The 72,089-nt window shown below is 42.7% G+C and overlaps 3 protein-coding genes and 1 long non-coding RNA gene across 4 annotated transcripts; 3 read left to right on the top strand and 1 right to left on the bottom strand.

Moving 5' to 3' along the window:
* Window positions 1-3,470: 3,470 nt before the first annotated feature.
* On the top strand, window positions 3,471-5,990 carry LOC106565579 (uncharacterized). The gene is made up of 6 exons (XM_014132857.2): window positions 3,471-3,634; window positions 3,851-3,961; window positions 4,128-4,300; window positions 4,506-4,619; window positions 4,731-4,821; window positions 5,430-5,990. The coding sequence occupies exons 2-6, from the start codon at window positions 3,895-3,897 to the stop codon at window positions 5,507-5,509; spliced, it is 525 nt and encodes a 174-aa protein (XP_013988332.1). The 5' UTR covers window positions 3,471-3,634; window positions 3,851-3,894; the 3' UTR covers window positions 5,510-5,990.
* A 2,477-nt stretch (window positions 5,991-8,467) lies between these two features.
* Window positions 8,468-11,150, top strand: LOC123725541 (uncharacterized). Its single transcript, XR_006758057.1, has 4 exons — window positions 8,468-8,561; window positions 8,754-8,857; window positions 9,016-9,372; window positions 9,651-11,150. It is a non-coding gene; the product is annotated as an uncharacterized lncRNA (long non-coding RNA).
* Window positions 11,151-23,066: 11,916 nt separating this feature from the next.
* On the top strand, window positions 23,067-26,180 carry cav3 (caveolin 3). The gene is made up of 2 exons (XM_014132858.2): window positions 23,067-23,404; window positions 25,078-26,180. The coding sequence occupies exons 1-2, from the start codon at window positions 23,288-23,290 to the stop codon at window positions 25,417-25,419; spliced, it is 459 nt and encodes a 152-aa protein (XP_013988333.1). The 5' UTR covers window positions 23,067-23,287; the 3' UTR covers window positions 25,420-26,180.
* A 702-nt stretch (window positions 26,181-26,882) lies between these two features.
* Window positions 26,883-57,690, bottom strand: LOC106565581 (isotocin receptor). The gene is made up of 3 exons (XM_014132859.2): window positions 57,610-57,690; window positions 55,938-57,104; window positions 26,883-28,689 (listed from the first exon to the last, which is right to left on the bottom strand). Exons 2-3 carry the CDS (start codon window positions 56,905-56,907, stop codon window positions 28,436-28,438), a joined length of 1,224 nt encoding a protein of 407 aa, XP_013988334.1. The 5' UTR covers window positions 56,908-57,104; window positions 57,610-57,690; the 3' UTR covers window positions 26,883-28,435.
* Between the last annotated feature and the right edge of the window lie 14,399 nt (window positions 57,691-72,089).

Below are 72,089 nucleotides of genomic sequence, written 5' to 3'. Positions count from 1 at the left end.
AGCCATGCAGTGTGGCTCATTCCTTGGGCAAGAAGACCATTAAATTAAAAAATTTTTGACATCCGTATTTCTCCTGCAGGCTGCTGATTAGCTGGTTCTGACGGGGTGGTCCTGGGGTTGGCTGCTGATGGGCTGGTCCTGGGGCTGGCTGAGGGTCAATCTCATCCTCTTCTTCCACCTCACTGTCAGACTCCGAATTGACAGAGACATGATCCTCATATTTTGAATATTCTTCATCTTCCAAAGTGGAAGACGTTCCATCCACACTAGCTTCTCACTCTGCAAAAATGATTTCTAAGGCTCTCTGAGAAGAGATTATTTTTGCCATACTAATTTATTGCGGTAAGGAGCCACACATGCAAGCTATTTATTTGTTGTGTACCTCCCTCAATTTGTTCCTGGCTGGGGTGGTGAATACAGATTTTTTTTTTATGTATTGAAATAATGTATCAAAATAATGTATTGTAATAACATTATTCAGGTTCCCGCAAGACATTGTGTAGTTTCACACGTTACGAAGGGTAAAGAGTGTGAGAAAAGCGGGGGACAGGTAGACAGGCAGGGAGACAGACAGGTTCTTGGTGCTATGTTGAAACAGCAGGCCCTTGGAGGAGGAAGACAGAGTGAAGGCACACAGCAAACCTTTTTGTTATATTTTTACTTGTTTACACCGACACACACTTTTCCACACTTTTATTACCCTCGGGTTCAGTGGACTCGAACACCACCTATGTAATATAAATATGTAGGGGGGTGCACACTGTGCACTCAATGAAAATGGGTTATTTGACATGTTCTTCACAGAAAATTTGCCAAGGCCAATGAGTCTCAGGTTGAAAAAAGTATTCATTGTATAATTTTCTTCTAATATACATTGAAAATGGGTCCCACAGACCCGAACACCACACAAGGGTTAGTAAATAGTTATTGTAACACCTCATCTGGCGGACATCAGATTAACATCCAATTGGTTACTATTTGATTCCGTAACCATTGCCAATCATTGAATGATTATTAAAATTCTTGGTCCGGTTGAGTTTATGGGCCCAACTACAACAACAAAATATGCTATATTGTCAAACATCTCGAGGTCACAATACACACCAGTGAAAAGTCTGGACACACCTACTCATTCAAGGGTTTTTCTTTATTTTTACTATTTGCTATATTGTATAATAATAGTGAAGACATCAAAACTATGAAATAACACATATGGAATCATGTAGTAACCAAAAAAAGCGCTAAACAAATGAAAATATATTTTAAATGTTAGATTCTTCAAAGTAGCCACCCTTTACCTTGATGACAGCTTGGAAAACGCTTGGCATTATCTCAACCAGCTTCACCTGGAATGCTTTTCCTTCACTCTGCTGTCCAACTCATCCCAAACCATCTCAATTGGGTTGAGGTCGGGTGATTGTGGAGGCCAGGTCATCTGATGCAGCACTCCATCACTCTCTTTCTTGGTTAAATAGCCCTTACACAGCCTGGAGGTGTGTTGGGTCATTGTCCTATTGAAAAACAAATGATAGTCCCACTAAGCTCAAACCAGATGTGATTGCGTATCGCTGCAGAATGCTGTGGTAGCCATGCTGGTTAAGTGTCCCTTGAATTCTAAATAAATGACTGACAGTGTCACAAGCAAAGCACCTGCACACCATCACACCTCCTCCATGCTTCAAGGTGGGAACCACACATGCAGAGATCATCCGTTCACCTACTCAGCGTCTCACAAAGACAAGGTGGTTGGAACCAAAAATCTCAAATGTGGACTCATCAAACCAAAGGACAGATTTCCACCAGTCTAATGTCCATTGCTCGTGTTTCTTGGCCCAGGCAAGTCTCTTCTTATTATTGGTGTCTTTTAGTAGTGGTTTCTTTGCGTCAATTCAACCATGAAGGCCTGATTCATGCAGTCTCCTGAACAGTTGATGTTGAGATGTGTCTGTTACTTGAACTCTGTGAAGCATTTATTTGGGCTGCAATTTCTGAGGCTGGTAACTCTAATTGACTTATCCTCTGCAGCAGAGGTAACTCTGGGTCTTCCTTTCCGGTGACGGTCCTCATGAGAGCCAGTTTCCTCATAGCGCTTGATGGTTTTTGCGACTGCACTTGAAGGAACTTTCAAAGTTCTTGAAATTTTCCGTATTGACTGACCTTCATGTCTTAAAGTAATGATAGACTGTCATTTCTCTTTGCTTATTTGAGCTGTTCTTGCCATAATATGGACTTGGTCTTTTACCAAGTAGGGCTATCTTCTGTATACCACCCATACCTTGTCACAACACAATTGATTTTCTCAAATGCATTAAGAAGGAAAGAAATTCCACAAATTAACTTTTAACAAGGCACAGCTGTTAATTGAAATGCATTCCAGATGACTACCTCATGAAGCTGGTTGAGAGAATGCCAAGCGTGTGCAAAGCTGTCATCAAGGCAAAGGGTGGCTACTTTGAAGAATCTCAAATATAAAATATATTTTGATTTGTTTACTACATGATTCCATATGTGTTATTTCATAGTTTTGATGTCTTCGCCACTATTCTACAATGTAGAAAATAATACAAATAAAGAAAAACCCTGTAATGAGTAGGTGTGTCCAAACTTTTGACTGGTACTGTACATAATATGCACGAAACAAAAATATAAACGCAGCATGTAAAGTGTTGGTCCCATGTTTCATGAGCTGAAATAAAAGATCCCAGAAATGCTCCGTATGCACAAAAAGCTTATTTATCTGACATTTTGTGAACAAATTTGTTTACATCCCTGTTAGGGATCATTTTTCCTTTGCCAAGATAATCTATCCACCTGACAGGTGTGGCCTATCAACAAGCTGATTAAACAGTATGATCATTACACAGTGGGGACAATAAAATTCACCTTACAATGGGGACAATAAAAGGCCACTCTAACATGTGCAGTTTTGTCACACAACACAATGCCACAGATATTTCAAGTTTTGCAATCCAAAGGCCACAATCAACAGCCTAATCAACTCTATGCGAAGGAGATGTGTCGTGCTGCATGAGGCAAATGGTGGTTACAGCTGATACTAAATGGTTTTCTGATCAATTTTATTCAGGTATCTGTGACCAACAGATACATATCTGGATTCCAAGTTTTGTGAAATACATAGATTAGGGCATTATTTATTTATTTCAATTGCCGGATTTCTTAATATGAACTGTAACCAGTAAAATCTTTGATATTATTGTATGTTGCATTCATATTTTCATTCAGTTTATATGATATAATGACATTAACTGTACTGTAGTATCTCTCATGTGCATCCATTAAAACCCATAATTGTCATATAAAGCAGAGATAATGTGTGCAGGATTATAATACAGTATAGATACAAAATGCTCAGTTCACTCAAGTAACACGTTGCGTTCTAAACAGTAATCTCACATTGCACACAATGACATTACAGATCCCAATGACTGATTAGTGTTGCAAAATCGGATGGAAATGAACACAAACATGACTTGACATGACTTGCAGATGATATCTCGAGCAGAACTTCTCAACATCTCTGTTTATAAGGCCTTACATTTTGACTGAGAAGACACCTGAACTTTCTGAATACTTTTTTAGGAAGGCAGAGGTCATCTTCTCTTTGCTGACTTTGGTAAGGATCTTTATGATTTTGGTGTTTTACTCACAACAAAGCCATGTATGCCACAAATAGATCAAATTGACTTGTACCTGTCACTCTCAAAACATTGTAGAAGTAAAATAATAATGCATATCTTTTGTATGGACTTATTTTTATTGTGCATAAATCTGTGATATACTGTATATTCTGAGTAACACACTGTGTTGGTATAACTCTGTACATGAAAAGAACTGCAGTGAGACCACCAGAGCACCACCATTGTCCAGGTCATCATGGGAGTCATGACTGTGTCTGTTCTTTTCTGCGTCCTCCTCACCTTCCTGGGGACCGAGGTGACTGGTGAGTGAGAGCCATTCTTGAGCTCAATCCCATCTCCACTCCAGATACATAGAATATTTTTTCCATAATTTACTCTCAGGATTTTTTGGTTTGGTTCAATCTGTTATTGTGGTAATTATGCATGGAACATACAGCTTGCAGGGGTCTGAAATATTTGTCTTCTCAGGGAGGTCTCCCCCATGGTATCCCAAATTACCCCCACCAGTGGAGAGATTTGCAAGAAGATCTGAACCAATACCAGATCCGTACCAGTGTCCATCTGGGTTTTCTCGACCCAACCGTTACTGGAGCACTTGCTACCGTTTCGACAGCAGTTTGAAGTCAATGTCGGCGGGAAAGGTAAGTTTCATGACTGATGTTTACTGACATACATACCATTTAGAGTGATGATACGTGAGGTGGAAGATAGTTTGTATTGTTCATCCTCAATATATGAATATGAATGAGATGGAACGCCTATATCAATTCAGCTTTATGGATGATACAAATAAAGATAATGAATGAATATGAGAAGTCAATGTCATGCTCTTGCTTCCTCGTACAGAATGCATGCCGTCAAAGAGGTGGATCCCTTGCTTCTATCACCAACAGTAACGTGTACGAGTATGCTCTTTCCCTGGTAGAAGATGGATATATCTGGGTTAAGGGGAGCCATGCGGTAAAACACCATATTCCTAGTCCCCAAAGCACTCTAATTTAATATTTATTTTGGTTACTACTGACTACTAATTAAATACTGATGTTAACTTTTCCCTTTTCGCCCTGGCAGTCTGAATTTCCCCAGAAGAACTGGTTGAAAGGCTCTGTGCGTGACCAGAATGGAAAGCATGAGGGCTGCTTGACATTGGTGAAATTTGGTGGTCAGTATCGCAAACGTATTCTTGTTTTGGTAACACTAAACAATAGGGGTCCGGTAAAAATATTTTTATAGGGACCACAGATTAACTGTATTCATATAGTTGTGCCACAACTGTCTGGACAAATGTGCTGTGGAACCCCACTTCGTGGAACCCCAAGTAGAATGATCTAAGGGCTGGATTCAATCCGTATCGCAGAAGTACCGAGGAACATCTGCGTTAAAGCTCATTTTAAATTTAAACTCAATGTTCCCTTGTTCGCGGAGAATGCATTCATGGTAAATGCTGCATATGTCATCTCAATCAGAAATGACCTTTACATTTTAACTCGGATGTTCCGCGATATGTTCCGCGATACTTCCACAATACGGATTGAATCCATCCCTAAGTTGTAAGTTGGTGTTCGGTGAGCAGGAGTGCAATGTCGATTCACTCCATAGTGGGTTTTTATAGCGGTAGAGGAGCTCCTCTGGTTAAATACAGAATGAGAAATTTCTGTCATTTTCATCAGTCCCATTCAGTGAAGGGTCAACAGCCATACCTGTTGTCTATGGTCATTGTTCTTCTGTTCTGCCTTGCCCTGAAACTAACAAGGACATTCTCCTTTACAGAAAAAACTGGTTTTGATGATATCAGCTGTTCCAGTATGGACAACACCGCATTCACTCTCTGCGAGATAGAAACGTCTTAATTCTTAGTTTAAGAAGGCCAAACAGAGAGTGGATTTTGCCAATACTCTCTGATTTTCTTTTTCTACTATCTCACTAAATTGTTCTGAATTTACTTTAAGTCTAATACTTAGAGACAATATAATGAAAAGGGATGTAATGGCTACATATTCATACATAATGATACATTGATTCAATTGCATTTCACGTGGCCTTTTTTCGACTGAAAATAATAGTCTGGTTTTGCAATGGAATTGTCACTGTAGTATTCTGGAAGCTATCTTTAAGATACTGTACCAAACATGTGGGTACGTACAATCCCATTTCAAGATGAACTATATAATTACGAACACATACAGTTATTCTCAATACTTACTCTAACAGTGGAAATAGGCTATACCCCATTATATCTGGAATATCTATTGAATTTGTGGAATTGTTGTGTCATGTACATCCCTCCTTGCTTACCTTGCATATCTTTTCGAATAAAAACATTCAGCATCACCCTGTCTCAGCATGATCAACTTATATCACTGTAAAATAAACAACATCAGTCAATAGGGTCATCTCAACCAGCAGCACTTAGATAAATAGTATGTGCACTTTCTATTCATATTTTATTGATCATATTTGTTAACATTATTATAGAGTGTTATGATTGTTTTTAATATCGGTGTTTTTGCATGTACATTGATTGATTGATAAATCTTATGCTACACACAGATAAATAGCATACATTTTTCTAAACAAATCCTTCTTATCAACTTTCCTAAGCCTGACAGTCATTACAAATGCAGGTTGCAGGTGAATAAAAATTCAAACTATTAGATGTCCTAACCTTGGCTGGATTCCAATAGGAATTACACTTCAGATTGCAAGCCAGTATAATGTGACTTGCAGGTCTGATGTGGCCTGTAAAGCAGGAGTTTCCTAAAACCACTGTGGTAGGGTAAAATTAGGCCATCAACGTAAGTCCTGATGATAAATGTATTGTAATGTTGTAGAGTTACATTTTAATGATATCATTCACCTACGTACTCATTTGTTGAGTGTTTGAATCTCATTATGGACAATTTTTGCATTTTAGCGAATTAGCAATTTTGCAACTACTTACTACTATACTACTATACTACTTACTATACTTACTACTATACTACTTTTCAACTACTAAGAATGTTATCTAACCCTCCCCTCCCCTTAACTTGAACCCTTTAACCTAACTCCTAACTCAATCCTTAATCTAAACCCTAACCTTAACCTCTAGCCCAGCTAATGTCAGCCATCTAGTTAACGTTAGCATTAGCCACCTAGCCATCCAGCTAAAGTTAGCCACAACAAATTGGAATTCATAACATATCCTACGTATTGCAAATTCGTAACATATTGTACAAATTTTAATTTGTAACATATAACATGAATTGTAATTCGTAACAGATCATACAAATTGTAATTCTTAACATATCATACAAAATGTATGATGTACATCCACAAATTAATACATACATACCAAACATAACATATCATACTTTTGAGCGTCCCTGTTGGACGTAGTGACAAATTCTCTAAAATGACGTTGGAGGCGGATTCTGGTAGAGAAATTAACATTCAGTTCTCTGTCAACAGCTCTGATGGACATTCCTGCAGTCAGCATTACAATTGCACGCTCTCTTAAAACTTGAGATATCTCTGACATTGTGTTGTGTGACAGAACTGCACATTTTAGAGTGGCCTTTTATTGTCCCCAGCACAAGGTGCAACTGTGTAATGATCATGCTGTTTAATCAGCTTCTTGATATGCCACACCTGTCAGGTGGATGGATTATCTTGCTTTAGGAAAAATGCTCACTAACAGGGATATGAACACATTTGTGCATACAATTTGAGAAAAATACGTTTCTTGTGTGTATGGAACATTTCTGGGATTTTTTATTTCACTTTACATGTTGCGTTTATATTTTTGTTCAGTGTCAAATCTGCTTACTCATGGTAGCTAATAAAATAAATACTTTTAAATGTTTCATTTTTAACTAGTTAATACTTTTTTTTATTTATTTCTACATATTCATATTCTATTCTTCACCTTGAAATTGGGAAGTATGATCAGTGGAGGCTAGGTTTTGTAGTAGATCAGTGGAAAAAGGTTAAATTCCATAAAAGGCAAGAAAATGTAAGAATTGTACCAGGGGTTTTACCTTACATTTCCAATAGTCACAGTGTGCATGTCGACATTACAGGGTTGCTTAACTTCAGAACCTTATCTGGACCTGATCACAGGTCAGTTAAGGACATTGGTTGCTACGACTTTAGTTGCTTGTGTTTCGAACAACATTATTATATCTGTATTATTCTTTATCATCTTTGAAAATTATTCAATGTATCGTCCTACATTTGTTCATTAAGGCAGGTAAAACTAAGGTTTTAACTTTGAAGAAGTTTTCGGGGACACTAGTGGTCATATTTGGTCTCTTAGGCGACTGTTCATTCTGTGTAATATTACATAACTATCCATGCAAGTCTGGTAAGGTGCTACAGTACAAATGCAGGTGAACATGTGAAGCAATGGGAGGAACAATGTAAGAACAGAAAACTGATGGGTGCTTACTATTTGAAATCTGTGAACCTTGCTAATTATTGAATGATTATCGATTATTGATTCCGTTGAGTTTATGGGGTCAATTTTCACAACAAGAAGAACAAAATATGTCATATTGTCAAACATCTTGGGCCTTAATACCCACTATATAATACCCATTAAACCCGATCATTTTCATAAGAAGCAGAGATAATTTGTGCAGGCAGTATAGTATAGATTTGTTCAGTCAAGTAACACATTGCATTCTAAACATTAAAGTCACATTGTACACAACGACATTACAGATCCCAATGACTGCTTAGTGTTGCAAAATCCGATGGAAATTAACACAAAAAGGACTTGACATGACTTGCAGATGATATCTCGGGCAGAACTTCTCCAAACCTCTGTTTATAAGGCCCTACATTTTGAATGAGAAGACACCTGAACTTTCTGAAGACTATTTTAGGAAGGCAGAGGTCATCTTCTCTCTGCTGACTTCGGTAAGGATCTTTATGATTTTGTTGTTTTACTCATAACAAAGCTATGAATGCCAGACAAACTGGATTTGTACTTGTCACTCTCAAAATGATGTAGAAGTGAAATAATAATGCATATCTTTTGTATGGACTGATTTATACATAGTTATATAGTTTCTGAGTACACATTGTTGGTATAACTCTGTACATGAAAAGAACTGCAGTGAGACCACCAGAGCACCACCATTGTCCAGGTCATCATGGGAGTTATGACTGTATATGTTCTTCTCTGCGTCCTCTTCACCTTCCTGGGGACTGAGGTGAGAGCCATTCTTGAGCTCAATCCCATTTCCTTTCCAGACACATAGAACATTTTTCCATAATTTACTCTCAAGATTTTTGGTTTAATCTGTTATTGTGGTAATTATTCTTGCAACATACAGCTTGCAGGGATGTGAAATATCTGTCTTCTTCTCAGGGAGGTCTCCACCAGGGTATCTGCGATTAGCTGCACCAGTGGAGAGATTTGCCAGAAGGCCCCCACCATGGCCAAATCAGAACCCATGTCCTCCAGGGTTTTCTCGACCCAACCGTTACTTGCGAACATGCTAGCTTTTCGACAACAGCTATTCCTTATTCCTGGAGTACTCTAATTTCATATTTATTTTTATTAGTCAAGGACCTTAGGTACTACTGACCACCAAGTAGATGCTGACGTTGACTTTTCCCTTTTCTCCCTGACAGTCTGGATTTCCCCAGAAGAACTGGATGAGAGGTTCTCAGCGTAACATGAATGGACAGAGTGAGGACTGCTTGGCACTGCTGAAAATCAATGGTCAGTAACACAAACTCACAACCGTCTGGACAAATATACTGTACAACCTTTCTGGAATCCCTAGTATAAGGATCTGTGGTCTGTAGATGTTGGGTGAGCAGGAGTACAATTGAATGTCAATTCACTCCATCGTGGGCTTTATAGCTGTAGAGGAGCTCTGGTTAAATACAGAAATAGACAATTCTGTCATTTTTATTGGCTACTTTCAGTGAAGGGTAAACAGCTGTACCTTTTTTTCTGTCTTGCCCTGCAACTCACAAGGACATTCTCCTCTACAGGTGAAGCAGGCTTTGATGACATGAGCTGTTCCGGAATCGTCACCTCTGCCAAAACTCTCTGCAAGATTCATACTTCAATGGACTGACTTTCGTAGGAGTCCAAACAGAGAGTGGAAAAGGGGTTTTGCCAACTCTCTGATTTTCTTTTTCTAGTATCGCACAAAATTGTTCTGAGTTTGATTTAAGTTGAGTACAATATAATGAAAGGTGACGCAATGGCTACAGATACATACACAATGATACATTGATTCAATTGTATTTTTGAAAGCAGAGTAAACACTTGAGTAAACAAGGGATACAAAGAATATTTGAAAGCACGTGCTTCCACACAGGTGTGGTTCCTGAGTTAATTAAGCAATTAACATCCCATCATGGTTAGGGTCATGTATAAAATGCTGGGCAGGCCATTATTTTGGCTACCATGGTTATGCCCCCATAGAATCCACAGGGCACGAATGGTCACTGAATCGTTTGATGAACATGAAATCGATATAAACCATATGTCATGGCCGTCTCAGTCAATAGATCTCAACGCAACTGAACACTTATTGGAGATTTGGGAGCGTTGCCTGAGTCAGCATTTTCCACCACCATCAACAAAACACAAACTGATGTAAATTCTCGTGGAAGAATGATTTCGCATCCCTCCAATAGAGTTCCAGACACTTGTAGAATCTATGCCAAGGTGCATTGAAGCTCATGATTGCTCGTGGTGGTCCAACACCCTGTTAAGATACTTTATGTAGGTGTTTCCTTTACTTGGACAGTTACCTTTCAATACATAATGATACTTTGATTCAATTATATTTTGGGTGGTCTTTTTTTTATTGAAAATTATTGTCAGGTTTTGCAATGGAATTGTCCCTATACAGATGTGGCATCTGAATTTGATCATTATTTTCTTGCTGAGGAAATGCAACTTGTTGTGCATACAAGGTTTTTAAAGGCTTTTAAAATTTGCAATTTCCATTTTAAAATGTCAGACTTGATTAGCCCTAAAAAATATGTATCAACCCCTACAAAAAATGGCCATGAATTATAATCCACATAATAATTCACATTTCCTGTTGCTTCAGGATCATTTTCTGTAACATACTGTAACATACTGGCTCAAATTAAGATCTTACATCAGTGTCACGTTCTGACCAGTAAAGGGGTTATTTGTTATTGTAGTTTGGTCAGGATGTGGCAGGGGGTATTTGTTTTATGTGGTTCGGGGTGTGTGTTTATGTAGAGGGGTGTTTGGTTAGTGTTTTCCGGGTTTTTGGGGCTATGTTCTAGTCTAGTCTTTTTAGTTCTATGTTTAGTTAATTGATTTGGCCTTCAATTGGAGGCAGCTGCTCCACATTGCCTCTGATTGAAGGTCCTATATAGAGGGGTGTGTTTTGTATGGGTTTTGTGGGAAGTTGTGATTGCATAGCTGTGTTTAGCCTGTAATCCTGTTCGTTCGTACGTTTTGTTTTCTTAAGTGTTCAAAATAAATATATAATGAGCACTCAACTCGTTGCGCTTTGGTCCACTTACTATGACGACCGTTACAATCAGAATTCTGGAAGTGATCGTTAAGATTCAGTAACAACCATTTACAGTTGAAGTTGTAAGTTTACATACACTTAAGTTGGAGTCATTAACCTCTTGGGGATCGAGGGTAACCTAATCCCTGTGACGGTATTGCTAGCAAGGCGGGAAATTCAAAATATCAAAAATTGAATAATTTCAATTTCTCAAACAATCAACTATTTTACACCATTTAAAAGATAAACATCTCCTTAATCGAACCACATTGTCCGATTTTCAAAGAGGCTTTACGGCGAAAGCATAAAGTTAGATTATGTTAGGAGAGTACATAGCCAAAAAAGTACACACATCCATTTTCAATTCAAGGACAGGAGTCACCAAAAGCAGAAAACCAGCTACAATTATGCACTAACCTTTGACAATCTTCATCAGATGACACTCCTAGGACATTATGTTAGACAATACATGCATTTCTGTTCTATCAAGTTCATATTTATATCCAAAAACAGCATTTTACATTGGCGCGTGTCGTTGAGAAAATGTGTCTCCCCCAAAACTGCCAGTGAATTTACAAAAAAAAGACTCATTATAAAACGTGGTTAAAGTATTAAACTGTTATTCAAAGAATAACGGTTGCATTCTGAATGCAACCGCATTGACAGATTTCAAAATAACTTTACTGGGAAAGAGTACTCTGGTCAGAAAAATACACTAGGCTATACAGCTAGCCGCTATGTTGGAATCATCTAAAACCATCAATAACATTAGCAATATTCCCTTACCTTTAATAATCTTCATCAGAAGGCACTTCCAGGAAACTCAGGTCCACAACAAATGTTTTTTTTTCGATGAAGTTCATAATTTATGTCCAAATAACTCCATGCTGTTCCGTGTTGTTAGCGCGTTCGGTAGGCTACTCAAAATGGGAAGGAAAAGTCATGACGAAAAGTTAAAAAATATATATTTTTACGTTCGTTCAAACATGTCAAACGTTGTTTAGCATCAATCTTTTCGTCCATTTTTAACGTGAAACATCAGTAATATTTCAACCCGACCTCTCCTGTGTCTTGAAACAAGTTTTGAAAAATGTCTCGCCTCACATGAACGGCATGTGCGCGTAATAATGAAGTGACGACCTCCCAGGGACGTCAACTTCCCTTCCTTTTCATTCGTTCTCTGTTCATCATAGACGCTTCAAACAACTTTATAAAGATCGTTGACATCTAGTGGAAGCCATAGGAAGTGCAAAATTAATCCTTTGTCACTGTGTGATTTATTACCAATGACTTGAAAATAGTACAGCCACAACATTTTCATTTCCTGCTTGTATTTTTTCTCAGGTTTTTGCCTGCCATATGAGTTCTGTTATACTTAGAGACACCATTCAAACAGTTTTAGAAACTTCAGAGTGTTTTCTATCCAAATCTACTATAATAATATGCATATTCTATTTTCTGGGCCGGAGTAGTAACCTGTCCTTGAATTGAAAATGGAAATAGTTGATTGTTTGAGAAATTGAAATTATTAGATTTTTAATGTTTTGAATTTCCCGCCTTGCTAGCAATCCCGTCACAGGGATTAGGTTACCCTCGATCCCCAAGAGGTTAAACAGCTTGGAAAATTCCAGAAAATGATGTCATGGCTTTAGTAGCTTCTGATAGGCTAATTGACATCCTTTGAGTCAATTGGAGGTGTACCTGTGGATGTATTTCAAGGCCTACCTTCAAACTCAGTGCCTCTATGCTTGACATCATGGGAAGATCCAAAGACATCAGCCAAGACCTCAGAAAACAACTGTAGACCTCCACAAGTCTGGTTCATCCTTGGGAGCAATTTCCAAACGCCTGAAGGTACCACGTTCATCTGTACAAACAATAGTACACAAGTATAAACACCATGGGACCACGCAGCCGTCATACCGCTCAGGAAGGAGACACGTTCTGTCTCCTAGAGACTTACGTACTTTGGTGTGAAAACTGCAAATCAATCCCAGAACAACAGCAAAGGAGCTTGTGAAAATCCTGGAGGAAACAGGTACAAAAGTATCTATATCCACAGTAAAACGAGTCCAATATTGACATAACCTGAAAGGCCACTGAAAACCACCATAAAAAAGCCAGATTACGGTTTGCAACTGCACATGGGGACAAAGATCATACTTTTTGGATAAATGTCCTCTTGTCTGATGAAACAAAAATAGAACTGTTCGGCCATAATGACCATCGTTATGTTTGGAGGAAAAAGGGGGAGGCTTGCAAGCCGAAGAACACCATCCCAACCGTGAAGCACGGGGGTGGCAGCATCATGTTGTGGTGATGCTTTGCTGCAGGAGGGATTGGTGCACTTCACAAAATAGATGGCTTCATGAGGGAGGAAAATTATGTGGATATATTGAAGCAACATCTCAAGACATCAGTCAGGAAGTTAAAGCTTGGTTGCAAATCGGTCTTCCAAACAGACAATGACCCCAAGCACACTTCCAAAGTTGTGGTAAAATAGTTTAAGGACAACAAAGTCAAGGTATTGGAGTGGCCATCACAAAACCCTGACCTCAACCCTAGAGAATATAGAACATTTGTGGGCAGAACTGAAAAAGCATGTGCGAGCAAGGAGGCCTACAAACCTGACTCAGTTACATCAGCTCTGTCAGGAGGAATGGGCCAAAATTCACCCAACTTATTGTGGGAAGCTTGTGCTACCCGAAATGTTTGACCCAAGTTAAACAATTTAAAGGCTATGGTATCAAATACTAATTGAGTTTATGTAAACTTCTGACCCACTGGGAATGTAATGAAAGAAGTAAAAGCTGAAATAAATAATTCTCTCTACTATTATTCTGACATTTCACATTCTTAAAATAGTGGTGATCCTAACTGACCTACGACAGGGAATTTTTACTAGGATTAAATGTCAGGAATTATGAAAAACTGAGTTTAAATGCATTTAGCTAAGGTGTATGTAAACTTCAGACTTCAACTGTATATATATATATATTTTATATTGTGGCGGACAAGCCACCTGGGGGAAACTCGTGAAGGCCTGGTGACAGACAGAGTCTACATCACGCGGCGATGCCTACCTCTGCTGGATGTGCCAGGTCTCGACGGGTCCTCCGGCCAGGACTACTTGGGGATAACTGAGGTTGGTGAGTAATCATGGGGCTGATTGCTCACCAGCCAGCAGGGCAGCACACAGGAGGGTTGGAGGTAAACCTTGGAGGACCTCTTGGGAGCCGTGGAGATGGACCAGAATACTGAGGCCCCGTTCAAGGGGACGCATGCCCAGTCCGAGAGCCGTGGGAGGGAATGGAAGGACAACCCAACCACCGTGCTCCCCTATCTGACAGTCAGCTGGGCTAAAGGACTGCAGCCCTGCTGCTGTCGACCCCAGGTTGATGGAGACCAAGGGAGGTGTTTTGAGTGTGGCACCCGGGGTCGACGGTCACGACACCCACGCTCTGTTGGATTCCGGGAGTGTAGTAACGCTCGCACAAGCGCGCCTGCTGGCCCATCGGACCGACCGTGGTGAGGTCGGATGGGCCAGCAGGCGCACTTGTAAGAGCAGGCGTGCTTGTACGAGTACACCTGCTCGTCATCGTGACGCCACAAAGGAGCTGTCAGATGGTGGTGGGTACCGTACCTGAGATGCCCTCCTCGTGGGACTAGACTGTGGGACGAGATTGTCCGTTGTTTGCGGCACTGTGGCGGCAGGAGCTGGGAAAAAGAGTACAAGCCGGCGACAAACGAGAGTGGGGAAGGACCGTCACCTGCGCGGCACGGAAGCAAGCAATTGCCAACCCCCATGTCTACGGACCCGGAGTCGGGGTTCGAGGGGACGCAGGAACCAACTTCAACAGGTGAACAACCGGAGGATGAGCCCATGCTCCACCTCCTCGATTTCGAGGGACCTGCTGAGACACCTGCCCTGAGCCCCTGAGTACACAGTTTGGGACCGCCCAGTGGGAGGATCTGAACTTGAAAGCTGCCGCAGTCTGAGTGATAGCAGTGGATGTTTAGCTTCTTCCGGGGGTGAGTGACTGGAGATACCCCCATTTCCAAATAAAACATAACCTGTTGTATCAGGTGTTGAACACACAGGGGTACTTTGAGAGGTGCTGTTGCTGCCTTCCGGTACGTCAGAATCGCTGGCCTACACCCTTTTCCTGGGGGTGCACCTGGGAATGGAGAAGACTCTGGAACGGATCGCCGCCCGGTTCCACTGGCCCGGGATGAGGCGGGCCGTGGAATATCCTGAATGAGATCTTGACCGACAAAGGTACCGAGCTCATGTCCTGTCTATTGAAAGATTTGTGTGCTCTCCTACAGATAAAGCAGTCCGGACCTCCGTCCTTCATCCACAGACGGATGGGCTCGTCGAATGGTTCAATAAGATGCTCAAACAAATGATGCGGAAGGTCATCGAGCGGGATGGGAAGAAATGGGACCAGCTACTACCCCACCTAATGTTCCCGATCCGAGAAGTGCCCCAGGCCTCCACTGGGTTTTCCCCTTTTGAACTCTTCTATGGGAGGAGACCACGCAGTCTACTGGATCACGCCAGGGAGGTGTGGGAAGCCCAGCAGACCCCCTTACGCAGTGTGGTGGAACATGTATAGATGATGCGGGAGAGGATAACAGCCATATGGCCAGTAGTAAGGGAACATATGGAGAAGGTCCAGAACGCACAAACCAAGGTCTACAATCGGGTGCCCACCCCGTGAGTTACATGTGGGTGACAATGTGCTAGTTTTAATCCCCACCGCAGAAAGTATGTCCCTGGCAACATGGCATGGGCTTTACGAGGTGACAGAGAAGCTGGAACCTGTAAATTACTACGTACAGCAGCCGGGGAGACAGAAACCCCAACAGATTTACCACATGGAGAGACGGCATGTGAGGACAGTCTTGGCTGTGTTGTGGTCAAAACACGGGACGTCAACGGGACCAGTGGTGGTCCCGAGAAATGAACACCACTTCCGCACCTGGCACAGTGAGAGGTACAAAAGAGGCAATACCGGATCCCAAGGCCCAGGATTGGAGTCATTGAGGAGTCCCACAGTGAACAGTGCAGCCCCAGACGGTAGTCTGCGTTTCTGCAATGACTTCCGGGAGGTGATCATCAGTTTGTTCATTGCCTATCCCATGCTGAGGGTGGACAAGCTCATTGACCATTTGGGAAAGGCCCGGTACATCAGCATCCTGACCAAGGGATATTGGCAGGTACCCTTGGCAGCCTCCTCCTGGGAGAAGACGGCATTCTCGACACCGGACGGCTTATACCAATACCGGGTCCTCTCGTTTGGTCTCCATGGAGCCCCACCCATGTTCCAGCGCATGATGGACTGATTCCTCCGACCCCGCCAACAGTATGCATCAGCCTATTTAGATGACATCATCATCCAAAGCCAAGGTTGGGAAGAGCACCTAACGCGCCTCCAGACGGTACTGGATGGGCTCAGGCAAGCTGGGTTGACAGCGAATCCCAAGAAATGCAAGCTGGGTTTCGAGGATGTAGAGTACCTGGGGTATTTGATCGGACGGGGGAACGTCAAGCACCAGGAGAGAAAGGTCCAGGCATTTCGTAACTGGCCTGTCCGCCACACCAAGACACAGGTCAAGTCCTTCCTGGGGCAGGCGGGATGGTATATCCGGTTTATCCCCAACTTTGCAGCTATAGCCTCCTCTCTTACCGATGTGACCAGGGCCCGCTTCCCGAAAACAGTGAGGTGGTCGGATGAGGCTGAAGCGGCGTTCAGGCACCTGAAGGAACCCCTGTGCTCCCATCTGATTCTCGTGACGCCCAATTTCCAGGTACCAATGCTGGTGCAGACGAATTTCTGCGACACAGGACTAGGGGCCATCCTGTCCCAGGTACACGATGGGGAGGAACACCCCATCATATACATAAGCCGGAAGTTGATACTTTGAGAAAAGACGTGCTCGATTGTCGATTAAGAGTGTCTAGCGGTGAATGGTCACAGACCATGCTCCCCAGGACACCAATAATAAGTAAAGACTTGCTGGGCCAAGAAACACGAGCAATGGACATTAAACCAGTGGAAATCCAACCCTGGATCTGATGAGTCCAAATTTGAGATTTTTGGTTTCAACCGCCGTGTCTTTGGGAGACACATAGTAGGTGAACAGATGATCTTCGCATGTGTGGTTCCCACCGTGAAGCATGGAGGAGGAGGAGGTGTGATGGTGTGGGGTGTTTTGCTGGTGACACTGTCTGTGATTTATTTAGAATCCAATGCACACTTAACCAGCATGGCTACCACAGCATTCTGCAGCGATATGCCATCCCATTAGGTTTGCACTTAGTGGGACTATCATTTGTTTTTCAACAGAACAATGTCCCAACACACCTCAAGGCTGTTTAAGGGCTATTTGACAAATAAGGAAAGTGATGGAGTGCTGCATCAGATGACCTGTTCTCCACAATCACCCAACCTCAACCCAATTGAGATGGTTTGGGATGAGTTGGACGGTAATGTGAAGGAAAAGCAGCCAACGAGTGCTCAGCATATGTGGGAACTCCTTCAAGACGGTTGGAAAAGCATTCCAGTTGAAGCTGGCTGAGAGAATACCAAGAGAGTGCAAAGCTGTCATCAAGGCAAAGGGTGGCTACTTTGAAGAATGTCAAATATAAAATACATTTGATTTGTTTAAAAATGTTTTGCTTACTACATGATTCCATATGTGTTATTTCATAGTGTTGATGTCTTCACTATTATTCTACAATGTAGAAAATAGTAAAACCCTGTAATGAGTAGGCGTGTCCAAGCTTTTGACTGGTACTGTATATATAGCCTATGTAAAAGAAGAGAATCTTAGACCTAACCACAGAGAGATATGCCGGTGGCATGCTACGACACTTACATGCATTTTTTTAATGTCAAATGGCTACTGTGTCTGCTGTACAGATACAGTATATGTAGGCTCGGCCCTAATTTATGTGCTCTTTGACACCTGGAGTTGCATGGCAAATGGTCCAGGAGCACAAGGAAGACAAAGGACAATGCCAATGTCTAATTAGCCCTTCCCCGCTCTGAGGGGACACAATATATCTTTGTTACAACATCTAGAGGACTGACTATGATAGAATAATGATATAGTATCCATGTTTGGTAGCTGACGATAAGTTTGGTGCTATCTATATGGGTGTATTTTCTCTGTGGTAACTTGTATCTATACAGGGTGAACTCTAAATTACTCTCAATAAGGTTTTATTGTCCTTTCAGGAATTCTGTCTCATTTACACTGGTCTCATCCCCCACACAAGTTCTTAGATGCTTTGTCTCCTTGTGGAGATTGGGCCTTGGTGGTCAGCTTACACTGTACACTTGGTATCGTTTTGGTGGTTGGTTTTGGCTTGAAAGGTTACACCTTCAGATGTTGCAAATGGAATTACATGCCTTCATTTCCTAGGCTTCGAGGCCTCTGGCCTAGTAAGCATATTTTTGTCCATGCTTTGCCTTGTAAATTAACCTTAGAATCTATTTGTCTAGAATAATACTTTGTTCATTTCTGTATTGCCTTCTAACCTAAGTTTTCTCTTGTATGTGAATCAATTCATTTTACAAAGGTATTAAATAATACTTACTTTGATATTCACTTCTCATGACCATTCTTTGATGTTAGCCAGCGAAACACATAATACTTGCACATGGTTCAACTGTAGTGTCTTGCATATTGCTAATTATCTTCATAGAGTCAGATAAAAAATGTTATATTAGAAGTCGTATGTGAGGTATAATATCATATATACTGTACATAAACATGTCAAATATTACTACCCACTACATATAGACGTACTGTAAGGACCTGATGCTGGAAAGGAGAAGCAGGTATGGGGAGTCAGACATTTATTAGGGAATAGACATAGAACACGACAGGAACAGCGTCAGCACACGGGTTAACAAGAACATGAGACAATTATTCCCGAAGCCGGGAACAGAGCTTTGGAACAGACAGATATAGGGAAGGTAATGACACAAGTAATTGAGTCCAAGTGAGTCCAATGATCGCTGATGCACGTGACGGGGAGAAGGCAGCAGTGCGTGCTGATGGTGGCTTGAGTGCGTAATGCTGGGGATTCTGGCGCCCTCAAGCGCCAAGGGGAGGAATAGCAGGAGCAGGCGTGACAGCACCCTCCCCCCCTCCAGGGGCGCCACCCGGCGTCCCACCTGAGCGAGCTGGCCGAGACATGGGCGCTGGGCAAGACGGTTGGGGATAAACTCCCCAAGAACCGGCAGGGGCGTGGGAGCCTGGCGAGCCGGCTGAGGCATAGGAGCCTGACTCTCCGGCTGATGCATGAACGCCTGTCGAACCCCGCTGCGGTGTGGAAGCCCGATGATCCGGCAGAAACGTAACAGTCTGACGAGCCGGCTGGGCGAACAAGACCTGACGATCCGGCTGAGGCCCGACGTGGGATGGGCGCCTTCCAAGCCAAACGGGGCAAGGAAACCTCTCAAGCCAACTAGGGCATGGAAGTTTGACTAGCTGGCTAGGCACCCCCGGTTTCATCGGCGGCGACCCAGAACCGATGTCACCACCAACCGGAACGCCAATACTCCCCAATGCTTCATGTGATGGCTTCGGGATTCTGCAAGGATCTGACGCCGGAGATGAGAAGCAGGTACGGGGAGTCAAACATTTATTCAGGAACAGACATAGAACACAACAGGAAGAGCGTCAGTACACAAGCAAACAAGGGCATATGACTAACAATCCCGAAGCCGGGAACAGAGCTTGGGAACAAACAGATATGTAGGGAAGGTAATGACATAATTAATTGAGTCCACGTGAGTCCAATGATCGCTGATGCGTGTGACGGGGGGGAAGGCAGGTATGTGTACCTGCCTTCCCCCCGTCTTGAGTGGCTTGAGTGCGTAATGCTGGGGATCCTGGAGCCCTCGAGCGCCAGGGGGAGGAAGAGTGGGAGCAGGCGTGACACATACAGAAAGAGGGTAATTCGTAAATTTTCAATGAGAATATTTTGTATGAAGATAAGCATTATGTTTTTAGATTATAAAAGTAATTGTTGGAGGCCTGAAACAGTCTTTCTCACCTCAAGTTCAACTGTCAGTCAGTATGAGCTCCGGGGCGCACTGCCTTCATATCATAGGCCTGCAATAGCTAAAGCTTAATAATAGCCACACCATACCAAACCTTCACAAATGTTTCTAAACTTTATTAGGGTAATATCAAAAACTAAGTCGAACCATTGTTTACAGGGAAAATACGAGCAGAAAAGCAAATGTAAACTAGGGACAAAATGCACTGCCCTGCCCTGTGCCCCCCCAAAAAACACACAATCCTGCCCAAACCCCCCCAAAAAGCTTGACAACCCTCCCCTATTGTAGACCACCCCTCCCCCCCAGTAAATTGAGATCTGTCCCTTATGCATATCGTCCATTGCTTATTACAAGTAATTCCATGACAAAACTCCATTACAAAAAATGTACATGTGAAATACATTTTCCTAATTGTTAACGTAAGTACAGTTGAAGTCGAAAGTTTACATACACCTTAGCCAAGTACATTTAAACTCAGTTTTAAACAATTCCTGACATTTAATCCTAGTAAGAATTCCCTGTCTTAGGTCAGTTAGGATCCCCACTTTATTTTAAGATTGTGAAATGTCAGAATAATACTAGAGAGAATGATTTATTCCAGCTTTTATTTCTTTCATCACATTTCCAGTGGGTCAGAAATGTACATACACTCAATTAGTATTTGGTAGCATTGCCTTTAAATTGTTTAACTTGGGTCAAACGTTTTGTGTAGCCTTCCACAAGCTTCCCACAATAAGTTGGGTGAATTTTGGCCCATTCCTCCTGACAGAGCTGGTGTAACTGAGTCAGGTTTGTAGGCCTCCTTGCTCGCACACGCTTTTTCAGTTCTGCCCACAAATGTTCTTTAGGATTGATTTCAGGGCTTTGTGATGGCCACTCAAATACCTTGACTTTGTTGTCCTTAAGCCATTTTGCCACAACTTTGTAAGTATGCTTGGGGTCATTGTCCGTTTGGAAGACCGATTTGCGACCAAGCTTTAACTTCCTGACTGATGTCTTGAGATGTTGCTTCAATATATCCACATAATTTTCATCCCTCATGATGCCATCTATTTTGTGAAGTGCACCGGTCCCTCCTACAGCAAAGCAGGGCCACAACATGATGCTGCCACCCCCGTGCTTCACGGTTGGGATGGTGTTCTTCGGCTTGCAAGCCTCCCCCTTTTTCCTCCAAACATAACGATGGTCATTATGGCCAAACAGTTCTATTTTTGTTTCATCAGACCAGAGGACATTTCTCCCAAAAGTACGATCTTTGTCCCCATGTGCAGTTGCAAACCGTAGTCTGGCTTTTTTATGGCAGTTTTGGAGCAGTGGCTTCTTCCTTGCTGAGTGGCCTTTCAGGTTACGTCGACATAGGACTCAGTTTACTGTGGATATAGATACTTTTGTACCTGTTTCTTCCAGCTTCTTCACAAGGTCCTTTGCTGTTGTTCTGGGATTGATTTCTTTAGATTTTCCCATGATGTCAAGCAAAGAGGCACTGAGTTTGAAGGTAAGCCTTGAAATACATCCACAGGTACACCTTCAATTTACTCAAATGATGTCAATTAGCCTATCAGAAGCTTCTAAAGCCATGACATCATTTTCTGGAATTTTCCAAGTTTTTTAAAGGCACAGTCAACTTAGTGTATGTAAACTTATGACCCACTGGAATTGTGATGCAGTGAATTATAAGTGAAATAATCTATCTGTAAACAATTGTTGGAAAAAGTGTCTGTGTCATGCACAAAGTAGATTTCCTAACCGACTTGCCAAAACTATAGTTTGTTAGCAAGACATTTTTGGAGTGGTTGAAAAACGAGTTTTAATGACTCCAACCTAAGTGTATGTAAACTTCCGACTTCAACTTTATACATCAACACCTGCTGACCTGCAGTATCACTTCTGCTTTCATCAGTGCATGGATGAGTAGAGGTGGATGAGTCAATGACCGGTAAGGATACAGAGAGAGGATCACGTTTGCCTTTTATGAATGAAGGGAAGAGATGAAGACACCGAGCTGGGATTACAACATGAACCCTGTGCTAGTGACCAGAGGGTTACACAGCTAAACAACATTCAATGACTTTTGGCCTCTGTTCCTTTCCATTACTTGCCTGAAAGAAAAGGAGAATCAAAACAAAATAAAATCATTCAACAAAAAAATGGTTGAATGATGACTGATCTGGAAAATTCAATGTATGATCCTTCTCGTCCTTTACTTAATTCCTTTATCAGTTGTCAGTCATTTAGATAAAAAATGTAGACATTTACTTATACAGATGTAGGATATTAATTTGATCATTTTCTCACAGCAGGAAAATAATCCTTCTGCAACAGGAAATGTGAATTATTGGGTGGATAATAATCAATAGACATTTCTGTAGGGGTTGATAAATGTTTTGTTAGGGTAAATCAATTCTGAAACGTTAAAGTGGAAATTACAAACTTTAGAAGCCTTTTTAAATCTAGAGTACACTGCAAGTTTGAATGTTTTTCTGTGCAGGAAATTTCCTGCATCAACGGGGTGATCAAATGAAGATCCTACATTTGCACTTTGCTAACTACGCATACAGTATATTCAGTGGATTACTGTTTATGACAAAGACCTACATTCTTCCTTTCTGGAAGTTTTGGGTCAGTGTGGATCGTACAGTAGTGAACTGTTGGTGTTAGTCGGAGCAGGAGTAGGAGAGTTCTCACTGCGGTGGAAATTCATGCCACCATGTAAACCCTGCCCAGCTGACCCCACAGCCCAGTGTGAAATTTGACACGGCTCTGGGGTCCCCTTTAAGACATACTTTTGCTCTGTGTGAGCTATAGTGTGTGTGTGGTGTGTTGTGTGGCGTTAGGTCCCAATTTTCAGCAGGACGTCTGCAGCAGCTGTCCACTGGCATTTCAGCCGTGTCATCACAGTAGTGAGAGGGGGGGATCAGTGAGACCGAGGGGGCTGCCTGCAGTCTACTTTTGTGGGTTCACTCTCGCTGTCCTTGGCCCCAGTCCTCCACACTTCACTACTCTCCCTGACTCTGCCCAAGTCTAGGCCCACGTCCCCACCATGGCCGACCAGTACCAGTACAATACCAACGAGGAGAAGATTGTGAAGGACAGCCACACCAAGGAGATCGATCTGATCAACAGAGACCCCAAATTGATCAATGAGGATGTGATCAAGGTAGGTGAACCATGCTGACGCCATCCACTCACACACACACTGAATTTACAGGTTTAAATCCTTTTTGCCTAAAGTAAGGAAAGACAAGTTTTAAACCTTAGTTTAAAACGTAAGTCTAAAGTCTAAACTTAAAGTCAACACAGTACACTGTAGTATGTTGCTGTGTTCCTGCCAGGAAGGTCCCAAAATAGTCCCAAGGCCTTGTGCCTCAGCACGGCACCCAGGTTTTATTTCTGGAATGGGACTGAAGGGGTGTGACAGAAAGGGAAATTATGAGGCTGTTTCTTTTTGGAGCTTCATCACTGCTTTTCTTGTGTTTTTCACGTTTACATACATTAGTAGCAATCACGGTGCTATAATTCCCCAGAGCTCAGGAGAGCATGGAAGGAGATAAAACAGGGCATATGGCAAAACGTTCATTTACTTGAGTGAGTCATGTTAAGCATGTTTCTTACATGTGAGGGCCAAGGGCACTACTTCTCTGGATTTTATTGTGAGAAGTTTTGTACATGTTAAGTAGATGATAGGATGATAGGATTTATATCGAATGGAACACATTCTATAATCCAATATTATCTACACAATCTTAGTAGTTTAAGTTACAGTATGAGCTTGAAGTTTTCAAAAACTGTACAGAATGACATTTTCCTGTTGTCAAATCATTAATTTAAAACTTAGCTTGTTTTTTCTGTTTTGTCAATTTCAACTGCTCATCTAAATTGTACTAAGAAATGTTATATTAAAATACTAAGTATGGAAAGCATGTCTACAATTTTAAAGGTGTGTTAAAATGAATAGACTGGGATTCAGAAGTAGAACTTCTTATAGTATTTCATATTATGAAAATTGGTTTAGCTTTGTTAGGAATCTGTTGCATGTAACATCCCCCTGTCATGATCACTGACAAGTTCATTACCATTCAGGGTTGAGTTGCAGATGTCTATGCAACAGTGAGCCAGGATTTTGTAAGGACCAGGTATTGGATACTGAATACAACAAGCAATTACAAACTGGGCCATCGTAAGCCTCATGCATCTTACATGAAGGAACTCTTAGTTTCCGGAAACTTGATCCAAATTGTGATCTGAGATAAGTTCGGACTATACATATTCATCAAGTGTGCAAAAATGAGGGACATAGTTTTAAGCTACACTGGCACTGAGATAAGTGCAAAGTAACAAACAATCACCTGAAAGTTGACATGGTTCTCGTCACTCATAAATAAACAAAGATTATGTTAGGACACAGAACAGATATGAGCATGGTATAGTCCCCCAGTAAACTGTGTTTATTTCATTACTATGTATCCCAGGCATTAGTGATGAAAACAGTCATGGTGCTGAGTCACAATAACACATGTATGTTTACATATCACATTGATTAGTGAGGAAACTGTGAAGGGATTTAATCAAGGGTGCATTGTCACCAAGCGCATTGCTCTTGACTTTAAAAGGGAATTTACGCTTGAGCCGACATCCGCAGCATTTACCGTGACTGCTTCGTGAACATTGCGAAAATTACCTTTAAAAGGCATATTGTCAGCAGTGCAATTGGCTTGAATGACAACGTGCCGTTGATTGAATCCTGGCTCTGGTGTTGGGTACTCAGACAACCCTCAACTCTTTCCTCAGTGAGGTTCCACTAACGTTGTCCATGGTATTCCCTCCCTGCAGGTGGAGTTTGAGGATGTGATCGCAGAGCCCGACGGCACACACAGTCTGGATGGGGTGTGGAAGCTCAGCTACACCACCTTCACCGTGTCCAAGTACTGGTGCTACCGCATCCTCTCAGCCATCTTCGGCATCCCTATGGCTCTGCTCTGGGGCTTCCTCTTCGCCTGCATCTCATTCTGTCACATCTGGGCTGTGGTACCCTGTATCAAGAGCTGCCTGATCGAGTCCCAGTGCATCAGTCGCATCTACTCCCTCTGCATCCAGACCTTCTGTGACCCCTTCTTTGAAGCCCTGGGCAAGATCTTCAGCAGTGTGAAAGTGGCCTTGCGCAAAGAGGTCTAGACACTCACACCACCGCAGTGTTTACACGTGTTTGGATGAAACGCTACACCCTTTTTATCCGCCAGACCAGATGACCAGTCCTGGTGTCCTCATATTTCCCAAGACACCCCCCCGCTACCCTTACCCAGCCCAAAGCCCAGGGCCTCGCCCGTCTCAGCCCTTTGAGTCCTGACATGCTCAGAGCGACCAGTGCCACAAGAGGCTCTTTGACAGCTGCAGCATGGTTGGGTGACAGCTCTGGTTCTGTTGGAAGGCAGAGAGCTGTCTGTTCATTGAGGGAATATAGGGCTGGCAGCCATGGCATGGGCAGGACTTGTGTCCCAGAGTGAATGTATTTTGCGATGCTGAGTAAAGTGGCTTTGTAGAAAACAGCTAGCTACATTTTGAAGTGTTGCATTTTGATTCAAATGTAACACAACATGACATAAACACCCCACTGACACTAACGGCATTGCAGCACCCGTGGAACAATATACAATCTCTACTATATTGGCCAAGTCTGAATTGATATACTATATTAAACAGTCAGATGTGTGTGTGTGTGTGTGTGTGTGTGTGTGTGTGTGTGTGTGTGTGTGTGTGTGTGTGTGTGTGTGTGTGTGTGTGTGTGTGTGTTTTGTTCCTAATGGTAAACTAGTCGATGTTGTGCAATGGAAAAGATAATTGTAGTGCTTGAACAAGATTATATCGTGTTTTACAAAATGAATAAGATGCAGTTTCTTTACTGAATCATTTTGATTAAACACATCCTAAATTGTTAATTTTGCTTCACATTTCTTTCACATAAGCTTCTAATAACTTGACTGTGTGGGTGTACAAACTGTAAGAACATTAGGAAAAAAGGAGACCCAGGTTTTAAAATTACAAGTGGAATGTTCTAGTCGCAGGTCCTACAATTCAGCCAAGTGCGTGGTATCAGAGTGTATGCTAAATATCTCACTAAAAATACACAACATTGGTAATATTGCATTTGTTTATGTATTGATTGAGAAAGAGATGTACAAAATATCTGTTGTTGGCTTATGAGTGGGAGAACACTATTTGGGTTTATTTGAATTGTTATCACAGATTGTTATTATTTCAAAACATTCACAAGAGCCTTGACACATTCTCTGCCCTTAGTACATCCTCTTGGTCTCTACCCCTGTTCAGGTCTCCATTGCCCTGTCATTCCTTCTTTTTGTCACCAGGTGGAACCAAGAACAGTTCTGCTCATCGGAAGGTAGGGATAGAAAAGCCAATTGCGAACCACTGGTCTGGATCCCGACATGGCAGGTTGTGATTGACAATACTGAAAATCTTACAAAGAAAAGTAGAATTGCTCTAACTGTCTCCTTCTTTCTAAGAAATGTATGTGCATGAATCAGCCTCTACCAAAATCGAATGGTTAAATTAGAGTTACAGAGGCTCAACATGAGCCTCAACTCCATTTGATGCAAAGAAATAAATTCAGACTCACTTGATAGAACACATACAATTTATTTCAAATAAATAAGAGATACTTTTCCAAAATACAACACTCTAAATACAAATAAGACAATTATGCTTTCTACAAAATGTTCAGTAGCCTTAAGGACAAGTTGAAAACCAAAACATTTACAGTAAAAGGAGAAGCCAACTTCTGCCTTTTGATACTGACATTTTTGATGTGTACAAGGAACGGTGTGTCAAGTAGATTCAATATTAAGGCAGGTCACCCTCTTTATGCAATAGTTTCTAGAATACATTGGATACAATGAGGTTTCTCCCCCAATTCGGCGTTTTCTGAGTGTGTGCAATCCATTTCACAATCATACTTAGCAACATAGAAGACACCAGCCTAACACTCAAAAAGTACAGACAGAGTAATTATGTAGAAATAAAAATGCGTGCCAAAATACACCACAATTTTCATAGAAGTACATTTGGACGTGTGTGTTCATCCTAGGGGGAAATGGTGGCTAGTTTGTTGAGTTGCTTTCTGTAAGAATATGTAAGTTAACCTTAAAGGGGCAATCTGCAGTTGCTACATCCATTTTTGGACTTAGAAATGAATGATATGTACACATTGATTCTTAAAGAATATAATTATAAATGCCTCGAGCTTAAATCAACTGTCGTACACCATCAGAACCCAAAATATAAGCTTGTTTTACTCCAATGTTGGTAAACAAAGTAAATGTAAACAAACACTTTATAGCCTCAAATGATACTTTTGATATCATGGATGGTCAGTCTGTGTTTCCATAGCTGTCTATGAATTTGAGAGTGGTTACATTTCAGCTTTTTACCGAAACAGGGGCAGGCAGAACTCTTTGTGATTGTTTCAACTGCTGATTGCCGCTCTAACAACTTGACAGATATCACCGTTGTTATAAAGCTAGGACATTTCACAAACTGGATAGTTGAAACGTACTGTGTGTGTGAACTAACACATGGTGCAATGCAGCAAGACATATGCAACAGGAGAGTAACTTAACCTTCAGGTTGACAAAGTTAAAATGTCCCTCTGGATTGGTCAGTATTCACAACCCAAACCACTATTACAGAACTCTTTGACACAGAGTCTGTGGCATGTTAATCGCTTTTAAGTCCATGGTGAGGAGAATACAGCTCTCTCCTCTCCTTTCCTTGGTTTGGAGTGACAGACAGTCAGTCCTTCATTTTCCATTCACCACCTACTGTCCTCCTCCGCAGACCAAATACGTAAATCCATCAGTCTGAAAACACAATCAATGGATGACTCACTCTGATCTGCGACAGGACATTTGGCTGTGAGAGGAGACATTCAACAAAATGTCCCCAAATAAATCTGCTTCATCTGTACAACAATCAATTGTTCATTCTATTCTTGACCAACTGTGTCTGATACAAAAAAAAGCAGTGCAATAGTATTAGGGGAGTCTCCCCTGGAGCAGGACAAGAGAAGGGGAAGGACAAGTCTGGGTTTGGGGCGGCGGTGAGGTTTGGGAGGGGGGATTCACAGTTCTGACCTGCGAGGGGGGGGGGGGGGGGGTACCATTGGAAGGAGGGCGTCTCATGTGGTGGAGGTCTGTGTGATGCTCCTCTGGCTGCTGGTGCTCTTGATGACGTAGGTGGAGGAGTTACTCTTGCGGCTGGAGTCATGGTCACGTTCGCAGTGGCATTGGGAGGACTTGAGATAGCGGGCCGAGCAGCACAGGAAGTTCTGCCTCAGGTCTGAGAACAGGTGGCCTGCGAAGCACATGTAGATCCATGGGTTACAGCAGCTGTTCAGACTGGCCAGCAGCATGGAGATGATGAAGGGCATGGCTGGGGAAACAAGACAAACAACTACATTACATTTTTACTGATACATCAATCACACATGATTGCAAATTGACAACTGGTGCTAGAAGTGTGTTCTAGTGTTTTATAGTTAGGGTTACAAAGCTACCAGTAATTTACCAAAGTTACGCAAATCCTCAGTCATTTTGTTAATTAACTGGTAATCTATGGCAATCTATGGTAACTTTGGTAATTAGTGGGACTTGCAAAGCAAATGTCCCATTTTAAATCTTCGTCATACTTCTTCTTCTTCTAATTTGCAACGCTACTCCTCCTACACGTTTAAGCAAGAAACTTCATTCAAACTTTAAAACGTGCAGATCGGTGTGCTTGTAAACAACTTTTTGAGATCTTTTAATCTTTAAAAATTATTAAGCTTTTAGTATTTTTTTGTCCATTTTCATCCACTTTAATGGGATTTCCTCAACATTACAAAAGGCCCCATTGTGACGTCATCACTTCCAACATTCCATTCACTGTAAATACAGCAATGCAAGTTTTAACACAAATCAGCTACCCCTTTGCCAACAACGTAGACAAAAAGTTAGAGCTTATGAAATCTTTGTCTACTTCTCAACTACTGACCACAACCACACAACTACTGACCACAACTACAGAACCCCACAGCTACTGACCAAAACGACTGACCACAACTAATGACCACACATTCAGTTGTGCAACTGACTATGTATTCCCTTAACCTTCACAACTACTAACCCAACAACTACTGAACATCTCTCTCCTGTTCCACAGAGCCTACACACAGTCAGAGCTTGGCTACCAACAGCTCACACACACTCTCTGGGGGGGGATCTAATCAGAAGATGAACTAGAGGTAAACAGAAATCCTGTTCAATGAGGGAGAGCATGGTTTGTTGTTTTGGAAAGTCTATTGAAAAGTTTCTTAGTACTCAGCTAGCAATGAGGAATCGGCCCAAAAGCGTACCTCTTCCGGGGGGCCAGAATTGATTGAATCGGCCCGAAATCAGGTGTTGGTCTCGGCCCAGAATCAAAATGAATGACTGCCCAGAATCAGCCCGATGTACGTCTAACGGAATTCAGTCGACTTTGCCAGCATCTTACCAGAATCCCCCCAGAAGCGGCCCAATGCAATTTTAAATATATGTATACAAATTTACCTGTTTTAGTAATTTTAAATATGACTATTATACATTTTATACATACAAATGATACCCATCCATGGGCTCCCGAGTGGCGCATCGGTCTAAGGCACTGCATCTCAGTGCTTGAGGTGTCACTACAGACACCCTGGATTGAATACAGGTGCACAATTGGCCCAGCGTTGTCCGGGTTTGGCTGGTGTAGGCCGTCAAAGTAAATTAGAATTTGTTCTTAACTGACTTGCCTAGTTAAATAATCCACAATTTTTAAGAATAATTTTGTTTCTTTATTTATTTTTTACCCCCTTTTCGTCATATCCAATTGTCTTGTCTCATCTCTGCAACTCCCGTACGGCCACGTGAGAGGCGAAGGTCGAGAGCCGTGCGTCATCCGAAACACAACCCCGCCAAGCCGCACTGCTTCTTCAATGCACACTTAACCCGGGAAGCCAGTCACACAAATGTGTCGGAGGAAACACTTGGTGACCATGTCAGCGTGCATGCGCCTGGCCCACCACAGGAGTGGACATCCTGGCCAGCCAAACCCTCCCCTAACCAGGATGACGCTGGGCCAATTGTGTGACACCTTATGGGTCTCCCGGTTGCGGCCGGCATGGGTATCGAACCAGCAGCTGTAACAATGCAGGCTGCGATGCAGTGTCTTAGACCGCTGCGCCACTTGGGAGGCCCCATCCACAAAGTTTTTAATGCTTATCAATTGCCTTGCACAAAGTATCAAAATACTAAAATACTACTTAAACAGGACTCTTAACGAATTTAATTTAAATGTAAATTACATTTTTTGATCAGAGAAACAATGAGAAATATAGAAAAATAATGAAATAATGAAACGTTAATTATATAAAGCAGCCCGTGTAATCATTTGCCAGAGAGTAGCCACAATCGGCCCAAGCCCCAATTAATATATTTGGGCCAGATAACTCACAACGGAATCGGCCCGAGCTCAATCCCCGCATCCCAGTAATACTGCCGAAGGCGGCACAGACTCGGGCCACATGACGTCGGCTGAGTATGACTCTCAGCCGAGTGCCCCGACTCTCAGCAGGAATCGGCTCAGATCCACTGTGCTAGCTGGGTAGCTAGCTACCTGTTGAGTTTGGATCCCGCAATGCGGTTGGCATCAGTTACTGGGACTGCTACTATCTGTCCAGTGATCCTGCCGACCAACGCCGGGTCTGAGGAGCTGTTTGGCGTAGCAGTTAGCCTAGCTGCTAGTTAGCTCTCTATTGCCTATCAAGCTAGCGGCATTGTCTTGAGGGCTTAAACGCAGCCTGCGATTGTTGGAAAAGCTTCCAGGTGAAGATGGTTGAGAGAATGCCAAGAGTGTGCAAAGCTGTCATCATTGCAAAGGGTGGCTACTTTGAATAATCTCAAATATAAAACACTTTTTTGGTTACTACATCATTCCATATGTGTTATTTCCTAGTTGTGATGTCTTCCCTATTATTCTACAATGTAGAAAATTGTAAAAATAAAGAAAACCCTGCTATGAGTAGGTGTATCCAAACTTTTGACTGGTACTGTATGTAAATAAGGTATTTCAGTTTATTTTGTATTTTTTTAATTTCTAAAATTTCTAAAAAACGGTTTTCACTTTGTCATTATGGGGTATTATGTGTAGATTGATGGGGGGGGGGAATGGTTTCATCCATTTTAGAATAAGGCTATAATGTAAAAGAAATGTGGAAAAAGGGAAGGGGTCTGAATACATACCCGATGCACTGTTTGTTGCTACCATGACCACAACCAAAACCGGCGGGAGTACCGTTGAGGACAGTGGTGTTTATCACAGGAGAAAGATATTTTAACTGAACAAAAAGAGTTCTACAAGCAGTTGTTACAACAACAACACAAATTGCTTCAAGTTTTTTGTCCAAATACTGGTGGAGTCAACTAATAAAAGAATGGGCGACCTGACTAGAGAGGTCCAAGACATGAAGAACAGTTTGCAGTTCTCCCAGGGTCAGCTCGGTGAGATTAAACAGGAGAACAGCAAGATGACAGCAATCTGTTATTCATTGAGAGAGGACCTCAGTTATGTACAGTTGAAGTTGGAAGTTTACATACACCTTAGACAAATACATTTAAACTCAGTTTTTCACAATTCCTGACATTTAATCCTAGTAAAAATTCCCTGTCTTAGGTCAGTTAGGATCACCACTTTATTTTAAGAATGTGAAACATCAAAATAATAGTAGAGAGAATGATTTATTTCAGCTTTTATGTCTTTCATCACATTCCCAGTGGGTCAGACGTTTATATACACTCAATTAGTATTGGTAGCATTGCCTTTCAATTGTTGAACTTGGGTCAAACGTTTCGGGCAGCTTTCCACAAGCTTCCCACAAGAAGTTGGGTGAATTTTGGCCCCTTCCTCCTGACAGAGCTGGTGTAACTGAGTCAGGTTTGTAGGCCTCCTTGCTCACACACACTTTTCAGTTCTGCCAACAAATGTTCTATAGGCTTGAGGTTAGGGCTTTGTGATGGCCACTCCAATACCTTGACTTAGTTGTCCTTAAGACATTTTGACACAACTTTGAAAGTATGCTTGTGGTCATTGTCCATTTGGAAGACCCATTTGCGACCAATTTTTAACATCCTGACTGATGTCTTGAGATGTTGCTTCAATATATCCACATAATTTTCATCCCTCATGATGCCATCTATTTTGTGAAGTGCACCAGTCCCTCCTACAGCACAGCACCCCCACAACATGATGCTGCCACCCCCGTCCTTCACGGTTGGGATGGTGTTCTTCAGCTTGCAAGCCTCCCCCTTTATCCTCCAAACATAACGATGGTCATTATGGCCAAACAGTTCTATTTTTGTTTCATCAGACCAGAAGACATTTCTCCCAAAAGTACGATCTTTGTCCCCATGTGCAGTTGTAAACCGTAGTCTGGCTTTTTTATGGCGGTTTTGGAGCAGTGGCTTCTTCCTTGCTGAGTGGCCTTTCAGGTTATGTCGATGGAGGACTTGTTTTACTGTGGATATAGATACATTTATACCTGTTTCCTCCAGCATCTTCACAAGGTCCTTTGCTGTTCTTCTAGGATTGATTTGCACTTTTCGCACCAAAGTACGTTAATCTCTAGGAGACAGAACGCGTCTTCTTCCTGAGCGGTATGACAGCTGCGTGGTCCCATGGTGTTTATGCTTGCGTACTATTGTTTGAACAGATGAACGTGGTACCTTCAGGCATTTGGAAATTGCTCCCAAGGATGAACCAGACTTGTGGAGGTCTACCATTTTTTTCTGAGGTCTTGGCTGATTTCTTTAGATTTTCCTCCAATTTACTCAAATGATGTCAATTAGCCTCAGAAGCTTCTAAAGCCATGACATCATTTTCTGGAATTTTCTAAGCTGTTTAAAGGCATAGTCAACTTAGTGTATGTAAACTTCTGACCCACTTGAATTGTGATACATTTAATTATAAGCGAAATAATTTGTCTGTAAACAATTGTTGGAAAAATTACTTGTGTCGTGCACAATGTAGATGTCCTAACCGACTTGCCAAAACTATAGTTTGTTAGCAAGACATTTTTGGAGTGGTTGAAAAACAAGTTTTAATGACTCCAACCTAAGTGTATGTAAACTTCCGACTTCAACTGTATACATCAACACCTGCTGACCTGCAGTATCACTTGTGCTTTCATCAGTGCATGGATGAGTAGAGGTGGACGAGTCAATGACCGGTAAGGATACAGAGAGAGGATCACGTTTGCCTTTTATGAATGAAGGGAAGAGATGAAGACACCGAGCTGGGATTACAACATGAACTCTGTGCTATTGACCAGAGGGTTACACAGCTAAACAACATTCAATGACCTTTGGCCTCTGTTCCTTTCCATTACTTGCCTGAAAGAAAAGGAGAATCAAAACAAAATAAAATCATTCAACAAAAAAATTGTTGAATGATGACTGATCTGGAAAATTCAATGTATGAACATGCACAAAGTAGATGTCCTAACCGACTTGCCAAAAATATAGATTGTTAACAAGAAATTTATGGAGTGGTTGAAAAACATGTTTTAATGACTCCAACCTAAGTGTATGTAAACTACCAACTTCAACTGTATTCATGTCACGATCACTGTCTTCAAACTCCCTGTCATAAATGAGCCAAGGCACAGTGTGCATGTAATTCCACATCTTTAATGGAAGTGAAACCTTTCACAAGAAAACAGGTAAACAGAACTCAAACGTGACGCAACTGTGGCGCACACAAACACTCACAGAAAATAATAATTACTCACAAACACAGGTGGGAAAACGGCTGACTAAGTATGATCCCCAATCAGAGACAACGATAAACAGCTGCCTCTGATTGGGAACCATACTAGGCCAACAAAGAAATAGAAATATAGATATGCCCACCAAAGTCACACCCTGACCTAAGCAAATAGAGAATAAAAAAGTCTCTCTAAGGTCAGGGCATGACAATTCAATCTCTCCCTATCCCAGTCTGCTGTCCCCACTTGCTTCAAGATGTTCACTATTGTTCCTGTATCAAAGAAAGCAAAAGTAAATTAACTAAATTACTATTGCCCCGTAGCACTCACTTTTGTCATCATGAAGTGCTTTGAGACGCTAATTAAGGATCATATCACCTCCACCCTACCTGACAGCCAAGACCAACTTCAATTTGCATACCTCCCCAATAGATCCACAGGCAATCGCCATCACACTGCACACTGCCCTATCCCATCTGGACAAAAGGAATACCTATGTAAGAATGCTGTTCATTGACTACAGCTCAGCATTCAATACGATAGTACCCTCCAAGATTATCATTAAGCTCGGGGCCATGGGTCTGAACACCGCCCTGTGAAACTGGGTCCTGGACTTCCTGACAGGCAGCCCCCAGATGCTGAAGGTAAGAAATAACACCTCAACTATGCTGATCCTCAACAGAGGGTCCCCACAAGTATGCGTGCTCAGCCCCCTCCTGTACTGTCTGTTCACCCATAACTGTACAGCCACGCCCACCTTTCAAAATCTAATCAAATCAAATTGTATTAGTCACATGCGCCGAATACAACAGGTGAACAGTGAAATGCTTACTTACAAGCCCTTAACCAACAATGCAGTTAAAAAAAATATGGATAACAATAAGAAATAAAAGTTACAAGTAATTTAGGAGCAGCAGTAAAATAACAATAGCGAGACTATATACAAGGAGGTGCCGGTACAGAGTCAATGTGCGGTGGCACCGGTTAGTTGAGGTAATATGTACATGCAGGTAGAGTTATTAAAGTGACTATGCATAGATGATAACAACAGAGAGTAGCAGCAGTGTAAAAGGGGGAGGGCCAATGCAAATAGTCTGGGTAGCCATTTGATTAGATGTTCAGGAGTCTTATGGCTTGTGGGTCGAAGCTGTTTAGAAGCCTCTTGCACCTAGACTTGGTGCTCAGGTACCGCTTGCCGTGTGGCAGCAGAGAGAACAGTCTATGACTAGGGTGGCTGGAGTCTTTGACAATTTTTAGAGCCTTCCTCTGACATCGCCTGGTATAGAGGTCCTGGATGGCAGGAAGCTTGGGCCCAGTGATGTACTGGGCCGTTCGCACTACCCTTTGTAACAGGCAGTGATGCAACCAGTCAGGATGCTCTCGATGGCACAGCTGTAGAACCTCTTGAGGATCTGAGGACCCATGACAAATCTTTTCAGTCTCCTGAGGGGGAATAGGTTTTGTCGTGCCCTCTTCACAACTTTCTTGGTGTGCTTGGACCATGTTAGTTTGTTGATGATGTGGACACCAAGGAACTTGAAGCTATCAACCTGCTCCACTGCAGCCCCGTCGATGGGAATGGGGGCGTGCTCAGTCCTCTTTTTCCTGTAGTCCACAATCATCTCCTTTGTCTTGATCACGTTGAGGGAGAGGTTGTTGTCCTGGCACCACACGGCCAGGTCCCTGACCTCCTCCATATACGCTGTCTCGTTGTTGTCGGTGATCAGGCCTACCACTATTGTGTCATTGGCAAACTTAATGATGGTGTTGGAGTCGTGCCTGGCCGTGCAGTCATGAGTGAACAGGGAGTACAGGAGGAGACTGAGCATCCACCCCTGTGGGGCCCGTGTTGAGGATCAGTGTGGCGGATGTGTTGTTACCTACCCTTACCACCTGGGGGCGGCCCGTCAGGAAGTCCAGGATACAGTTGCAGAGGGAGGTGTTTAGTCCCAGGGTACTTAGCTTATTGATGAGCTTTGAGGGCACTATGGTGTTGAATGCTGAGCTGTAGTCAAAGAACAGCATTCTCACATAGGTTTTCCTTTTGTCCAGGTGGGAAAGGGCAGTGTGGAGTACAATAGAGATTGCATCATTTGCGGTATGCAAATGGGAGTGGGTCTCGGGTTTCTGGGATAATGATGTTGATGTGAGCCATGACCAGCCTTTCAAAGCCTTTCAAAGCACTTCATGGCTACATACGTGAGTGCCTTGGGTCGGTAGTAATTTAGGCAGGTTACCTTAGTGTTCTTGGGCACAGGGACTATGGTGGTTTGCTTAAAACGTGTTGGTATTTCAGACTCGGACAGGGAGACGTAATGAAAATGTCAGTGAAGACTTGCCAGTTGGTCAGCGCATGCTCGCAGTACACATCCTGGTAATCTGTCTGGCCCAGCGGCCTTGTGAATGTTGACCTGTTTAAAGGTCTTACTCACATTGGCTGTGGAGAGCGTGATCATACACTCTTCCCGGAACAACAGGTGCTCTCATGCATGTTTCAGTGTTATTTGCCTCGAAGCGAGCATAGAAGTAGTTTAGCTCGTTTGGTAGGCTCGTGTCACTGGGCAGCTCTTGGCTGTGCTTCCCTTTGTAGTCTGTAATGGTTTGCAAGCCCTGGCACATCCGACAAGCATCAGAGCCGGTGTCTTTCGATTTGATCTTAGTCCTGTATTGACGCTTTGCCTGTTTGATGGTTCGTCGAAGGGTATAGCGGGATATCTTATAAGCTTCTGGGTTAGAGTCCCACTCCTTGAAAGCAGCAGCTCTAGCTGTTAGCTCAGTGCAGATGTTGCCTGTATTCCATGGCTTCTGGTTGGGGTATGTATGTACGGTCACTGTGGGGACGGAGTCATCGATGCACTTATTGATGAAGCCAATTACTGATGTGGTGTACTCCTCAATGCCATCAGAAGAATCCGGGAAAATATTCCAGTCTGTGCTAGCGAGACAGTCCTGTAGATTAGCATCTGCTTCATCTGGCCAGGTTTTATTGATCGAGTCACTGGCGCTTCCTGCTTTCATTTTAGCTTGTAAGCAGGAATCAGGAGGACAGAATTATGGTCAGATTTGCCAAATGGAGGGCGAGGGAGAGCTTTGTGTGCATCTCTGTGTGTGGAGTAAAGGTGGTCTAGAGTTTTTTTTCCCTCTGGTTGCACATTTAACATGCTAATATAGATGTGGTAAAACGTATTTAAGTTTCCCTGCATTAAACTCAATCATCAAGTTTGCAGACGACACAACAGTAGTAGGCCTGAATACCAAAAATGACTTGACAGCATACAGGGCGAAGTTGAGGGCCCTGATGGAGGGGTGGAAAATAACCTCTTCTTTAACGTCAACTGGAGCTGATCGTGTACTTCAGGAGACAGCAAAGGGAGCAAGCCCCAATCCACATCAACGGGACAACAGTTAAGAAGGTGAAAAACTTCAAGATCCTCGGCGTACACATCACTGACAATCTGAAATGGTCCACGCACACAGACAGTGTGGTGAAGAAGGCGCAACAGCGCCTCTTCAACCTTTAAGAGACTGAAGAAATTTGGCTTGGCACCTAAGAGCCTCACAAACTTTTACAGATGCACCATTGAGAGCATCCTGTCAGGCTGTATCACCGCCTGGTACGGCAACTGCATCGCCCGTGTGACGACCCTCCCACTCTGTCTGCCGTATTCTCTCTCTTTGCTCTTGTTTCCTTATTAGGATGCCGGAGTTGGGAGGGTCGTCAGCTACATGGGAAACACCTGGGCCCGGGTGTGTCCCATGATAAATAGACCTCTTCCACATTCATTGGGGAGACTCTCTCCATGCAGACAACTTGGTTGATTTCTGTTGTGGCAGTTTTGGTTATTTGCTTTGGTACCTTTCAACACCCTGCATTATTACATTCAGGCATGCAAAACACTCACTTACAGTACTGATTACACACACCATTGTTCATTGTTCTTAGTTTACTTTATTTAATAAATATATATTTTGATATTCCTTGTCTCCACGTTGTCTCCCTTTTGATGTGAACTCTGAGCCGGTTCGTAACAAGTGGGGGCTCATCGGGGATTTTTTACGGATTGTGTTTGGGAGAAAACGTGGAGGTAATGTTAAATTCTGTAGGTGCTGTGTTTGTATATGTTGTTAGTTTGAGTTTGGTGCTCATTACTGGTTGCCTTTGTTTGTTTGATTTGTGTGCTGTGTTGGAGAGAGTACCTTGGTTAGTTTCCAGGCCCCTGCCCAGCCTGGAAACGCTTGTTCTACTCGCTGTTGGGACATTGGTCTGAGGACGTGAGTACAATCAGCTGTGTACCTCGGTGGGAGATTTGGGTAGGGTAGTGAAACTTACTACCCGGAGCTATAGCCTTTTTCCCCTGATAGGCTTAGTGACGTGTTTCATTTTTGGAATACGTTGGGCATGGTTAATTAATGTTTGTTATTTTTGTGTGGTGTCTGTGGACTGAGCAGTTGTCTCGGGGGCACATCTGTGGCTTGGTGGAATCTGCCAGCGTGCTGGGGGGTTTATTTCCTTGCCAGTGGGCTACAGTGCATAATTACCCACCACAAATCTGCACGAAGACCAGGGTTGAGTTATTGTAGGTTTTGGGGAAGCTCCATATCTCATCTCTTTTCTGTGGTGCCCAGTGTGATGTTTTGTCAACAACTACAGACCAGTATCCCTTCTTTCCTTTCTCTCCAAAACTCTTGAACGCGCCGTCCTTGGCCAGCTCTCTTGCTATCTCTCTCAGAATGACCTTCTTGATCCTAATCAGTCAGGTTTCAAGACTGGGCATTCAACTGAGACTGCTCTTCTCTGTGTCACGGAGGCTCTCCGCACTGCTAAAGCTAACTCTCTCTCCTCTGCTCTCATCCTTCTAAACCTATCTGCTGCCTTTGATACCGTGAACCATCAGATCCTCCTCTCCACCCTCTCCGAGCTGGGCATCTCCGGCGCCGCCCACGCTTGGATTGCGTCCTACCTGACAGGTCGCTCCTACCAGGTGGCGTGGCGAGAATCTGTCTCCGCACCACGTGCTCTCACCACTGGTGTCCCCCAGGGCTCTGTTCTTGGCCCACTCCTATTCTCGCTATACACCAAGTCACTTGGCTCTGTCATATCCTCACATGGTCTCTCATATCATTGCTATGCAGATGACACACAATTAATCTTCTCCTTTCCCCCTTCTGACAACCAGGTGGCGAATCGCATCTCTGCATGTCTGGCAGACATATCAGTGTGGATGACGGATCACCACCTCAAGCTGAACCTCGGCAAGACGGAGCTGCTCTTCCTCCCGGGGAAGGACTGCCCGTTCCATGATCTCGCCATCACGGTTGACAACTCCCTTGTGTCCTCCTCCCAGAGTGCTAAGAGCCTTGGCGTGACCCTGGACAACACCCTGTCGTTCTCCACCAACATCAAGGCGGTGACCCGATCCTGTAGGTTCATGCTCTACAACATTCGCAGAGTACGACCCTGCCTCACACAGGAAGCGGCGCAGGTCCTAATCCAGGCACTTGTCATCTCCCGTCTGGATTATTGCAACTCGCTGCTGGCTGGGCTCCCTGCCTGTGCCATTAAACCCCTACAACTCATCCAGAACGCCGCAGCCCGTCTGGTGTTCAACCTTCCCAAGTTCTCTCACGTCACCCCGCTCCTCCGCTCTCTCCACTGGCTTCCAGTCGAAGCTCGCATCCGCGACAAGACCATGGTGCTTGCCTACGGAGCTGTGAGGGGAACGGCACCTCCGTACCTTCAGGCTCTGATCAGGCCCTACACCCAAACAAGGGCACTCCGTTCATCCACCTCTGGCCTGCTCGCCTCCCGCCCTCTAAGGAAGCACAGTTCCCGCTCAGCCCAGTCAAAACTGTTCGCTGCTCTGGCACCCCAATGGTGGAACAAGCTCCCTCACGACGCCAGGACAGCGGAGTCAATCACCACCTTCCGGAGACACCTGAAACCCCACCTCTTCAAGGAATACATGGGATAGGATAAAGTAATCCTTCTAACCCCCCCCTTAAAATATTTAGATGCACTATTGTAAAGTGGTTGTTCCACTGGATATTATAAGGTGAATGCACCAATTTGTAAGTCGCTCTGGATAAGAGCGTCTGCTAAATGACTTAAATGTAAATGTAAATGTTAAAATGTGATTGTCATTTCTCTTGTTGTGGTCTGGTGTGCTCAGCAGAGGGGTTGAGCAAGATTTTTTATTTTTTTTTACTTCTAACTGTGGCGTCTAATGTAGACGAGTTCATTCGCTTTCCATCAGAGGAACTGTTAGAATTATGTACTAAAGAACAGCTGTTGAAGGTTGCTGAACACTACAAGGTTGAAATTAGTTATAAACGTCTAAAAAAATTCTATTAGGTTAATGTTGAAGGCCAATCTGACGGAGAGTGGTATTCTTGACGTTACCACTGGGGCAGCCTCTGCTGAGGACTCGCCGTCTCCCCGATATGTTACAATTACCGCTCCATCGGTTAGTCCTAGTAGTCTTCTTTTTGAACAGCAGAAAGAACTGCTTCTGTTACAGCTAGAGCACGATCGTGAGAAGCTAGAGCATGATCATGTAAAATATGAAAAGGAATTGGCTGCTGATCGGTTAAAATATGAAAATGAATTGGAATTTAAACAGGATATGGAGCGTACTAAAATCAAGCTGCAACAAGAGCGACTGGAGTTGGTTAGGGGAGGAAAGCTCTCAGGGGAGAATTTGCTCTGGGAAGGTGACCCAGATTTACCTAGGGGTCGTTACTCTTTTGGTCGTGCCCCGGATACATTTGATATTGTTGGGAATTTACGGTTGTTGCCTCAGTTTAATGAAAAGGACCCTGTGACATTCTTTTCGTTGTTTGAGCATGTTGCTAACGCTAGGAGTTGGCCTGATTCTGACCGCACTTTAATGTTGCAGTGTGTGCTGACTGGTAAAGCGCAGGAAGCATATTCAGCTCTTAGTGTAGCCGACAGTGTCAGTTATGATAAGGTTAAAACGGCTGTGTTACAGATTTACGAATTGGTCCCTGAGGCTTACCGCCAACGATTTAGAACTTTAAAAAGGGATGATAAGCAGACTCATGTTGAGTTTGTGCGAGAATTATCTTCACAGTTTAATCGCTGGTGTTCCGCCTCTGCAGTTATGACTTATCAAGGGCTGTGTGATCTGATTATGTTAGAGCAATTTAAGGACACAATTCCTGATCGTATAGCGACGTACATTAACGAGCGAAAAGTAAAGACTGACGCTGAAGCTGCGGTTTTGGCGGACGAATATGTTTTGACTCACAAAAGTGTTTTTGCAGAACCGCGTATTCGGAGTGAGTGGGGGCGTTCGGAGAGATTTGGGCCTCGCTCACCGAGATACTTTGGTTGACGAGCACAGTTTTATTCAACTAGGGTTGAGCCTGACTCCCGTGGTAAAGCTGACTTTGGTCAAGAGTGTCACTACTGTCAAGGCTCAGGTCATTGGAAAAACGAATGTCCGGTTCTTAGGTCTAGGGGTAAATTCAGTACGTGTGCTAACGTTAAATCTAAGCCTACTGCGTTAGCTGCGCCTGTTCCACATCAGTTCACTGCCGACACATTGTCTCATGCCCAGGGGCATGTGAAAGTCCATATTGATCCAGACTATTTACCTTTCATTACGGAGGGTTTTGTGTCTATGTTAGGAAGTAAGAGCCTAGTGCCAGTGAAGATCCTAAGAGACACAGGTGCCTCTGAATCGTTTGTGTTGGAATCTGTGTTACCCTTCTCTGCTGCGACTGATTCAGGGAATAGTGTTCTAATTCGGGGAATAGGTTTGAACACTCTGTCAGTTCCATGATATAAACTGATGTTGGATTGTGGATTGGTGAAAGGTGAGGTTGTTGTGGGGGTGCGTCCTTCATTGCCCATTGAGGGTATCAACGTTATCCTTGGGAATAACTTGGCTGGTGAGCGTGTGTGGCCTGTCGTGTTTCCATCTGTAGTGGTTTCCACTAAACCGTCAATTGTAGGGATTCCTGATGAGAGTGCGCAAAGTTTCCCAGAGGTGTTCTCTGCGTGTGCAGTGACGCGGTCTATGAGCCATGGCGACCTGGTCCCTGCTCCGGTAAATGAGAATACCACAAAGATGTCTGTCACTGTTTTCCCTGTTATCCCGTTATCTGTATCCCGCTACGATCTAACCGATGCGCAACGGACTGACCCCACATTAGAAGAGTTGCGTGACCAAATTGTGCTTGTGGAACAGTTGGGAGATGTCGCACATGGCTATTTTCTCCAAGAGGATGTCCTGATGAGAAAGTGGGTGTCTCATGGTAGTTGTTTTCTGGGGGAGGAGATTAGTCAGGTTGTTGTACCGGTTAAGTTTCGTGAGTTGGTGTTGACAACTTCTCACAACGACGTTGCTGGACATATGGGCGTGAGGAAAACATACAATCGTATATTAAGACATTTCTTTTGGCCTAGATTAAAGAGGGATGTTTCTGATTTCATCAAAACTTGTCACACTTGTCAATTAACTGGTAAACCTAATCAAGCTATTAAGCCAGTACACTGTTTCCTATTCCTGTACTCAGCCAACCTTTTGAGTATCTGATTATTGACTGTGTTGGTCCTCTGCCTCGTTCCAAAAAGGGTAGTAATTATTTGTTGACTGTGATGTGTCAGACCACTAGGTTTCCTGCTGCCTATCCTCTCTGGTCTATCATGACTAAGTCTGTGTTAACCTGTTTAGGATAGGGGGCAGTATTTTCACGGCCGGATAAAAAAATGTACCAGATTTAATCTGGTTATTACTCCTGCCCAGAAACTAGAATATGCATATACTTATTTTATTTGGATAGAAAACACCCTAAAGTTTCTAAAACTGTTTGAATGGTGTCTGTGAGTATAACAGAACTCATATGGCAGGCCAAAACCTGAGAAGATTCCATACAGGAAGTGCCCTGTCTGACCATTTCTTGTCCTTCTATAGCCTCTTTATCGAAAATAGAGGATCTCTGCTGTAACGTGACATTTTCTAAGGCTCCCATAGGCTCTCAGAAGGCGCCAGAATGGGGAATGATGACTCTGCAGTCCCTGGGCGAAAAACAGTAGGGCTTTTGGAAAGTGGTCGTTCTGAGAACAATGACACGGGCGCACGTGTGCATGTGAAGACTCCATTTTCTATTTTCAGTGTTTGAACGAAAACAAGGTCTCCCGGTCGGAATATTATCGCTATTTTACGAGAAAAATCGCATAAAAATGGATTTTAAACAGCGTTTGACATGCTTCGAAGTATGGTAATGGAATATTTTGAATTTTTTTGTCACGATACGCGCCGGCGTGTCACCCTTCGGATAGTGTCTTGAACGCAAGAACAAAACGCAGCTATTTGGATATAACTATGGATTATTTGGAACCAAAACAACATTGGGTGTTGAAGTAGAAGTCCTGGGAGTGCATTCTGACGAAGAACAGCAAAGGTAATCCAATTTTTCTTATAGTAAATCTGAGTTTGGTGAGTGCCAAACTTGGTGGGTGTCAAAATAGCTAGCCATGATGGCCGGGCTATCTACTCAGAATATTGCAAAATGTGCTTTCACCGAAAAGCTATTTTAAAATCGGACACCGCGATTGCATAAAGGAGTTCTGTATCTATAATTCTTTAAATAATTGTTATGTTTTTTGTGAACGTTTATCGTGAGTAATTTAGTAAATTCACCGGAAGTTTTCGGTGGGTATGCTAGTTCTGAACGTCACATGCTAATGTAAAAAAGCTGTTTTTTGATATAAATATGAACTTGATTGAACAAAACATGCATGTATTGTATAACATAATGTCCTGGGAGTGTCATCTGATGAAGATCATCAAAGGTTAGTGCTGCATTTAGCTGTGGTTTTGGTTTTTGTGACATTATATGCTAGCTTGAAAAATGGGTGTGATTATTTCTGGCTGGGTACTCTCCTGACATAATCTAATGTTTTGCTTTCGTTGTAAAGCCTTTTTGAAATCGGACAATGTGGTTAGATAAAGGAGAGTCTTGTCTTTAAAATGGTGTAAAATAGTCATAAGTTTGAAAAATTGAAGTTTTGGGATTTTTGAGGAGTTTGTAATTCGCGCCACGCTCTATCATTGGATATTGGCGAGGCGTTCTGCTAGCGGCACATCTAGATGTAAGAGGTTAAAAGCTTTGACTCAGTTTCTCTCACTGTTTGGAATCCCTAAGGTCATTCAGAGTGATCAAGGATCTAATTTCACCTCTAATCTGTTCGGTCAGGTTCTCCAACAGCTCCATATTAAACACAATTTGTCTAGCGCCTATCACGCGCAAAGTCAAGAAGCACTGGAACGTTTTCATCAAACACTTAAGTCTTTGTTGAGAGCTTATTGTACTGAGATGGATAAGGATTGGGAGGAGGGGTTGCCTTGGTTACTGTTAGCCGCTAGGGAGGTTTCACAGGAGAGCACGGGTTTCAGTCCAAATGACCTTGTGTTTGGACATAGGGTGCGTGGACTTTTATCTGTTCTCCAGGATGACTGGAAGTCTCCCGAGCCTCCTCAGTCCGTTATCGTATGTGTGTGATTTCCGGCGACGCTTGTACGCCGCTGGTGAAATGGCTAAAGAAAAGGTATCATCTTCACAGGACAGGATGAAGGGCATATTTGATCGTCGAACTGAGCCTCGTCACTTTAGTCCAGGTGACCAGGTTCTTGCTCTGCTGCCAATTGTTGGTTCTCCTTTTCAAGCCAAGTTTCAAGGTCCATATACAGTGGTGCGCCAGTACACTGAGCAAAAGTATCTAGTTGCCACTCCAGAATGGAGAAAAGCACACCAACTGTGCCATGTAAATTTGTTAAAACCCTATTATGCACTTTCCTCTGAGACTGAACAGTGGGTGTCTACAGAGGACGCTAAACCTGTTCTTTTGGCTGATACCGTTACTTCCCTTGGTTCTTGTCATGCTAGGTCTGTGCATGAGGAGGAAGATGTTCCTGGTCCCGACGATTGCATACTGCAGGGTAGATTGAAAACTTCAGAGACAGTGGATATTTTGGACAGCCTTCTTACTCATCTACCTGTTGATGGGCGGAAAGAGATGGTTGGTCTGATTCGGAAATTTCCAGGTTTGTTTTCTGATACACCTACACGTACAAACTTGATAGAGCATGACATTGACATTGGAGATGCTGACCCGATTCGTCAGCGGTTCTATAGAGTTTCTGCAGAGAAACTGCGTTGTCTGGATGCTGAGGTCAGGTACATGCTGGAGAGTAAGATAGCAGAGCCTTCTTTCTCCAGTTGGGCTTCTCCCTGTATCTTGGTCAGTAAACCGGATGGAACAAACAGATTTTGTACGGACTACCGTAAGGTAAACGGTGTCACTAAGCCAGATTCATTTCCTCTTCCTCGGATGGAGGACTGCGTAGATCAAGTTGGCGCAGCTAAGTTTGTGAGCAAATTTGACCTGTTAAAGGGCTATTGGCAGGTGCCACTGACAAGTAGGGCACGTGAAATCTCTGCCTTTATTACACCCTCTGGTCTGTACTCGTATTCGGTTATGAGTTTCAGCCTGCGTAATGCACCTGCCACTTTTCAGCGACTTATGAACAGGGTTGTCGCCGGTCTGGCCGGGTGCGCTGTTTATCTGGACGATGTAGTGATATATGCAGATACCTGGGAGGAACATCTGTCCCGTATTCAAGCCTTGTTCGAACGTCTGGCTGCGGGTCGCCTCACGATCAATTTGGCTAAATGTGAGTTTGCTCAGGCGACTGTTACATACCTTGGAAAGGTGGTTGGGCAGGGTGAAGTGCGTCCTGTTTGGGCTAAAGTGGTAGCTATTGATGCTTTTCCACCACCAACTACTAAAAAGGAACTGATGCGTTTCTTGGGAATGATTCGTTATTACCGTGGTTTTTGTAGGAACTTTTCTACTGTGGTCGCTCCCTTGACAGATTTGCTGAAAGCTAAGGCTGTTTACGTATGGTCTTCTCGGTGTCAACAGGCTTTTGAAGATGCAAAGAGGTTGCTTACCTCAACTCCGGTGCTGGCTTCTCCTCGCGTGTATTTGTCATTTACTTTGCAGGTGGATGCTAGTCATGTGGGGGCAGGTGCAGTTTTGCTGCAAGCAGATGTCTGGGGTTGAGAGGCCTGTTAGTTTCTTTTCCAAAAAGTTTAACCATTATCAGTTGAACTATTCAGTCATTGAAAAAGAAGCGCTAGCACTCATTTGGGCGCTACAACATTTCGAAGTGTATGTCTGGTCGGGAGTAGTACCTATTGTGGTCTACACCGACCATAAACATCTCACCTTTTTGCGGTCCACGATGTGTCCTAATCAGAGGATAATGAGATGGTGTTTATTTTTACAATCCTTTCATCTCGATGTGCGGCACATCCGGGGGACTGATAACGTGATTGCTGATGCGCTCTCTCGTGCGCCCTGTTCCTGAATGTTTACGTGACTGACCATTGTTTAGTATGGTCATGTTCTGTCTTTCCTGTCTGTTCCCTCCTGGTCTCGTTTTCTTCTTTCCTCTTAAACGTTGCTTCCTGTGCAAAGGTTGCTGAGGTATGGGGAGGAGGTTGGTTGGGGCAAGTGAAACTGAACATGTAACTCCACATAAATTTGGGACGCAGAGGCTGGTACGTTGTTCCGGGGTCCTTGTTGGTCCCCTGTCTGCCGTATTCTCTCTCTTTGCTCTTGTTTCCTTATTAGGATGCCGGTGGGCGGAGTTGGGAGGGTCGTCAGCTACATGGGAAACCCCTGGGCCCGGGTGTGTCCCATGATAAATAGACCTCTTCTACATTCATTGGGGATACTCTCTCTCCATGCAGACACCTTGGTTGATTTCTGTTGTGGTAGTTTTGTGGCTTTTTGGTTATTTGCTTTGGCACCTTTCAACAACCTGCATTATTACATTCAGGCATGCAAAACACTCACTTACACTACTGATTACTGATTACACACACCATTGTTCTTAGTTTACTTTATTTAATAAATATATATTTTGATATTCCTTGTCTCCACGTTGTCTCCCTTTTGTTGCAAACTCTGAGCCGGTTCGTAACACCCGCAACAGCAGGGTTCTCCAGAGGGTGGTGCGGTCTGCCCCACGCATCACTGGGAGCACACTGCCTGCCCTCCAGGACATCTACAGCACCCGATGTCCCAGGAAGGCCAAAAAGATCATCAAGGACATCTACCACCTGAGCCACGGCCTGTTCACCCCGCTATCATCCAGAAGGTGAGATTAATACAGGTACATCAAAGCTGGGACCGAGAGACTGAAAAACAGCTTCTATCTCAAGACCGACAGACTGTTAAATAGTCATCACTAGCCGGCCTCCACCCAGTGCCCTGAACTTAGTCACTGTCACTATCCAACGACCACCCGGGTTACTCAACCCTGGACCTTAGAGGCTGCTGCCCTATGTACATAGACATGGAATCACTGGTCACTTTATTAATGTTTGCCCACTGTTTTACTCATATATACTGTTTTACTCATATATATATATACTCATTTTACTCATTTTATATATATATATATATATATATATATATATATACTGTATTCTACTGTATTGTAGTCAATGCCATGCCGTCATTGCTTGTCTTAATTCCATTATTTTACATATAGATTTGTGTGTATTGTTGTGAATTGTTAGATACTACTGCACTGTTGGAGCTAGGAACACAAGCATTTTGCTACACCTGCAACAACATCTGGTAAATATGTGTATGCGACAAATAAAATCTGATTTGGTTTGATATCAGATTATCTCGAGGGACAATCAAGGCGGAACAACATGGTTGTGGACGGAACTGCAGAATCTCCACATGAGACCTGGACGGAGACCGAATACAAAGTTATTTTTAGTTATTTTACCGTTATTTTACCAGGTAAGTTGACTGAGAACACATTCTCATTTACAGCAATGACCTGGGGGAGAGGAGGGGGATGAATGAGCCAATTGAAAGCTGTGAGGGAAATTATTTCGGAGAAACTGAGGATGGACCGCAGGAAGATCGAGATCAAGTTCCTGAGGTTCAAGGACAAGGTAGCTGTTCTGGAAAGAGCCAAGAGCTTGAGAGGAACATACTATATATTGTTTTATTTTGCTTTGTTTGCTCTTTTCCATATTATGTCTATCTCTGATAATCTATCAATGTAAAGGGCTGATAATAACCCATATGAATCTATGTAGCCTTAGAAATAAGGTTCATGAAATCAATAACTTTTTAACATGAGATAATATTAATATATTAGCCATTTCTGAGATTCACTTAGACAATTAAGTTGATGGTTATTGAAGGTTATTGAAGTGTTGTGGTTGTGTGTTCACTTGGCACATCTAAAGCCTTTTCTTTTGGGGTATTGCTATAGGCTAATGGGGTGTTGCTAAGTGCTAATGGTTAGTACCTAAATAATATGTGTGAAATGCTTGATAGTGTATGTGATGTAAACAGAGTTCTATTTTCTTGGATCTGATTATTGACTGGTTTTCATTAAGCTGTCCACTCAAGAGGAAGCTTCTCACTGTAACCAGTGCCTGTAATCTGGTTCAGGTTATTAATCAACCTACCAGGGTGTTTACAAACACTACAGGAACAAGAACATCCACATGTATTGATCACATTTTTACTATTACTGTAGAAGTTTGTTCTAAAGCTGTATCGGCACCCATTGGATGCAGTGATCACAATATTGTGGCTATATCCAGGAAAGCCAAAGTTCCGAAAACTGTGCCTAAAATAGTGAGCCGTCGTACTTGTGCATAAAATAAACTAATAACTGTCACGACTTCCGCCGAAGTCGGCTCCTCTCCTTGTTCGGGCGGCGTTCGGCGATCAACGTCACCGGCTTTCTAGCCATCGCCGCTCCATTTCTCAACAGTCAAAACTGTTCGCTGCTCTGGCACCCCAATGGTGGAACAAGCTCCCTCACGACGCCGGGACAGCGGAGTCAATCACCACCTTCCGGAGACACCTGAAACCCCACCTCTTTAAGGAATACCTAGGATAGGATAAAGTAATCCTTCTAACCCCCCCCCCCTTAAAATATTTAGATGCACTATTGTAAAGTGGTTGTTCCACTGGATATCATAAGGTGAATGCACCATTTTGTAAGTCGCTCTGGATAAGAGCGTCTGCTAAATGACTTAAATGTAAATGTAATGTAAATGTAAATATGTCCATTTGTTTTGTCTTGTTCCATACACACCTGGTTTTCATTCCCCAATCAATCTACATGTATTTAGTCCTCTGTTCCCCATCATGTCTTTCAGCATGATGGGGAACTTTCAGCATGCTTATAGAGAAAGGCACTCAACATGTACTGCACTGACACAAATGTCTGAAGAAATTGATAATAAGAAGATTGTGGGAGCTGTACCGCTAGATTTCAGTGCAGCCGTTGACATTATTGACCATATAACCTGCTGTTAAGAAAACGTATGTGTTATGGCTTTTCAACCTCTGCCATATTGTGGATCCAGAGCTACAGATTATTTGGCAAGTATTCAGAACCTTTGAATTTTTTCACATTTCGTTACAATACAGCCTTGTACAAAAATGTATAAAACTTTGTTGAAGCAGCGATTACAGCTTTGAGTCTTCTTGGGTATGACGCTACAAGCTTGGCACACCTATATTTGGGGAGTTTCTCCCATTCTTCTCTGTAGATCCTCTCAAGCTCTGTCAAGTTGGATGGGGAGCGTCACTGCACAGCTATTTTAAGGTCTCTCCAGAGATGTTCGATCGGGTTCAAGACCGGGCTCTGGCTGGGCCACTCAAGGACATTCAGAGACTTGTCCCGAAGCTGCTCCTGCGTTGTGTTGGCTGTGTGCTTACGGTCCCAGTCCGAAGTTGTGAGCGCTCTGGAGCAGGTTTTCATCCAGGATCGCTCTGTACTTTGCTCTGTTCATCTTTCCCTCGATCCTGACTAGTGTCCCAGTCCCTGCCGCTGAAAAACATCCCCACGGCATGATGCTGCCACCACCAAGCTTCACCGTAGAGATGGTGCCAGATTTCCTCCCGACATGACGCTTGGCATTCAGGCCAAAGAGTTCAATTTTGGATACAGACCAGAAAATCTTGTTTCTCATGGTCTAAGTCCTTTAAGTGCATTTTGGCAAACTTCAAGAGGGCTCTAATGTGCTTTTTTCCCCCCAGTTTGGCCAGGTGGCCAGCGCTAGGAAGAGTCTTGGTTGTTCCAAACTTCTTCAATTTAAGAATATAGGCCAATGTGTTCTTGGGGACCTTCAATTCTGGATAAATGTTTTGGTGCCCCTGTGGGACCTTTTATAGACAGTTGTGTGCCTTTCCAAATCCTGTCCAGTCAATTGAATTTACCACAGGTGGACTCCAATCAAGTTGTAGAAATATCTCAAGGATGATGAACTGAAACAGGATGCACCTGAGCTCAAGTCTCATAGCCAAGGTTCTGAATACTTATGTAAATAAGGTATTTCTGTTTTGTTTTTTTAATACATTTGCAAACATTTCTAAAAACCTGACTTCGCTTTGTCATTATGGGGTATTGTGTGTAGATTGATGATTTTTATTTATTTAATCAATTTTAGAATAAGGCTGTAACGTAACAAAATACTTTCCGAAGGCACTGTATATATAGGATATTGTTTTACAGCTTTGTCATTCTATTTTTTACTTTAGAAAATCATCTTATTTGATTATGTTATATATTTTACATGTGATGATGCCAAACAGAGGGCCAGAGATAATTACAGACACCTGTGATAATCTGAAGTACCCAAAAAGGCCACATAAAATCCTTGAAAGTTACCAAAATTCTGGTAGTTTATTGGTAAACTTACAAAGTTTCCAGTACCTGCCGTTTGCAACCCTTTTTGTGGTAGACATTCATTTGTTTGAAGATATAAAGGTAATTTTTAAAGATAACATCTGATTGAATGGTTTAATTTCTATTGATCTCATTCACGTTGTAATAATCTACATTTCACCTTAAAGTCGTATAAACATGGTTGTTGTGAAATGCCAGCCTGTCTCAATATGTTCTTATCCTATGGATCTTCTGAGGACCAACATGAGGAAACCACTTTCATCCTAATTAAATACCCCCCTTCTATCTCTACTACTCATTAATGACATCCCTGATTGGATTGTTCTTGACACAAACACAAACACATATACACACACACACACACACACACATAAACACCAACACAATAGGCACACCCAGATAGCATTCACAACGGAAATGGTAATAAATCTACCGGGGGAGACAGACAGCAGTGATGCAGAGTGGCCTGCAGTGTTGCGTAGGTTGACATTTATGCCACAGATGTCAGATCTTAATTTTAGCCAGTTGGATACAGCAGGAAAATAATCCTGCAGCAACAGGAAATGTGGATTATAATTAATGGACATTTTTGTAGGGGTTGATACATTTTTCATAGGGGAAAATCAAATCTGAAATTTCAAAATGGAAATTACAAACTTCATAAGCCTTTTTAAGCCTCAAACACACTATAACTTCATTTCCTGCATTGCAACAGGGTGATCAAATGAAGATCCTCCATCTGTATGTCCACCGGCGAATTGACATATGGTAAATTAGTTTGAAATTAATGGAATGGGCCAATGTCCTGTATTCAATAAACCTCTTCTGATTGCTAATCTCTCTCCCTTCGTCTCTCTCCCCCCCATGTTCCTCTTGCATCATCTTTAATGGCTGGCCCTCCAGCTCTGATATGAAGGTTGCTCAAATTGAAATCACTGGGAACAATCGGCGGAATGTTACAGCAGCAGCGCCAAGTAATTAGGAGCTAATTGATTCATCAGTCATTAAGGCTGTGAGTTATGGGTGCACAAGTGTCCAGATGTGAACAATGTAAATCATTCTATTGTCTGGCTTTTACAGTGTCAGGGCAGGGAGGACACGCTTAGTCTGGACCGGGGATAGGCCTAGGGCCTACACAGTTTCCTAACTCGAATTAATGTGGGGGGGAAAAGCCTGCAGTGATGCAAAAGTAAAGTGGAATTTATCTACTAGATAACTCAAATGAAAACGTAATATAGAAAAAAGTCAACTCCACCATATGACAAGTCATGATGCCCTGCAGCTTTAGGATGTCCAGCAGCTATACAGTAGTTACACTGTAATTCCATTGCTTTATAACTTTCAGCCACAAAGTTACACAACTTCAATCTCAACGGAACACAAGACAGTAGGATAGACGAATGAATAACTCAATACATTTCCTCTGTAAAATGTATACATTTGCTCTTGTGAGGGAGGAATTTGAATTAATGCAGCTTGGCATTAGATCATTTATCTTTTCACTGAGGCATGAAAGGTGGTTAGTGAGATCTTAAGAAACCACAAGGGGTACTAAGCAGTAGTCAAACGGACATACAGACTAACACTGACACAAAGCTTCTTTGATCTCACTCTGTTAGGCAGAGCCATGCAGAGCTTCCTTGTTTGGATATTATTTACCAGTAAATAATGGTTCCATTAAACGGAAGTCAAAATGTAAATGAATGTTCTGTGTAGGCTACTGTGCATTCAATTAATATGCTAAATGTCTTCACACAGCACAGCCAGATCACATATCATGACTATTAAACATTCTTATGGCTTTGTAAAAGGAGGGATCGTGGGTCAGAATGGGGCCAATATGTGATTTGAAGGAAGGAATTATGATCAAAATAACCATTGGTAGATTAACTCATGGTGTCGTTCACAGGAGACCATAAATCACACAAACCCACAAATTCGATTGCAGAAAATTCTTCCCCTCATTGGTAAACCTGCTCAACTATCAGGTTCTGTACTGACTAATGACCACAGCCTGACTGGCACGATCATCTGAGTTTAATATCAACACTATTTCAGAGGATTTACTATGCCAGAGCAGCTGAGTAGTAGAATTCCAAAATAAGACTGTGCAAGAGAGGGGCCTTGCTTTTTTCACATTTTATTTTGGCTCTCAGCCAACCACTGACCTGGCTATCAGATGCTTCATACTATTACTTCAATGGAAGCTGGTACAATAGCTCTCTTTTAGTCTCTGATCACGTTTGTTGTTTGAGTCGACACAGCTGAAAAGGACTTCCCTGTTTTAATAAAAGATGCATCTAACATTATGTATAATACTGTACTTTTAAAATGACTGTAACAACAATGAGGCTTGGTGTCTGTTTAATAAACATCCTGTAAAATGCAGAGAAGAACATACAGTGGCCATAGACGAAAGGAGTCCATGAGGACTGGGCAGACTGCCGATTAATATAGTCAGTGCCAGTCAGCGTCACACAGAGCAGAGGGTGAGTCAGCGTAGGGAAAATGGAGGCTGTACACTCAGGAATGGACAAGGGTATGGACACAGTTCATAGATGGGCTGCCTTTCCCACCTGGACAAAAGCAACACCTATGTAGTAAAAAAAAGTTGTTTAACTGGGCAAATCCACTGATTGTGTGTTGTCTTCAGAAGGGTTAAAAAGTCTCCAGTGGATGCTGCACTCCTAAGAGGTTGTCTTTGGGAGATCACAGGCTGTGTATTTCTGTTCAAGGATGATAATAAAAGCACTGTAAATAAACACTATTTTCTAGCAGGGAACAACAGCCTGCTTGCTTGAACCTGGCACACCCCAACAGGCTTACAGGGACAAAGCCTACATTATGAACTGGGTGGTTCGAGCCCTGAATGCTGATTGGCTGACAGCCATGGTATATCAGACCATATACCACAGGTATGACAACATATTTATTTTTACTGCTCTAATTACGTTAGTAACCAGTTTATAATAGCAATAAGGCACCTTGGGGGTTCATGGTATATGGCCAATATACCACGGCTAAGTGCTGTACCCAGGCACTCCGTGTTGCATCGTGTATAACAGCCCTTAGCCGTGGTATATTAGCCATATACCACACCCCCTCGTACCTTATACTTACTCATCTTGGATCATCCTGCAAACTTCATGAGAACTTTGGCTGAGAATATTATTTTCCATACTTTTCCATACACGTGCAATGCAAAATAGTTTGGGGAATATAATGACTGTTTACCAACTTGTTCAATTTCCTGGTGTTTGTCTGGGGATGTTGGGAAATATAACTAATATGTGATAGAGCTGCTGTGGGGATCAAGAGGGGACAGCACAGAACAGTTGCGTTTAACTAGGTAAGAACAAATTCTTATATTCAATGACGGCCTACCTCTGCAAAACCCTCCCCTAACCTGGACAACGCTGGGCCAATTGTGCACTGCCCTATGGGACTCCCAATCACAGCCTGTTGTGATACAGCCTGGGATCAAACTAGGGTCTGTAGTGATACCTCTAACATTGAGATGCTGTGACTTAGACCACTGCGCCACTCAGGATACATAGTGCTGTGGTGTAACTCTGAGGATAGAACATAAACAAAATGCCAACCCCAACCAGAAGGCCATCTACTGTATTTGGTTTAGCACAGATTGCTCAATCCCCCTCCAGTCCAAGCCAGTATATAGCCTAATGTAAATAGGCCTGGCTAAGTATGTAAAGTGTGATTGACCGGGTATCGAACCCTGGCCATACTATATAGCCCACAGAGCTAAACACTGATATTACTCATCCCAGAGCATTGGTCGGTCACTGAACCACCATTAAACCACCACATATTCTCATATTTGCATAGTCTGGACTTGAGGGGGTTTATGAAAACAACAGTGTAAATGTGTATGCCTTCATGCCAGTCATTATAAACCAATTTGGTTGGAGAAGAATGTCCCCCCAAAAAAGTATACAAAACTGCAACAAGCAGGGGTAGCATAGGCTGTTGGATGAAAACCAACTCAGATCTGTTCAAATGATTTAATAACATTGGGTGTGGCCATAAGGCGGGTCAGAAATGAATTGCACTGGTGGGCTCTCTGCTCCATTGAAGCACGTGCTCCCCTGTGTGCTGGACTGAGGAGATGACACGCGTGGCGCCAATATTACCTGTCACTCTTGCGCTCAGACGTGCCTCCCAGGTAACAATAGACACGCATAATCTGATTAATGATTCACTGCATGAAGGCTCAGACGGTTGGGCCTCAGAAAAACATCCATGCAGAGGTGTGCACAAACCATGGAAGTTACAGTCCGGAAAGACTGCTTTCAGTGACTTAAGTTATTTTTAGTTGCATGGACATTTGCGGAGGTAGCCTATGCCTACTTTGCTTCGCTTCAGTGGAGGGGTATTGCAATTAAACGACCCTCTCAATGTTGTTGCTGTTCGTTATGGCGAGTGAACCAAATGGAGGTGTAGGTGGTGTTTTTAGTTTTCAGGATATTTTGACGGCGTATGCCCTATTTAGACCTATATGAAACGAATATAACGAGATAATATTTTTCATACATATTTGTTCGGATCGCTCCACCCGTATCTCCATAAGTCACCATAACATTCTATAGGTGGGCAGAGCTTCACTTGCATCATTGTATTTTTGTTGGCTGGAGGCACACCATAGCCCATGAAGGTCTGCGGATTTATTTACGTTTCTTTTGTCATTTCAACCACTGCATGTGGGTAGGATATTACTTTATATGATGCGTATACTTTTCCTTTACAATGGCATACATCCTTTGATGTTCCTCAAGTTGGCCAATTGACTGTCAGTGGAAAAGGCTGTTGAAATATATTTGTATTATCATCTTGGCTATTTGGTGAAAATGCACCTAACATTACGCACACCGCATCATAAGCCCCGAGGCAGAATACCTTCCGAGCTTTTTAAAGTAAACATGGACATTTCATTTCAAGATGGATATATTAATGGAACCAGTCTAAAATTGCGAACCCGACTGGTTAAAGTATTTCATATTACGCACGGAATCTCAAACTGCAGAAATCATTTGCATGGTTATTTTCGAGGTGGAGTTTGAACTTACCTTCTCGAGGCGCCGTTGGATCCCAAGCCGTCCACATCTGCACGGTGAAGAAAGGAGTCCAGCAAACGATATACGCCAAAACTATGACAAATGTCATTTTAACTGTAGTTATCTTCGCTTTGGAGATCAGCTTCACACTGCTCACCCGGGCGAGCGCATGACCTTTAGAAGTCTTTGGGGTGAGGCTTATGCACTGGTCCCTCTTGGTTTTCATTCTAAAGTTTTGCCATATCTTAAAGCTTATTAGTCCATAGCATAGGCTCAGGATGGCCACTGGTATGATGTAGATGGTAAGGCTAATCCAAGTTATATACGCTTTGGCACCCCAGGGCTCCACGAAGTCACCCCAGCAATCATACACTCCAGAGCCAACGTCCTTCAGGGAAAAAATGTACATTTGTGGGCTGCTGAACACTAGGCTGAGGACCCAGGAGATAATCACGTAGAAACGGTCTTTTCGCTTGTGCAGAGACCGAAGCGGCTGACAAATCGCCAAGCACCTGTCTATAGACATCAAAACAAGCATATAGGTAGATGCGAACATCCCGACGATCTGGAAGTATTTCACCAACCTGCACAGGATATCGGGTCCATAGAAACGGAAAGTAATGTCCCAGATAAGTTGTGGCAAGACCTGAAATATAGCCACAACGAGATCCGCGATGCTGAGGTGTTTCATGAAATAGTACATTCGGGACTGTGTGTGCTTGGTGGTGTGAATGGCCACCAGGACGCATAGATTCCCCGCCAGCGCCAGGAGCAGGACCAGGGCGAGCACAGTCACCTCCACTTTAGCCACCTCCTCATTCCGTTTCAGGGGGTTTGTTTGATTACCCCCGGTGGTCCCGTTGCCAAGGGTTGAGTTCCCAAATGATTCGTTAAATGGCCAAAAGTCCTGCTCCTTTAGTGTACTACTTTCCATTGTGCTGACCGTATTCTCTCTCAGTCCAACCGCGACGCGAAAAATCATGCAATAGCAGCAATGTTCAGCCACCCTACATTGGAGGGTTGTTTTAAACGTCTTCTTTGGCTGTTCATCTAACAGGTGTCAAGAAAAAGCATCCGAGTGTGGAGCTGTGTTGTTACCATTTACGCACGATGGGAAAATGGAATCCCAATTTTGCGCTGAAGCTTTATTTCTTATTCATAGCCAGATAGGACCAGACACTGGTGAGCGGGAAATAGAGAAAACACATTAACGTCTTGTTTGAATTAAAAACAATGAAATTATATAATAGGAAATTAAAGGGGAAATCTGCGATTGATGCATCAATTTCTTTACTTTTAAATGAATTATGTATAGGCCTAACCATTGATTTTAGAAGAATATTCATTCTACCGTCAATGCCTCATACCCCATCAGAACCCAAAATATAAGCTTATTTTACTCCATTGTTTGTAAACAATGTAATTGTAAACAAACATTGTATAGTCTCAAAACATGGTTAAAACTAGATTTTTTTCTGATAATTTTTATTGTTTGAACAGCAGATTGCCCCTTTGAATGAAAAAAATAAAACCACAACATATAATTTAAGAAACTATTGAAACTAACTAAAAATTCAGCAGCACATGGTCTATGGATAGTCTCCAGCCATCTAAATTACATTTTAACATTGCCTACAAGTAATAGCATGATGGGTTTTCCTAATGTAAATGTAGGCCTACTTACATGTGCATCTGCTTTACCGTCTTGTAAATTGAATACTGGAACTAAACGCAGTGAGACCTGAAAGTGAAGCATCCAGCCTCCCTCACTAGTAGGGATCGGGGATTGGCCAGCATCATGATATTTATACCACTTGTATACCCCTGGCCAAGATTATGCATGAGAAATTGATTTCCACATTATTTCCACTAGGTGTCCATGTGCGCACTCTAATAGATGTAGGCCTAATGTCTAACCATTCACTACATCTAAAATATTTTTTTTACATAGTGATCTGTTTAAAAAAAATGAAGTGGTCATCATCATTTAGGCTACCCTAGTCAACGATATGCAAATAAAGGCATCATAATGAAATATTCACAAGTAAATGGGTAATTACACTATATAGGTATCTAAATATATGGACACTAGCTATAACTAGTTGACAGCATTAGTTGATTCGGCTACAACAAGGCTAGGCTAGTGCAACATTTAACTATATTCCATCAATGCCTCTGAAACACTAAAATGTTACCTTTCCTCGGCAGCCTGCTGCTCAAGGTTGCCAATGTGAATCATTAACCGAATTTAGTCAAGTTATGTTGTTACAAATGTCGACTAGATCCATATTTAACCTTAAAAATGCATATTTGCCTCATTGACTGCTACTGTGCAGTGACATGTTTTATAAAGCCGTTCGGCAGAGAAACCTATTTTGTATGCCTGTGATGAACTGCACCAGAGTACGTGTATATTAGTACGCGATAAATGGCGGCGTGCTGCTTGGCCGCCCACAGTGGCTCGCTTGTGGGTGTGCTGGCAGCATATAGCAGCAAGTTTTGATTGTGCGTCAATAATTCAAGATAGCAAGTTTGTATGAAGGTCTGGTTCTTACATTGGTAAATCTCTATTTCATGAATTTATTCACAGGTAAATAGTAATATTCTCTAAACCGCTCTGGTGACAAACAAACTTTGCTTTCCAGTTTCCAATCATCCACATGGCTGGGAGAACCTATTCAAGGAAGTAAATACATTTCGAAAACGTAATAAAAACGATACATTATTAGCTAACTAGCTACAGTGCAGGCTAGCTCAAATGAGCTGCCAACGTAGCTATCTAGCCAACTTTACATACTGTATAGCTAGCTAGCTAAGTTAATTCAGTATCACCAGCTACTTAACGTCATATTAGCTAGCCATCTTGATGTATTTATCATTGTAAAAAACTCCAAATGCATTTGTAGGTAGCTAGCTTACAGACATGGAGGAGGGTGAAAGGATAACAGTCCCAACTGTCAAAGTGAGAGAGTAGGCTATTCTGGATAGGGCATGTACTTTTGTGTAGTTCCAGTCTCTAGAAGTGAGTACAGAGATAATAGTAACATAATATTCAGTGCTGTCTATTTTGAGTATAATGAAGTCTGTTTCTTGTGATGTTTTCTGTCCTTAGATATAGAGAGCTGCTAAAGCCTGTCTGCAGATGAAGAGGTCACAATGAAGAGCAGTGGTTCTCAGACCTGGTCCTGGGGACTCAAAGGGGTGCACATTTTAGTTTTATCCTTAGCACTAATGTACACAGCTGATTCAAATGTCCAACTCTTCATCAAGCTTCAAGTGGTATTTATGTATTCATTTGTGACGCTATCCTTGTTATGATCCTGCTGTTGTCACATGCTACAGGTGCACGTGTGTGCAAATGCGTCTATCCAATGTTATCATGATTTCTTATAAGAGGTATTATAAACTGTGTGGATCGAGCCCTGAATGCTGATTGGCTGACAGCCATAGTATATCAGACCGTATACCACGGGTAAGACAAAACATTTATTTTACTGCTCTAATTACGTTAGTAACCAGTTTATAATAGCAATAAAGCATCTTGGGGATATCCTGTATCCAGACACTACACGTTGCGTTGTGCCTAAGAACAGCCCTTAGCCGTGGTATATTGGCCATATACCACACCCCCCCAGTTCTTATTGCTTAATTATACTTTAGTAATCCACAATTACCTGGTGTCTAATAATGCCATCTTCCATATTCCTACAGATACCTTGCAATTGAAGATTCCTTCAAAACAAATTTATATAACTACCCTACAGTTACCATGCAGGGCACTGCAAGGTTGGGTGACCAGGGCCATCTGGGACTGCCTCCTAGGGGAATTCAGCATGTGAAGGCTACCTGTTTCCTGCATAACTTCATGAGGATGGACACGAGGACCAGGAGGGGATCTGCAGCTCGCCTCTGTGTGCCAGAGGAGAGGTCTGCTCTCTGCAGATTGTTTCAAGGATGGGGGCCAACAACGCAGCAAGGGAGGCAATCCGTGTGCGGGAGATCTTCACCTCCTACTTCTTTGAAGAGGGTGCTGTTCCCTGGCAACACCATAGACTACACTATGCACAACCAAAGGCTCTTTTAAGAGCCTTCCACATTGCTATAAGAGTATTCCTCCATTGACTTAGCTATGTCAACTGCAGTTATTCAATTCCCAGTTTCTCTCCCTTTGATTTCTACTTCTCAGGTAAGGGCTTTGTTTGTCTGTACAAAAACAAAACAGGATATTTTAAGAGTCACCCATATAGATTTTCTTTTTACAATTACACACTCTACAACCCACACCTACACACTCGTGTATCAATCTGATTGATGGATTGTGTTATGTAGCAAGCAGGCTCCGGTGTATAACTGTGGCTCCTTCCATCTTCAAAGAATAGGAAAGAGGACCAACCATGGAGAATAGTAAGACACTTCATTATTTATATAACTACTCTATATCGTTTGTCCTCGTGTGTCTGTGCATGTTTTTAAGTATAAATAACTCTGCTGCCACTTAGTGTGGACACCAGGACACACACAGATTCCTGTTGAACACTATCTTTTTAATTACCTTTTCTCAATATCAGTCTCTCCTTCACTTCACAGCCTTCTCCCCCCTTCTCCCTAAATCCTCTAGGTTATGTCAGCTGTGTCGGTAAACCCCTCCCGCATCTGAACTGTCCACATAGAGGGCACAGCATGATCAGAGGTGAGACTTGGTCGGGTCAACAGGAAGTATTATTAAAGATATGCTTTACATTGAAGTACAGATAGAGATGTAGTAGTCCCAGAGTTAATGATCCCAGGTAAGTTTTGTATTTGACATGCTGATTATGATGATTGACAGTGTTAGCATGATTAAGCCTTGTGTTTTTTTATTCTATCTTTCTCGTCTCTCGTCTGCAGGTATGTTTTGATGAGAGAGGAAGCCAACTTCCAGTCCCGTCATCGCCACCTCACCCGCTCATAACCTTCGGGCCAACTGGGGGCCCAAGGATGGTTAGGAGACACCGCTAGAGACACTATTATGTAATTGTGATGAACTGAGAGAATATTAGAGTAGCACTGTAATTCATTAATCTTATGCTGATTAATGAATTACAGTGCTACTCTAATATTCTCTCAGTTCATCACAATTACATAATAGTGTATCTAGCGGTGAGAGACGAGAAAGATAGCATGATTAAGCCTTGTGTTTTTTTAATTCTAACACTGTCAGTGATCATAATCAGCATGTGATTATGCTCCTCTTACCAATTTCTGTTTCTCTCTTTTACTCTCACACCTCTCTCCCCACCTCTTCTTTCTTCCTCACTGTGTTTTATAATGCACACCAGATGTGCATTGAAGTACAGATTGAACTTGTGTTTATAATATTACAATTATAATATTTATAATGCATGTATTGTATTATGTATTTATAACACTTGGATAATGAACTTCTTTCAATAAAGCGTTTCACATTCTCTACTGGTTGAAATTGTCTCTCACTTGATGAAATACTACACCTATCCCATGTACTCAGATCAGTGCAGATTAAGGAAATTAGATATTGAGATGAACAGGTTTTAGAGTATTTACGCGATTCATAGGAAGTGTAGTGTACTGTTTTTGAAATTCTGTTTCTGAATATATGAATAAAAAATCCTAGCTAGCTTCTGAATGGTTTTGGTCACAGGTCCAGGAATGGCTGAAGAATTGCAACATTTGCCTCGAACTAACGCTACAGAGAGCAAAACTGGGTGATTTGAAAAGTCATAGTCAATCAATCAGTAATATAATTATTTTAGCAAAAATGTTTATCTTTAATTTACATTCTGTAGAAGCTATGAGAATATAAAGGTTCAGTACTTGAAAAATAAATGGCAAATAGAAATCCAAAATGGATGGTTTTAAGAGATAGATGGGAGCGGTTGAATGGAGCTGAAAGGTGGGACTAATACTAAGATAACCAATGTAAAACATACGGGGTCTGTAAAATGTATATAGGTTCAGAAATGTTGTGAAATATCACAGTTACAAATAGAAATCAAACTGGATGGACATCAGAGATAGAGGAAGGACTAAAAACAAACAAAATATAACTATTGTAAAATAGATTGTGTCGGTAAAATGTGTATAATATGTATGAACTGAAGGTAGAAGCCGAAGTGTTTATTAGTTTACTCCAATTGGGGGAAGGGTGGTAGGGTTTGCAGGGAATAATACAGGTGTATTCTAAAAAAAGTATGTACATGTATGTATGTATATGTGTATGTATGTATATGTATGAATGTTTATGTATGCATATATATATATATATATATATATATATATATATATACTGCTCAAAAAAATAAAGGGAACACTTAAACAACACATCCTAGATCTGAATGAAAGAAATAATCTTATTAAATACTTTTTTCTTTACATAGTTGAATGTGCTGACAACAAAATCACACAAAAATAATCAATGGAAATCCAATTTATCAACCCATGGAGGTCTGGATTTGTAGTCACACTCAAAATTAAAGTGGAAAACCACACTACAGGCTGATCCAACTTTGATGTAATGTCCTTAAAACAAGTCAAAATGAGGTCCACATGCCTGTATGACCTCCCTACAACGCCTGGGCATGCTCCTGATGAGGTGGCAGATTGTCTCCTGAGGGATCTCCTCCCAGACCTGGACTAAAGCATCCACCAACTCCTGGACAGTCTGTGGTGCAACGTGGCGTTGGTGGATGGAGCGAGACATGATGTCCCAGATGTGCTCAATTGGATTCAGGTCTGGGGAACGGGCGGGCCAGTCCATAGCATCAATGCCTTCCTCTTGCAGGAACTGCTGACACACTCCAGCCACATGAGGTCTAGCATTGTCTTGCATTAGGAGGAACCCAGGGCCAACCGCACCAGCATATGGTCTCACAAGGGGTCTGAGGATCTCATCTCGGTACCTAATGGCAGTCAGGCTACCTCTGGCGAGCACATGGAGGGCTGTGCGGCCCCCCAAAGAAATGCCACCCCACACCATGACTGACCCACGGCCAAACCGGTCATGCTGGAGGATGTTGCAGGCAGCAGAACGTTCTCCACGGCGTCTCCAGACTCTGTCACGTCTGTCATGTGCTCAGTGTGAACCTGCTTTCATCTGTGAAGAGCACAGGGCGCCAGTGGCGAATTTGCCAATCTTGGTGTTCTCTGGCAAATGCCAAATGTCCTGCACGGTGTTGGGCTGTAAGCACAACCCCCACCTGTGGACGTTGGGCCCTCATACCACCCTCATGGAGTCTGTTTCTGACCGTTTGAGCAGACACATGCACATTTGTGGCCTGCTGGAGGTCATTTTGCAGGGCTCTGGCAGTGCTCCTCCTTGCACAAAGGCGGAGATAGCGGTCCTGCTGCTGGGTTGTTGCCCTCCTACGGCCTCCTCCACGTCTCCTGATGTACTGGCCTGTCTCCTGGTAGCGCCTCCATTCTCTGGACACTACGCTGACAGACACAGCAAACCTTCTTGCCACAGCTCGCATTGATGTGCCATCCTGGATGAGCTGCACTACCTGAGCCACTTGTGTGGGTTGTAGACTCCGTCTCATGCTACCACTAGAGTGAAAGCACCGCCAGCATTCAAAAGTGACCAAAACATCAGCCAGGAAGCATAGGAACTGAGAAGTGGGCAGTGGTTACCACCTGCAGAACCACTCCTTTATTGGGGGTGTCTTGCTAATTGCCTATAATTTCCACCTGTTGTCTATTCCATTTGCACAACAGCATGTGAAATTTATTGTCAATCAGTGTTGCTTCCTAAGTGGACAGTTTGATTTCACAGAAGTGTGATTGACTTGGAGTTACATTGTGTTGTTTAAGTGTTCCCTTTATTTTGAGCAGTATATATATATATACTATATATATATATATATATGGGTATGTACATGTATGTATGTATGTATGTATGTATGTATGTATGTACATGGACATATATATTTACCCCCAAAATATATGGGGGATTGGAAATGATGCAGACAATTACATTGATGGGGGGAAAAAAACCTTTCTGCAATATTAAAGCTTATCCACCCCTTAAAAAAACGACTTAATAAACAAAATATTTATATCAAACGTTTTAGGGTCCAAACACAGATAAGCTACATAGCTAGCTAAACATCCATAGGCATACAGGTATTTTTATCCTCCACTACACAATAACCAAAAAAATTGTTAGCTAGCCACATTACTTCAGCTGCATTGCATAGCAAATATCAGCAAGGCAAGCTTATACAATTGTACATGAAATTTGCAGTAAATGCTTAAACTAGCTAGATTCTTTACATCCACTGTTTCACAAGACGGCATTAAACAACACAAATTACAATTTCATACTCATGTCACAACACCCATAAAGCTAGCTTGCTAAATAGCGATTTTCGTAAATATACTTGATGACAAAAAACTATGCATAATCGCTTGCCTCTACATTAACTAACATATAAATCTCAACTGTACATTTTTTTGCATGATTCATTCTGACTTTATAATTTCTTACATTTGCTTCCATCCTAGTATTTTTGTCAACCATCTTTGCTGAAGAATGTCTCCAGCGTTTGGGTAGGATTAGTGTCAAATTCGTCATGGGAACCACTCGATATGATCGCCCAGCGGTGACCATGCTTAACTTTGGAAAATGCTTAACTTTTTCACCGCCTCCCACGCCACGTTTGCACCGCCCAACGCTCTCTCGCCCACTCCAGTTCTCACCGCTTTCCTTCCATTGAAAATGAATGGGAAGCGGTGTTTCATTGCGCGGCACCGCGTGCTAGTGTACATGACGGGTCAGCCACTCAACGGAATGGGCCCGTCTGCATCCGAGTCCCCCGGACTGGAGGACTGACGTCTGAATTCTGAAAGACAACAAGTTTAGCATTTTATGTCACTCACATCAGTTTGAAACATGGCTAAGGTTCAAGGGCTTGTTTTCCTAAATAGACAATTTAATGGTGTAGATTGTAGAACAGAATAAAATTAGGAGATCCCCTTTGTAGTTCACACATTTAAGTTTACTCTTAAAACAATAATTTTTCTGATTAAAGGTAGTGGAATTGAATGGAGTGGAGTTTTAAGCTCTAAGTTTCCATTGTGTAGTTAATGTTAGATTAATTAGTTGTCATTCCTGAAGTTCTTTCGTCCATGATAATAGGGAAACATTCATGCAGATAGCATTTAGATTAGACAAAAGGATAGCCTGTTGTCCATGGTGAATTGGGTCTTAAGAAGAATATGCTCTTCTTTCTCATTTGAAGGGAGTTGAGGGGGGAAGTAATCATGTTTTCCACCCCCTCAAACATACATTTTTCCATTAACTCCATACAGCTCACATTTTTTAAGATTTAGAGCGTTGGACCAGTAACCAAAAGGTTGCTCGTTCGTATCACAGAGCCACCTCGGTGACAAATCTGTCAATGTGTCCTTGAGCAAGGCACTTAACCCTAATTGCTCCTGTAAGTAGCTCTGGATAAGAGCATCTGCTAAATGACTGAAATGTAAATGTAAAAATGTTTATTATAGTAATAATAGTATAGTGGTAATGAATTATGGTGGACCTTACATACACTCCCTACTTGGATCTCCCGACCTCACACCCCGCTGTAGAATCCTCATTGAGTCTCCAGGCGTCACAAGGTCAACTTCAAGAACACTTGACTGTGACATACAGTGCCTTCAGAAAGTATTCACACCCCGCCCTTTTTCCACATTTTGTTGTGTTACAGCCTGCATTTAAAATGCATTTTAGATTTTGTGTCACTGATCTACACACAATACCATATAATGCCAAAGTGGAATTCATCAAAAATGAAAAGCTGAAATGTCTTGAGTCAATAAGTATTCAACCCCTTTGTTATGGCAAGCCTAAATAAGTTCAGGAGTAAAAATGTGCTTAACAAGTCACATAATAACTTGCATGGACTCACTCTGTCTAATAATAGTGTTTAACACTATTTTTAAATGACTACCACACCTCTGTACCCCACACATACAATTATCTGTAAGGTCCCTCAGTCGAGCAATACATTTCAAGCACAGATTCAACCACAAAGACCAGGGATGTTTTCCAATGGTTCACAAAGATGGGCAGCTATTGGTAGATGGGTAAAAAAAACATGGTTTGCGAAGCAAATCCAACACATCACTGAGTACCACTCTTCATATTTTCAAGCATGTCGATGGCTGCATCATGGTATGGGTATGCTTGTCATCGGTAAGGACTGGGGAGATTTCTGGATAAAAATAAATGGAGTAGAGCAAAGCACAGGCAAAATCCTAGAGGAAAACGTGTTTCAGTCTGCTTTTCAACATACACTGGGTGTCATAAAATAAGTCGTACTCATCCTTAAAAATGTCGTACTGGAGAGAAGAGGACCAAAACGCAGCAGGTATGTGCAGGCTCATCTTGACTTTTATTAACTATCAAAAATGAACACCCAAAATAACAAAGAACTCACGAGAATGAACGAACAACCAACAGTCTGGCAAAGCATAGGCTCAACACAGAACAATTCCCCACAACCCCAAAGACAAACACACACACCTATATAGGACTTCCAATCAAAGGCAACTATACACACCTGCCTTCAATTGGAAGTCCCAATCATCAACCCAACATTTAACAAACACAAACCCCCTTCCACATCCTGACCTAGACTAAGCAATACGCCCTCTGCTGGTCAGGACGTGACAGTAACCCCCCCTCAAGGTGCAGACTCCAGGATGCACCTAAAAAAGAAAAACAAGAAAATCCCCAATACCCCAACAAAAACCCAACAAACAATAACCCCTAAACCATAAGGGAGGGAAGGGAGGGTGGCTGCCGTCACCGACGGCACTGTGCTACACCCTCCCTCCCCAACTCACCTATCCTGGAGGTGGCTCAGGTGCAGGCCGTTCCAGGCAGTCGGGCCACTCTGGCAGCACGGGACAGTCTGGGCAGTCTGGCAGCTCGGGACAGTCTGGGCAGTCTGGCAGCTCGGGACAGTCTGGGCAGTTCAGGGCAGTCAACTGGCCACTCCGGCAGTTCAGGGCAGTCAACTGGCCACTCCGGCAGTTCAGCGCAGTCTGGCCACTCCGGCAGTTCAGCGCAGTCTGGCCACTCCGGCAGTTCAGCGCAGTCTGGCCACTCCGGCAGTTCAGCGCAGTCTGGCCACTCCGGCAGTTCAGCGCAGTCTGACCTCTCTGGCGACTGTTGACTGGTGGGCAGCTCTGACGACTGTTGACTGGCGGGCAGCTCTGACGACTGTTGACTGGCGGGCAGCTCTGACGACTGTTGACTGGCGGGCAGCTCTGACGACGACTGTTGACTGGCGGGCAGCTCTGACGACGACTGTTGACTGGCGGGCAGCTCTGACGACGACTGTTGACTGGCGGGCAGCTCTGACGACGACAGTTGACTGGCGGGCAGCTCTGATGACGACAGTTGACTGGCGGGCAGCTCTGACGACGACTGTTGACTGGCGGGCAGCTCTGACGACGACTGTTGACTGGCGGGCAGCTCTGATGACGACAGTTGACTGGCGGGCAGCTCTGATGACGACTGTTGACTGGCGGCAGCTCTGGCGACTGTTGACTGGCGGGCAGCTCTTGCCCCGTCAAACAGCCCTTGTGCCCCCCCTAAAAAATTATTGGGGGTGCCTCTCGGTCTCCCTTACCTCGCCAGCCTTCTTCCGCTGCTTGGTCCTTTGCTGGTGGGGAATTCTGTCATAAAATAAGTCGTACTCATCCTTAAAAATGTCGTACTGGAGAGAAGAGGACCAAAACGCAGCAGGTATGTGCAGGCTCATCTTGACTTTTATTAACTATCAAAAATGAACACCCAAAATAACAAAGAACTCACGAGAATGAACGAACAACCAATAGTCTGGCAAAGCATAGGCTCAACACAGAACAATTCCCCACAACCCCAAAGACAAACACACACACCTATATAGGACTTCCAATCAAAGGCAACTATACACACCTGCCTTCAATTGGAAGTCCCAATCATCAACCCAACATTTAACAAACACAAACCCCCTGCCACATCCTGACCTAGACTAAGCAATACGCCCTCTGCTGGTCAGGACGTGACACTGGGAGACAAATGCACCTTTCAGCAGGACAATTACCGAAAACACAAGGCCAAATTTACACTGGAGTTGCTTACCAAGACGACATTGAATGTTCCTGATTGCCTAGTTACAGTTTGGAATGATTAACAACCAACTTAATAATTTTTTTAAAGAATAATGTGCAAATATTGTACAATCCAGGTGTGCAAAGCTTTTAGAGACTTACCCTGAAAGACTCACAGCTATAATCGCATCGCTGCCAAAGGTGATTCTAACATGTATTAACTCAGAGGTTTGAATAATAATCTAATCAAGATATATTAGTGGGTTTTTTACATTAATAAAAAAATATAATTTCTCTTTTACTTTGACATTACAGAGTATTTTGTGTAAATCGTTGACAAAAAATTACAATTAAATCAATTTTTATCTCAATTTGCAACACAACACAATGTGGACTACTTTCTGAAGGCACTGTAAATCACTCCCAACATCTACATCCCACATCCCCCTAACCCATCCGAAGCTGATCCTCATTCCAGTCACTTCTCCATTCTCCCACAGATTCCAGGGGCTGTGGAATTCCCACTGGCCCTGATGATGAGGATAGTGATATATGTATCTATAGGCTATATGTACAGTGCATTTGGGAAGTATTCAGACCCCTTGACTTTTTCCATATTTTGTTATGTTACAGCCTTATTCCGAAATGGATTAAATTCATTTTTTCCTCATGATTCACTTCACAATACCTCATAATGACAAAGCGAAAACAGGTTTTTAGAATGTTTTGCGAATTTATTAAACATAAAAAACAGAAATACCTTATTTACATAAGTATTCAGACCCTTTGCTATGAGGCTCGAAATTGAGCTCAGCTGCATCCTGTTTCCATTGATCATCCTTGAGATGTTTCTACACTTTGATTGGAGTCTGCCTGGCGTAAAATCAATTGATTGGACATGATTTGGAAATGCACATACCTGTCTATATAAGGTCCCACAGGTGACAGTGCATGTCAGAGCAAAAACCAAGCCATGAGGTCGAAGGAATTGTCCGTAGAAATCCGAGACAGGATTGTGTCGAGGTACAGATCTGAGGAAGGGTACCAAAACATTTCTGCAGCATTGTAGGTTCCCAAGAACACAGTGGCCTCCATCATTCTTAAATGTAAGAAGTTTGGAACCACCAAGACTTTTCTTAGAGCTGGCCGCCTGGCCAAACTGAGCAATAGGGGTTGAAGGGCCTTGGTCATGGTGGTGACCAAGAACCCGATAGTCACTCTGACAGCGCTCCATAGTTCCTCTGTGGAGATGGGAGAACTTTCCAATAGGACAACCATCTCTGCAGCACTCCAGCAATGACGCCTTTATGGTAGAGTGGCCAGACGAAAGCCACTCATCAGTAAAAGGCACATGACAGCCCGCTTGGAGTTTGCCAAAAGCCACCTAAAGGACTCTCAGACCATGAGAAACAAGATTCTCTGGTCTGATGAAACCAAGATTGAACTCTTTGACTTGAATGCAAAGCATCACGTATGAAGGAAACCTGGCACCATCCATATGGTGAAGCATGGTGGTGGCAGCATCATGCTGTGGGGATGTTTTTCAGTGGCAGGAACTGGGAGACTAGTCAGGATCGAGGGAAAAATGAACGGAGAAAAGTACAGAGACATCCTTGATGAAAACCTGCTCCATGGCGCTCAGGACCTCAGACTGGGGCGAAGGTTCACCTTCCAACAGGACAACGACCCTAAGTACACAGCCAAGACAATGCAGGAGTGGCTCGTGACACATTTCCTTGAGTGACCCAGCCAGAGCCCGGGCTTGAACCAGATAGAACATCTCTGGATTGACCTGAAAATAGCTGTGCAGCGACACTCCCCATCCAACCTGACAGAGCTTGAGTGGATCTGCAGAGAAGAATGGGAGAAACTCTCCAAATACAGGTGTGCCAAGCTTGTAGCGTCATACCCAAGAAGACTCAAGGCTGTTATCGCTGCCAAAGGGGCTTCAACGAAGTACTGAGTAAATGGTCTGAATTCTTATGTAAATGTGATATGTCGTTTTTTTTTTTTTATACATTTGCAAAAATTTCTAAAAACCTGTTTTTTTCTTTGTCATTATGGGGTATTGTGTGTAGATTGATGAGGGAAAAAAACGATTTAATACATTTTAGAATAAGGCTGTAATGTAACAAAATGTGGAAAAAGTGAATGGGTCTGATTACTTTCCAAATGCACTGTACATAGCTTTCTCAATTACCCCGTACCTCTGCACATTGACTTGGTATTGGTACTCCCTCTATATAGTTGTTATATTTTACTCGTTATTGTTATTGTTATTCATTATTCACTGTGTATGTATTCCTCATTTCAGTATTTCAATTATTATTACATTTTTTATCTTTAATTCTGCATTATTGAAAACGAACCATAAGTAATGATTTCACAGTTAGTCTACACCTGTTGTTTACGAAGTATGTGACAAATCACAGACAAAAGGATTACTGGTTGCATAAGCACATCCTGAGGCTCAGACTATTCTCTTCTCATCCTCCGCTCTGTTCTAGTGGAGGCATCTGGGGTAATATGAGGCACATGGCCATTAGACCCAGGTTACACTCTCTAACAGGGAGTGTACTGTGATTCTACCCTTTTGAACCACACTGGGACAACTTCCGTTTCCCCAATTATTTATGCAGGTACATGCATTTGGCCTTGGGCACAAACCAACCAGCCCATTTAGCTCAAAGTAAGGGCTGGTATCAGTTGATTCTCTGATGAAGGCTGTGGGTGTCAGTGGTCTGCCTGCCCACTGATTTAGGAGTGGGTTAGCAAGCGAAGTGAAGTAACAGTCACATCAGTCCGGGACATATCCCACCCAGGCCTCAAAGAGCTGTAAATTACAAGTGTCTAGGGCGGGTTGTTGGGACATGTAACATCCAGACACCTGGATAGCAGAACTAAGGCTTAGTGGCTAATGACCTGCCTGACCTCCCTTCCTGCAGAGGTCTAGCTGGTCCTTTCAGAGAGTATCCCACTCTGACCAGCCTCCTTTCCCAGAGCTTCCTCATGACTCAGTCTGTTTGTAAAGTCAGGACCCCAGCCCTCTCTCTCCTAAACAATAGCAGGATTGGGCATCCCACAGTGACTGTGCGGTGCCTCTGGCAGAGGTGTTTATTTGGGCTAGCCCAGTCTGAGGGTCACGGCTTGGGCAAGGGTGGTCAACCCTGGTCAGTCCTCAGCGGAAAATGAAACAAATTATGTCCAACAATATCCGTCTCTCATTCAAGAGGATAAGTCCTGTTCGGAACACAATACAACAAAGAGTGCTGCTGTACTGTACTTGGATCCAGTATTAACTGGTAATTCACCTTTTGTCTGTCTTCTTGATGAAAACAATCCATTATCATAATAGGTGGATGAGTCATACATGCTCCTCCATTTTTAGGAGGAGTAAAGATTGGAAGCAGCTAAAACACAGTGATTAAAGATGTGTTATTATCATCCACTTTTCATTACAAGTCGAGTCAATGTCAGACCGGAATAATAGTTCTGAATTCACAAATCTAACCAGCGAATGTTTTTTCTGCCCCTCATTAGTGTGACCAGAGAATACACAGAGGCATGCCTGTTCTCGTTTCAATAAATATTCAACAAGAAACAGTACGTGTAGGCCAGTCCCTTTCTTCTTGCAGCTGTGCTTCAGCTTCTTTATAGGTATTTTACTAACTTTGTTATATTATATTTAAAGGGGCAATCCACAGTTGAAAAAATAACAAAAGCCTGTCCCCACCACTGTTTCAGTAAAAAGCTCAGGGATGGGGCTTGAGAAATGTAACCACTCTCAAATTCATACAGAGCTATGGATGCAAGGACTGACCATCCCATGATAAATGGTAAAATGGTCAAATAAATATCAACATTATAGTTATAGTTGTAACCATGTTTTTACGCTATACATTGTTTGTTTACATTTACTTTGTTAAAAAAAAACGTATATTTTGGGTTCTGATGTGGTACGACAGTTGATCTAAGCCCATGAGACATTTATGAGTTATATTCTCCAAGAATGAATGGATACATATCAAACACTTAAATGTCCAA

Source organism: Salmo salar, chromosome ssa12 (assembly GCF_905237065.1).
Source record: "Salmo salar chromosome ssa12, Ssal_v3.1, whole genome shotgun sequence".
NCBI classification, from domain to species: Eukaryota; Metazoa; Chordata; class Actinopteri; order Salmoniformes; family Salmonidae; genus Salmo; species Salmo salar.
This window is presented reverse-complemented; position numbering and strand designations above follow the sequence as displayed.

Coding starts and splice junctions, on each gene's coding strand:
- LOC106565579 (XM_014132857.2), top strand. CDS start 3,895: ATGGGAGTCATGACTGTGTCTGTTCTTTTCTGCGTCCTCCTCACCTTC. Junction 3,962..4,127: donor CCTGGGGACCGAGGTGACTG/GTGAGTGAGAGC, acceptor TTGTCTTCTCAG/GGAGGTCTCCCCCATGGTAT. Junction 4,620..4,730: donor GGGTTAAGGGGAGCCATGCG/GTAAAACACCAT, acceptor TCGCCCTGGCAG/TCTGAATTTCCCCAGAAGAA.
- cav3 (XM_014132858.2), top strand. CDS start 23,288: ATGGCCGACCAGTACCAGTACAATACCAACGAGGAGAAGATTGTGAAG. Junction 23,405..25,077: donor TCAATGAGGATGTGATCAAG/GTAGGTGAACCA, acceptor CCCTCCCTGCAG/GTGGAGTTTGAGGATGTGAT.
- LOC106565581 (XM_014132859.2), bottom strand. CDS start 56,907: ATGATTTTTCGCGTCGCGGTTGGACTGAGAGAGAATACGGTCAGCACA. Junction 28,690..55,937: donor TCCAACGGCGCCTCGAGAAG/GTAAGTTCAAAC, acceptor TTGTTTCCCCAG/CCATGCCCTTCATCATCTCC.